This window comes from Helianthus annuus, chromosome 10 (genome assembly GCF_002127325.2).
Source record: "Helianthus annuus cultivar XRQ/B chromosome 10, HanXRQr2.0-SUNRISE, whole genome shotgun sequence".
In the NCBI taxonomy this organism is placed as follows: Eukaryota; Viridiplantae; Streptophyta; class Magnoliopsida; order Asterales; family Asteraceae; genus Helianthus; species Helianthus annuus.
In genome coordinates, this window is record NC_035442.2 from 9,875,833 (window position 1) to 9,947,921 (window position 72,089).

Sequence of the window (72,089 nt, forward strand, 5' to 3'; positions counted from 1 at the left end):
TAACTACAACTCTAAACACACATACCTTGCTCGGATCAATGCTAAGATTCGTTTAATACTTCATCCACCAAATTGTTAGATGATAACAACGAGATCCTTTCGCTATAAAATCTGGGAATTCATAATACTTGACAAAACCATTCATTAGTCGATAATGCCAAATGGTGACATCTCCACCATTTGACCCGTTAATTCCAAATGTCCATTTTATCCCTTTTTAAACATCAACTTTAATTTCTTATCATACCCACATATTCCGACCCGTATCAAATGCTTGTCGGAACGTCATACATCACATATTTACTTACCATGTTCGTAATCAATACAACGAATAGATATTCTACAAAAGGGGGTGTAAGCTTACTTACCTTACATCCGAGTACGCTTCCCGTGCACATAAGTTCCATTTAACCCGCTTTCTCTCCCAAGCTTCCACACCGCTTATCAAGCATCAAACTATCATGTATCATTCTCAAGATAGTTAGCTTATTCATTATTCATCACGACTTTTTCACCACACGGATCTTATATTAAAATTAACATCCAACCTTGTAACATGCTAACCTATCAAATCTTAGCCGATTTCCTTTAAACATATACACACGTATGTAATTTCAAACATCATTAACAATAACATATCATCATATTATACAAAATCGTATCTAAATTCACTTAGACATTTCATCAAACACATGGTGTGCATATTATCTACAAGGCATGATGTACAAGAAGTTATATCATGTCCATCCAATCTCATCAATGGTTAATCATAATCTTTCATAACAATAATCATTACCCATCCATAACTTACTATTTTGACTATGAACAAATGGTTCCAAATAAATTATTCATAACAATTTCATCAATTAACTATCAAATTAACATATAAAACTTCACAATTGCTAAACATTACTTGACATGCAAGTGGGTTTTGCCCTAATCATGCTCATATTCGAAATTTAGCATCTATTGATGTCTAGACATTCATAGCAACCATTAATCATGCTGAATTTTGTATTACATTCACGAATTACACAAAACCCACATAATCAAACATCATAAATCACGAAATTTCACTTACTTGAGATCAAGAACACTTAGATAATTAGGATTCTTAGCTCATGCATTCGATTCTCCATTAATCTGGCTTTCAATTGATGGAATTTAGTGATTTAGGGTTTTGTGAGGGAAGGAGTCCCCCTCCTGGCTTCTCACGATCACACACACACACTAGACTTGTCTGGTTTCTTTTTTTTATTATCATTTTATAACATTATTTACACATCTAGTCCCTCATCATTTAATCCCCATTCACTTTAGTACTTTACCTTCTAACTTAACCATCTTTCTTTTACTAACTTTTATTTTTTGACATAATCCTATTTTTATTTTTATTAAAACATCACTACACATTATACCTTTAGGTTCATATGAGAATTTGGGGTGTTACATGAAGTTTGTTGAGAAGCCTTTAAAAATTGAAGATGGAAAGATTAAGAATCTCAAGCACAAAAGGTTAATTCTGGTTAAAGTAAAAGGGATTCAAAAAGAGGACCAGAATACACATGGGAACTAGAGTCAGAGATGAAACGGAAGTATACTTACTTATTCTAGTAGATCTCGAGGACGAGATTTAAAACAAGATAGGGAGAATGTAACATCCCTCAAAAGAACGAGAATCCAAACACATACAACGAGAACTAGCACGTGAAACAAGAGAATCTAGATTTTTACCCCGTCGCGCTATGTGGCGATGTTAGTATATCTTGGTCGCGTGACACGACACCCTTATATTCGACAAGGACACTTGGCAGCCACGTGGCAAGTTTACAGTAGTGACTAAGGCCACCTAAGCCCTAGCTAGTACCTTCGCGTTACACGAAGGTGATAGCCCAATCTGGTCTCGCGATGCGAGGTGCTCAAATTCTGCCTATTTAAGGGACGTGAAACTGCATTCAAAAAGTGCTCACAACTTTCAATTCTCCTTTCTCTCTCGCTCGTTGCTATTCTGCTATGTTGCTTTTATACCCGATACCCTGAAACCCTAAACTCTGCTCTGTAGTAAGTGTTTTAACCCTGATCATTGGTATGATATCCTGTCTGATTGATCTGAAACCCAGCAACAGATGTTAAAGTGTAGTCTGTATAAGGCTATACTTTGTTAACTACGTTGGGGTTTTGATCTCATGATTTATCATTAAAGTTTGAATTGGGTTGATGCACTGATACATGTTGCATTGTGTTTTTATTAGGAACCCATGCTTACCACCAGGAGGCTATAGTAATAAACCCTAAATCTACAATGTGAGTCATTCTATTTTTATCAAATACTTTGCAAAACCCTAAATGTTTTTCAGTTATACTTACAGTGATTAAGTTTTTGTATTTTGAAATTAATGTCGGTATTAAGTTTTTTTTCTTGGGTTTACACTTCGAGTTTCCTGAACAAACGGTCGTTTACGGCTTGGGTTTCCTACAGTTGGTACAGATCTGTAAGTCTTGGTGGATTCACGTTTGCCGACTTCAGATTTTCTGGTTGTGTTGTCATATCTTGACAACCCTGTTGCGGTCCTTGGATTCGGGGGAAAAGAAGACTAGGAAGCTGCTGTTCGGTTAGGGTTCAACCCAAGAAGGTTGTAAAATCCTAATCTGAACTGGTGAAACCCTTGTTGGGGTTTGCTGCCTTGGTGAGATCTTTCCTTGCTATAATTCTGTTTTTCCGTTTTCTGCATTTAGGCATTCTTGTTGCTGGGGTAGTTGGACCGGTTTGATTGATTGGGACACAGGAAGGGTACATCCTGTTGCATTTAGGCATTCTTATTGTTGCTGATATATTATGTGTTTCTTATTTGCTGTTTGTTATATTCTCTTGTTGATTACCTCTTGTTTGTTGAGTTGTTATTGTCTGTGGTACTCGTGTCTGGTTTTTTGTGTTGTTATTTCTACTGTGTACCTGTTGTGTTATCTTATTGTGTGAACTTATCTTATTCTGCTGTTACCTGCTGTTTACCTGTCATGTTATCTTATTCTGCCGTTTACCTGTTGTGTTATTGTTTAGGCATTGTTCTTGATTGTATTTGGGTTTGTTTACTTATTGTGTGAACGTATTTATAACTCTCTATTTGATCAGTATTTGTTATGTGTGTGCCCTTTTTGGATTATCGGGTGAATTGTAGCAATCATAGACGGTAGATATCATGATTTTTCATTGAGATCGTGTTCGAGGACGAGGGGTGCAGGGAGGGGAAAAGAAAGGGGGTATAGTTTCCGCGTGGCTTCGTGGAATGTAGGAACCCTTAGTAGTAAGTTGTTGGAGATCATAGATACACTAAAAAGACGTAGGGTAGAGATAGCGTGCCTTCAGGAGACTAGGTGGAAGGGACATAAGGGGATGAGCGCAATGGGTACAAGTTGTTATATTCAGGGTCTGATGGGGTAAAGAATGGGGTAGGATTTCTAGTAGATATAAACTTGTATAAAAATGTGGTAGAGGTGATACGTTACAACGATAGGATCATGGTGCTGAGATTAGTACTAGGAGAGGAAGTGGTGACAGTTGTTTGCGCATATGCCTCACAAGTGGGATTAGGGGATCAAGAGAAAAGAGATTTTTGGGACTGCCTAGACGGAGTCGTGAGGGCCATACCTAGGGAGGAAAGAATTTTCATAGGAGGCAATTTTAATGGCCATATTGGTAGGCATAGTGATGGTTTTAGTGAGGTTCATGGGGGCTTTGGTTTTGGTGATAGGAACAACCCTGGTAGGGATTTGTTAGAGTTTGCGGTGGCCCACAACCTAGGTATTTTGAATTCTCTCTTTAAGAAGAAAGAATCACAGTTGATTACTTTTAGCAGTTGCGGACGTAACACTCAGATTGACTATATTTTGATGAGGATAGGAGATCGAAGGTGGTGGAGGGACTGCAAGGTTATACCAGGGGAGACAGCAGTGACTCAACACCGTTTATTGGTAGCGGATATAGTCATGAGAGGAAAGCTGACCAAGGGAGAGAAGGTAATGCGACCTAGGGTTAGATGGGGTATGCTAAAGGGCGACAAAATCGAAGTGTTTAGAGATAAGGTACTCTCAATGACATCGCCTAGAGTAGATGGGGACGCAAACCAAATGTGGGAGGACATGGCAAACACCATTACTAATGTGGCGAAGGAAACGCTGGGGGTTGTCAAAGGAAAGAGGTGTGGCCATAAGGAGTCATGGTGGTGGAATGAGGATGTGCATACTAAAATAAGGATTAAACAAGGGTGCTTTGGGGATCTTTTGAGGTGTATAGACGAGGAGGAGCAAGCGATTTTAAGGGATAGATACAAAGAGGCTAAGAGAGAGGCGAAGAACGCAGCTTACAAGCAGATGTATGATCGACTAGAAACAAAGGAGGGGGAGCATGACATGTTCAAGATTGCAAAAGCTAGAGAGCGTAGAAGGCAAGACTTAGGAGCAGTGAAGTTTTTAAAGGAGAGGACGGATGCGTTTTGGTCAAAGAACACGACATTAAGATGAGATGGCAAGTGTACTTATACAATCTTTTCAATGACAAGAGGGATTACCAATAAGAAATTGAAGAAAATGATGATTCACCTACGCAAAGGCGGCTACGGAATAACGGCTACTGTCGACGTATCACACGAGAGGAGGTGAGAACAAACCTTAGAAAGATGGGAAGGGCTAAGGCAGTTGGGCCAGATAACATACCGATTGAGGTATGGAAATGCTTGGGAGAAGAAGGAGTACATTGGCTAACTATTTTATTCAATCTTATTTTCAAATCTGGGAAAATGCCAGATCAATGGAGGAATAGTGTAGTAGTACCTGTGTATAAGAACAAAGGGGACGCCCAATGTTGTGGGAATTATAGAGGGATTAAGTTGCTAGGGCACACTATGAAATTATGGGAGAGAATAATTGAGACGAGAATCCAAAGAGAAACTCAAGTCACGGTAAACCAATTTGGTTTTATGCCAGGGCGATCGACTACAGAAGCAATACATATTCTAAGGAGACTGATGGAGAAGTATAGGGAGAAGAAACAGGACCTACACATGGTGTTCATTGATCTTGAAAAGGCCCAATGACAGTGTGCCACGTAGACTGATTTGGGATAGTTTGGAGAGTAGAGGGGTTTCTGGGAAGTATATAGACTTAATTAGGGATAAGTATGTTAGGACTGAGACTAGTGTCCGAGCGCCAGTAGGGGATACTGATTCTTTCCTGGTGGAGGTAGGACTCCACCAAGGGTTCGCTTTGAGCCCTTTTCTATTTGCAGTTATCCTAGATGAGTTGACAAAGTTAATCCAGGGGGCTCTTCCGTGGTGCCTGCTTTTTGCAGATGATATCGTGTTAGTTGCTGATAGTAAACAAAGCTTGAATGCGAGGTTAGAAGAGTGGCGAGCAGCTTTAGAGGGAAGAGGTTTAAAGATTAGTCGATCTAAGACAGAGTACTTGTATTGCGACTTTAGTGGAGTAGACAACGATGAGGACATTCAGATCACCATTGACAGTCAAGCGGTCCCGCAGGTGACTAAGTTCAAGTATCTAGGATCGTTTTTCCAGAGGGATGGGGAGATAGATAGTGATGTTGCCCACCGCATCCAGGTCGGATGGTGTAGGTGGAGAGCTGCCACTGGGGTATTGTGCGATAGGAGGTTCCCAACAAAATTGAAAGGGAAAATTTTATAGGGTTGCAATTAGGCCTGCTATGTTATATGGAACTGAATGTTGGGCCATTAAGGAAGTACAGGCACGCAAGATGGAGGTAGCAGAGATGAGAATGCTAAGATGGATGTGTGGCCACACAAGGTTAGACCGGATAAGAAATGATGTTTTTAGGGAAATGTTAGAAGTAGTTAGTATATCAGATAAGATAAAGGAGGGAAGATTGAGATGGTTTGGGCATGTGAAGAGGAGGCAGGCGATAGAACCAGTTAGAGTGGTTGAAACCCTCGAGGTGGAGGGGAGGAGGAGTAGAGGCAGACCCAAAATTACTTTGGATGAGCGGATTAGGCAGGATTTGCAAAAATTGCACCTCTCTAAGAACATGGTCCATGATAGGAGCTCGTGGAGACGTAGGATTAAGGTTAAGGATTTCTAGGAGAGGGTACAATTGTGTTTTTAGGTGTAGTGTATGGGCGTACATAAGTAACTATGTGTATAGGATGTTCTGTACAGTTGTGTTTCTAGGTGTAGTGTATGGTCGTAGATATGTAACTATGTGTATAGGCTGTTTTGTGTTGTCATATTTGTTCTGTTCTACCATGCACTATTTCGCAACTCATACTACATTGGTAGCTTCATACACACACACACACACCTCATGCTCTATTTATTTCTTTCCTGGGTGTTTTGGAGCCGAGGGTCTCTCTGGAAGCAACCTCTATATCCCTAGGGGTAGAGGTAAGGTGTGCCTACATCCCACCCTCCCCAGACCCTACAAATAGCTTTGCTATTTGTGGGATTTTACTGGGTATGATTGATTGATTGATATGTGGGGTTTTGTATACACTACTTAATAATCTTCACTATTGGACGAAAGTTAACCAATGAGTGATATGACCATCGTCACATTGGAACTACCACCGGGTGACAAATACTGATTTGAGTAATTGAAAGATATAAACAAATGTAAAAACTCTTAATGCTGTAAATTATAACAATGTGTCTTTTTATATAAATGGATGTACTCACCAGTATTTTTCGTTGATAAAATATTTTTAAACGCGTTTCAGGTAACTTACTATGAAAGTAAAAGAAGTATGTTATGAAGCACTGAAGGCTTAAATAAAGTGGCTATGTTACCTGAATAAAGAAAAGAAATTGTGTTTTATCAATTAGGGTTTATCCCTATATAAACCTTTGTTTGTAATATGAGTTTTATCCCATTTGTTTAATATTAAACTTTGGTGTTTTACAAACTCCGGAATTTTTCCTAACTATGATTCTGATAATATTTTCCGCTGTGAATCTAATAAACACCGGTACCATCTTGACTGTTCACGGCTCCCATCCAGAGTGTGGTCGGGGGTTGTGACATTGCTATGTAAATTTGTGTATACATTATTAATTTATGTAAATTCTATCCTCACACCTAGGTAATACATGGGTCTATAAACCTAGTTTAATACACACATATATATAAGACTACGTATCGTTGAGAAAAAAGTACAACCACACGATGCCACGTAAGCACACATTTTTCTCACCCCACACCACCTAAGGGGTATACTAGAGGGGCTTCATTCATTTTTTTGTTTAATGATTTTTTATTTTATGTAATTAGTATTAAATAAAAAGTAAAATAAACATTAATATTAAAATATAAAATTAAAATTCCTAAATTAAAAATAAAAATACATTCCCGGATTATAAATAAAAAAATAAAAAAAAAATCCTAAACTAAAGAAAACTACTTATTTTGGCAACTTCGATATTCAATACGGATCTCGTCCCTTATCATCTCGAACAACTCATAATCCTCTTTCCATAGATGATTATTCTCATGGTCATTAACTTCATATTGGAATTTCTTTGCCAACTTTTCTTTAAATCGATGATGTTCGTGATACTTGACGCTAATTTGTCCACACCTTCGTTGAACGTGGTCGTACTTGTAAAATTTTCCACTTTATTTACCTTTGTTGCTCCTACCGGGCGGGTGTGGTAGTTCCTCGTCATTGTCAAATTCATCTTCGGCGTTGATCAAAACTTGTACGGGCGTCAGAGCTACCTTGTGATGGGTTATTGCCATTATACAAACTTGTTTTCATCCGTTTTGATAATGGATCGGGATCGATCATCAGTATCAAGTGCCACTTGGTAGATTTTCTCAATATCTCTAAAATCAGACGTTGCAAAAATAAGACGTCCATCTCTTGTTGAAACTGTAGTTGTGAACCCAAACATGGTCACTCGCCTGGTTCCTCCAATTCTTGTTGTAGAGATTTCCAAAAAGTCTGATCTTATGAAAAATTTTAGACCAATGACCCAAAATCATGTCGGTTGTATGTTCAAGTCATAAAAGATTTTCGAATGTGTTTTCAAAATTTGGTTTGGGTTTGGTTGTTCGCTATAAAAAAAAGAAAAAATATTAGTGTAAAAAATAAAAACAAAACGTAAATATTACCGATCCTTGAATTGGTAGATCCACCTATGCTCTGGCCAACACACATTCTTCTTCAGTCGTCCAACTCTTCACTTTACATGGGGTCGCTACAGATGACTCACCGACTTGTTTATTTTCTTTCTTTTGGGATCACTTTCTTGTAGCCCATTATGTTTCTGGTTGAGATGTGAGTTGTGTGATAGGTAGGAATTGTGATTTGAGTATGTGAGTTGTGTGATGGGTAGGAATTGTGATTTGAGTACTTACTGGTGAAGCCGGAATGTCCCACCCACCGGACCCTAATTGTCCGTATCTGTTGAACTTCATAAAAGGTTGGTAGACGACTAAAATTAATAAAAATACTAGAATTCTTTGTATATTGTACAAGATATAGATAGAAGCTGGTAGGAATGTGGGGTATAATTTTTTTAAAGTGTTTGGTTTATACAATCGTTTTAGTTTTATTTTTATTTTAACGGTAAAAAACAACTACGGGGAAGGGGAGGGGGTTTCCAGTCCCCCAACATTCACGTCACCAGCCCCATGCCCGCAGTCCCCTCTACACATCCCCGCCCACACCCCCTTTCACGCCCTGTCGTGGCTATGTGCATGCCAATGATGTGGCTGACGTGGCACACCTATGCCCCCTACGGCGCCCCATAACACACACCCTAATATTTACCCTATGTTAATTAGCAAACTTAAAAACTTAAGTTTGTTTCACAAAGTTATTGTTCAATTTTTCTTTGTTTTTGATGGTTCTTACATCCATGGTCTCCAATTATCTAACACCCTAAATTTTGGTATTAATAAAAATGTTTATTTGTAACACCCCAAAATGCGTAATTGATTATTGTATTAAATTAACTAGAAACATAACCTAGTTAATTTGTATGTAAAATGCTAACTTAAGAATGACTAATACCTAAATAAAAACAAATGCATAAGTGGAGGGGCTGAATATGACAAATGGAAAGTAGGTTTATTAAAAAAAATTAACACCAAAAAACACACACTTTTGTGTGTTGGGTCGATCAAAACAGGGAGAAGAAAGGGGGAAAACCCCTTTGATCTAAATCAGAGAAATTGAAAGGATAATCAAGGCCAAGCTAATGCATGAACCCGAATTACTGATCATCTAAGTTGTTTATTAAAGTGGTAAGTCGAATTTCTTGAATTGATGATTTGTAGAAAAGTGGGTTTCGACCCACCTATGAGTTCATGTGAGAAATTATGTAGTTTTAAGTTAGAATGATGCTATAGAACAAGAATTATGCTTAATTTTGGTCATTGAATGATTTAGAGTAAAACCCCACTTGATGTAGTACTAAGATGTATAAGATGATCATGTAAATGCAAATGGGAGTAGTCTTGATATAAGATGATAGGGTTAAAACCTTGGGGAAGAAGAAAACTAAGACATAGAGAGATATTTGACTCAAATTATGCTTGATTTCCATTCCATACGTAACCCAAATAAATAAATAAGAAACTTACATAAGACACCCCCAAATTAAACCCAAATAGCATACTAATCCCTTGACTTAACAATAGTAATAATAAGATACGTAACAATACTCCCCCCTTAACCTACTTTTTGCCCTAAAAAAGTACTTCAAGAAACCTTGTCTTCATCCTCTTCCGTTGCTTGTTTTTCATCATCTACAACTTCAAGTATGTAAAGTTGTTTTTTCTTACACTTGTGCCCCGTAACGAACCTTTCAGTACACCAGAAACATTCCCCCTTTGCCCTTTTTTGCTCAAGTTCATCACTCGTCAAACGCCTCGATCTAAGGATTTCCGGTGTAGAACTTGATGGCTCGGTTGTTGGACTTGGCAGCAAGGGTAGTTTTGAACCATTAACGGGAGGTGTTATTTTGACATCTTCGGGCTGCAGCCCATCCTCCACAGCGTTGAAACGCTTCATTAAGCATGTGTTGTTAATAGTTTGAATTCTTGCTAACCCATACGCCTCACGTAGTGTTTGAGGCTTGAACATCTTTACTGGCCCTTTTATTTCTGGCTTCAAACCCTTCAAATATAGGCTAACGACATAAAGTTCGCTAACGGTAACCTTGTTAAGCAAACGATCGAAATCTGAATTATATTCTTGTAGACCCTTGGCGTCATCAGTAAGTTGAACGAGAGATGCAATCTCTTCCATAGGGTCTTCAAACATGGCATCAGAAAAACGGGCAGAGATCAAACGAACATAGTCCGCCCATGGGACCTCGGCAACCGTGGCATTACGGGTCTTCAAGTAGGCACGGTGCCATTGGAGGGCATCGCCTTCCAAGTGAACCGCAGCACAGCGTAATTTCGAGTCATCAGGGGTGTCATCCATCGAAAAAAAATGTTCGCAGCGATAGACCCACCCCTCAACATCGTCCCCCGAAAATCTAGGGAAGTCGATCTTACCGATACGGAATGGTTTGGATGTTCGTGAGTCACCATCTGGGCCGGAGAAGGACCCGAAGGAACTACCCGACGACTGCACGGCTTTATCACGCACCGCCTTCAAAATCTCTTCCTGCTGCTTCGAAGATTGTTCCTGTTGCTTCATCAGGGCCGCTAACGCAGCTTGGATGTCACTGATTGCCTTACCATGGGACTTGAGGGTGTTGTCGATTTCATTATTGCGGGTGTTAGTCATGGCAGCGGCAAGGAATTCCGATGAGGAATCGACTGGAGCTCTGATACCCTTGATAGGGTTAAAACCTTGGGGAAGAAGAAAACTAAGAGATAGAGAGATATTTGACTCAAATTATGCTTGATTTCCATTCCATACGTAACCCAAATAAATAAATAAGAAACTTACATAAGACACCCCCAAATTAAACCCAAATAGCATACTAATCCCTTGACTTAACAATAGTAATAATAAGATACGTAACATAAGATCTTGTAAGTAATAGTGAAATTCTAAATAAATTGATGTAGAATGAAAAATATATGTGAATTTTGTGACTATGATAATCCATGACATGAACTAGTAACAAGAAGTTTAGAATACTTGTACTTTATGCTTTGTTGGCGATATGCACACCAAGTGTTTGATGAAATGCCTTAGTTAACAAATTCAACAATTTTGACATCGAACCATACATAACGATCATGTTTTGAATGTGTAAATGAGATATGTGTTAAATTTTTAGGATCTCTAATCAAAGAATGTATGAAAGTAAGTATAAGATATGAAATATAAGTATAAACGGTTATGTATAGGTATAAAGGAAGAAGGTTCGAGCCACTCAAAGCAACAAGGGAATCAAGACCGAGGTACGTCACTTGTACAATTTGATTTGTAGTAAAGGTGTCCTTATGTCTTAAATTGTAGAATTGGTTGCTTATTTTTATCAAGGTGAATTTGTTATGTGTTTATGTTGTCGAATTAACCCGAACGGGTCAATTCATTAGAAGGGTATGTTAGATATAGGTTTGTGATGATGACTTGTTGTAAACTGGTCAAATAATTGATATGTGAATTTTAAGAAAGAGTTACTAGCACCCATCTCGAATAATTAGAATGAATCGTGACAAGGGTGTTATGTTGTAAATCCGTTGTAAACGGGTTAAGATAGGAAGAGCCTAATGAGGAAGAATGGATAAGTAACAGACTCATTCCGAATGAGTCATATGAGAAAGAATGGTGTAACCGATTTGGTTGCAAAATCAAGAAAGTCGGATTCAAGAAAGAGTTAGTCAAGTATTGTACAAAACTTAAGATGACAAATTATTAGTTCATCATGTTCATAGAAAATTAGTTGAATTAGGAATGATATGCTAATGTTGTTTTTGTTGTGTTGGTTTTAGGTAAAACTCAAGTTTAGGTGGTTATGCTTCGCTTGGATCGAACACACTTTGAACTCCATTCATGCACTTCCGCAAATTTTGTAAAACATGTAAATGGGTCAAAACACTTTTGTTAAATGGCTTATGTTTAGTAGTTAAATCTTAAACTTTAATGTGTTTTGTTATTTTGTAAATTCTAGAATGTAGTATAACTTTATTATAATTATGGTTATCTTATGTTTAATTGAAACGGGTCATAGTATTAGTTTGAATGTTGATTTTATAAAAACAGGGAACCGTTCATGGTACGAACGGGTCATGCCCAAATTTCATTAAAAATAGTATGTCGTCACCTTACTTTTGAAGTAGAAAAAGTGGGTGTCACATTATTTAAGGAAATAAAGCTAATTAAGTAAGTGAGTTTTGATTTAATGAGTCAAGGCTCAAGAAAGCTAAAATGGAAAGCCCATGTGTATGGAGTATAAAAGGGTTGGAAAACCCTAATCTTTCATTTTTTCCATCTTCATCTTTATCATTATCTAGGGACAAAGTGTGGTTTATAGAGAAAGAAGAATCAAGAATCAAGCCACAAGCTTGAAATCGTTTAGCAAAGGATAAAGGATCATCACAACAACGTCTTGGTTGGATTCCATGTAAGAATCAACCTCTAAGATCTTTGTTTTGATAAAAAAATGTTTTCTTTTTTTGGAAAATTAGGGCTTTCATCATCAAAGGTTGGATTTTACGTGTTAAAGAGGCTAAATGTAATACCCAAACTTTTTATGATCAAAACACATTTTACTCAGTTAAGAAAATCGGCCCCAAATTAAACTTTTTAAACAACATTTACAAGATTATCAAAATGATTCAAATCGAACATACCCAAGTTTTAAATAGTTACATACATGTTATTCATACCATACTGTACTTACAAAAGACAAGTTTAAAATGTATTTCAAACATCAACTAAAGACTATAATCATAATATTTTCATAACCAAAAGTTTTGACCCGTTTGAACATCTTAGCATCACGGAAACGCATATATGTGTGTGTTCGTACAAAACTTGTCACGACTCTAAGTCGATGGTTTACCTATAACATTTCAACAAGAGTTAGTACGAATATATATTCCCACAACAAGATTCATTTCATAATTCCATCTTTATTCTTTAGCATACTAAGTTACTTCCATAACTTAGTGTCTACTTGATCCAACTTCATTCTTTTTATTCTAAGAACCATTCTAGACATGCACGATGTTAAATTATTACACCCAACAATGTCCAAGTTCTACCCGTTTCAACTGATCAACTTTATATCACTAGTTTACTACTTAACAATCAACATTCCAAATAGAACATTGACTTAATGGACACTATTAACTACTATTAAGCCAACTTGTAAGCAAGAAGAACTAACCTTGATTTTGGGTTCCTTGTTGCTTTGTGTGGCTTGGTCATTCTTCTTTCACTCATACACGTCATTAAATTCATAGATTTTCATGAATTCATTCCAATATCATTCTTATTCAATAAGATGATATCAAACCACCACATATATGAATTCTTACATTTTAACCAGGATCGTTATGAAGTATCCAACACAAAATCACACAATTTGCATTTAAGGCATTTCATCGAACACTTGGTGGGCATCATAATAACATTCATTCAAGTTATTCAATTACAAGAAAATTACCATGTTTCCACTAGGAATCATACTTTCATAGAATACTCGGGGCATTACATTAAAAACCTTAAAGTTTGCTTCATGGAAGTTAAACAAACGTTTTTATACGTAAGAAGTTGGGATTTTGAGTTAGAAACAGGCTGAATTGGATGAATCTCCATGTTTGCGACATTGGACCTTCATCATGCGACACTCGGGGATCAGTGGGGAAGACAACATTGTTCCCAAGGTTTCCAATGATTAGTGAATCATGATAGTATGTATCTTGCACGAGATAGACGATTACCTCCGGGCCGTTGTGAGGGAAGGATACCTTCAGGATTGTTGTTAGGGACTATTACCTTTGGGGCCGTTGTTTGGGACGGTTGCCTTCGGCCATTATGATGGGCGGTTACCTTCGGGGTCGTTATTGTAGTGAGTAGTGACAATGTATTTGTTGCTTGCCAGTGGTTGATGAACTACATAGAGTATAGTGTGCGTAATATAGGTACAACACATAATTGCAAATTTGTTTATGATTATTGTATAGTGTAGAGTTGTATGTGCTTAATTGCGTAAAATGTTTAATGACTGTTAATTGTTAAAGTTTGTAGTTGCCTGATTTAAAATTGAACTCACTTAGCGTAACTGACTTTTAGTATGCGCACCCGACTACAGGATGAGAGGTTAGCGAGCGACATAGATCCCCGACGCCTGGCATCCATTTTTGTGTTTATGATAATTAAGACAATGTCTTAATTATTTGAATTGTAAATACCTTAGTATTCCGCTGCGATTTTAATAAGATGTTTTCAACCATTTGCGAAAGAGCAAATCCAACAAACAAGACTCGTGAGCAGGGGCAGACCCACCCTTTGGCCAAGGTGGGCGACCGCCCTCTTGAAAAAAATTTAGGCAAAAAACCCGACCGCACCCCTTGAAAATATGATTGAACACCTCATCTGTACCGCCGACAAATAATTCCAGGGTCTAATCGTGAGTGTCTAGCGTTTCAAATCACTCAATAACATATGCCCACCTGACACATCTCTTTTCATGAACAAGCCCTTATCTTTATAGTGATTTCCAAAAACACCCTTTTGCTATATATGAATTGAAACAGAGTCCACTATATTTTTTTAAACCAAATACTAAAAATATAATCCCGGTTATATATAAACTAACAACACCAAATGTTTATTTTGTAATTTGATAATAGTTATAAATTATAAATATGATAACTCTTATTAACTTCTACTTATAAAAGTTTTCAAATTCTTGTATCACCTTATGTCTGTTTCAATCGACCGACTTATAATCGTGTTGCTTATGGTTTTTCGATTTAGATCATTAAGTGCGCAAAACACGGTCTACACTCTACGGTTTGGTTTTGTGTATCCGACCTGACAAAAGTAAACTCGCTTTTCAAGTTAAGTGTGTTGGTGTTTGAGTTTTACGGTCCAGTCGCAACTCACGAGTCCTCGCAACTAGTTTAGATTATTTTTTTTATATATATATGATAAGATAAGATAGGATTCTAGTTAAATAATACATATAAATAAATATATTAATAATTAATATTAACAATAATATTAACAAGGAAAAAATAGAGGGGGGCTCAAGCGTGAGAGATTGTTGTTGTGTTGCACATCATTCTGACACCGTCCCGGATTTACCTCGCTAGGTTTCTCTGATCATCAAAACTCCAATTCTCAATTCCAATCCAACAGAGAAACCGAGACGGAGATGACTTAGGGTTTATGTTTCAGATTCACTCCATAATTCACTTCCATTCACATCAACAACAACAACAACAAACATGAAGACCACACCTGCATCCCTACACGATCTCTCATCTTCATCTACATCTTCACCGCCTCATCGAAAGTCAGATTCTATTCTTTAATCTACTACTTTCTTTCAATTTTTCAATTACTTCAGTTTCGTATTGTGTATTCTAGGAATCTCGATTGATTGATGTTGAATTTTGGTAGTTTAATTGGATACTTGATTGTGTGATGTGTGAATTTCATGTGTTAATACAGTTTAGTAGTCAGATTTGGTTTTGTTTCGTGAGGTTAGGGGAAGTATGTTGTTTTTCGGATTTAGTTTGTTAGAAATTGAGCTAGATCTTTCTACTTTTTAATAATTGAGTTTCTTGATCACTTGATGTAGAATTTAGGAATATCGATTAATTGATGTTGAGATTTGGTAGTTTAATCGGATACTTGATTGTGTGATGTGTAAATTTGATGTGTTGATACTATTTTGGTAGTTCGGTTAGGTTTTGGTATAAGATTGGGGGAAGTATGTTGTTTTTCGGATTTAGTTTGTTAGAAATGGTGCTAGATCTTTCAGATTTTCAATAACTTGTGTTTCTTAATGTAGAATTTGGGAATCTCGATTGATTGATGTTGAATTTTGGTAGTTTAATCGGATACTTGATTGTGTGATGTGTGAATTTGATGTGTTGATACAGTTTAGTTGTCAGATTTGGTTTTGTTTCGTGAGGTTAGGGGAATTATGTTGTTTTTTGAATTTAGTTTGTTAGAAATTGAGCTAGATCTTTCAACTTTTTAATGATTAAGTTTCTTGATCACTTGATGTAGAATTTAGGAATATCGATTAGTTGATGTTGAGTTTTGGTAGTTTAATCGGATACTTGATTGTGTGATGTGTAAATTGGATGTGTTGATACTGTTTTGGTAGTTAGATTAGGTTTTGGTATGAGATTGGGGGAAGTATGTTGTTTTTCGGATTTAGTTTGTTAGAAATGGAGCTAGATCTTTCGGATTTTCAATAACTTGTGTTTCTTAATGTAGAATTTGGGAATCTCGATTGATTGATGTTGAATTTTGGTAGTTTAATCGGATACTTGATTGTGTGATGTGTGAATTTGATGTGTAAATACAGTTTAGTTGTCAGATTCGGTTTTGTTTCGTGAGGTTAGGGGAAGTATGTTGTTTTTCGGATTTAGTTTGTTAGAAATTGAGCTAGATCTTTCAATTTTTTAATAATTGAGTTTCTTGATCACTTGATGTAGAATTTAGGAATATCGATTAATTGATGTTGAGTTTTGGTAGTTTAATCGGATACTTGATTGTGTGATGTGTAAATTGGATGTGTTGATACTGTTTTGGTAGTTTGATTAGGTTTTGGTATGAGATTGGGGAAGTATGTTGTTTTTCGGATTTAGTTTGTTAGAAATGGAGCTAGATCTTTCAGATATTCAATAACTTGTGTTTCTTAATGTAGAATTTGGGAATCTCGATTGATTGATGTTGAATTTTGGTAGTTTAATCGGATACTTGATTGTGTGATGTGTGAATTTGATGTGTTGATACAGTTTAGTTGTCAGATTCGGTTTTGTTTCGTGAGGTTAGGGGAAGTATGTTGTTTTTCGGATTTAGTTTGTTAGAAATTGAGCTAGATCTTTCAACTTTTTAATAATTGAGTTTCTTGATGTAGAATTTAGGAATATCGATTGATTGATGTTGCGTTTTGGTAGTTTGATCGGATACTTGATCGTGTGATGTGTAAATTTGATGTGTTGGTACTGTTTTGGTAGTTTGATTAGGTTTTGGTATGAGATTGGGGGAAGTATGTTGTTTTTCGGATTTAGTTTGTTAGAAATGGAGCTAGATCTTTCGGATTTTCAATAACTTGTGTTTCTTAATGTAGAATTTGGGAATCTCGATTGATTGATGTTGAATTTTGGTAGTTTAATCGGATACTTGATTGTGTGATGTGTGAATTTGATGTGTTGATACAGTTTAGTTGTCAGATTCGGTTTTGTTTCGTGAGGTTAGGGGAAGTATGTTGTTTTTCGGATTTAGTTTGTTAGAAATTGAGCTAGATCTTTCAATTTTTTAATAATTGAGTTTCTTGATCACTTGATGTAGAATTTAGGAATATCGATTAATTGATGTGGAGTTTTGGTAGTTTAATCGGATACTTGATTGTGTGATGTGTAAATTGGATGTGTTGATACTGTTTTGGTAGTTCGATTAGGTTTTTGTATGAGATTGGGGGAAGTATGTTGTTTTTCGGATTTAGTTTGTTAGAAATGGAGCTAGATCTTTCAGATTTTCAGTAACTTGTGTTTCTTAATGTAGAATTTGGGAATCTCGATTGATTGATGTTAAATTTTGGTAGTTTAATCGGATACTTGATTGTGTGATGTGTGAATTTGATGTGTTGATACAGTTTAGTTGTCAGATTCGGTTTTGTTTCGTGAGGTTAGGGAAGTATGTTGTTTTTCGGATTTAGTTTGTTAGAAATTGAGCTAGATCTCTATAATCATTGAATTCTATGTTAGATGCTTACAGATAGTTTTAGTTTTGTTTCATATTTTGGTTTACTTGCATTTTTAACCTGTTTGTTTGTTGTAATAGTGTTAAAAGTGAGATTCAATTATCTTCATGATTAATTTGCAATTTTGTTTCAGTTTTTTGATAACTTCAGTTTCTTAATGTAAAATTTAGGAATCTCAATTGATTGATGCTGAATTTTGGTATTTTAACCGGATACTTGATTGTGTGACGTGTGAATTTGATATGTTGATACAGTTTAGTAGTCCGATTCGGCTTTGTTTCATGAGGTTATGGGAAGTAAGTTGTTTTTCGGATTTTGTTTGTTAGAAATTGAGCTAGATCTTTGTAATCATTGATTCGTATGTTGGATTACTGGTGCTTTATTTGTTACTTACTGATGAATCAGATATATTAGACTGTCATTATCTGAAAAAGTGTAAGCCGACTTTCTAGCTTATTGTTCCTTGATTGATACACAAATAGTTTCGTTTCATATTTTGGTTTACTTGCACTTTTAATCTGTTTGTTTGTTTGTTGTAATAGTGTTAATTGATTTTTCACACGCCCCCTTGCGGTATGCTCATATAATGTATATATGTGTGGGCGTAGGGGGGAAAAGTGAAAGTGCACTAATTTTAACGTTATTTTACTAATTTCGTGAAAATAACGTTAAAAGAGGGAGATGGTTAATCATGCATCATGTGGTGGCGTTGATAGCCGAAAGACAAGGGAGTACATGCACTAATCGGCGTTTGTCTCAATTGCTGAGTGCTATGTGCCTTATGTCCAAGGCTTGATGCAAAACTACAATCGAGCCGGGGGTCTCATTGGAAGCAGCCTCTCTATCCCGTAGAGGTAAGGCTGTCTACATCTCACCCTCCTCAGACCCTACCTTAGCTTTGCTATTGGTGGGATATACTGAGTATGATGATGATGATGATGATGATGATTTTTTTTTTCAGTCGGATGATTATTTTGTTTCTATTGCTGTTTTGACAGGTTTACTTTTTGTATGTTATCATACTGTATGTTGTAGCTTTGAAACAAGTGAATTGTTTTCTTAATGTTGAAAGCTACTACAATTATGTTGTGATGAGGTTTGTTGTATTCTAGGCGTCTAACTGGTTAATTTTTCAGTAGTAGGAATGTGTTCCAAATGTTGACCAGGAGAGAGATAGCTCCAAGAATAAAAAAGCATGTGTCGAGAAGGCATAGAGGTAGAAATTTTGATCTCAACCATAGAAGATATGTTAAGCCCAACAGTGAAAGTGCAAGGGATTCAAGGCGCGAACTTCTTTCATGGTACTTACGTAGATCCCAAAGTTTTATTTATGTTGCTCATACTGTCATATATCTGTCTTAATTTAAAGGTGGAAAATTTGACCCGTTTGCTTATGAATGAGTCCATTCGGGTTGTATTTTTTCTTTATAGGTGAATGAGTCCCGCCATTTTTGACCCCCACAAAAAATTACATGATTTTGACCTGTTATGCAAGTCCCGACCCGCTTCTTTTGTCACCTCTAAGTTGTTTATTTGATGTAAATTAAAATATGTAAAAGTACAATTGTATAGTGTTTCAATTTTGATTGCTTGTATAGGGTGGAAACCGAGTCTTTGGGGTGGTTATCAGCCAAATATTGTTCATTAATGCCTTCACCGAGGTCGACTATTGCAGCAGCATTTAGTCCGGATGGGAAAATTCTTGCTTCTACTCAGTATGTTCTTGGTTGTCTTTGTTATCTTATTAGATGTTATCTCTATAGTTTTAAATAATTGAATTTTTTGGGATTTGACAGTGGTGATCATACTGTTAAAATAATTGACTGCCAAACTGGAAAGTGTTTAAAGGTTTTGAGTGGACATAGACGAACACCTTGGGTGGTACGTTTTGCTGCTAGCTTCTTCTTTGAACATATGCCACACTAATTTTTTTATTTTGATATTTAAACTCATACATAAAGTCTCAGATAGACATTCGCTGATTTGTTAATTTGTTAATGTGCTGATATTGATTTTACAGGTTAGATTCAACCCGTTGCATCCGGAAATACTTGCTAGTGGAAGTTTGGACCATGAAGTTCGCTTATGGAATGCAAATACATCAGAATGCATAAGATCTCGTGATTTTTGTACTTACTGAACATTCTCTTTTTCCTTAGTAAATCGATTAAACAAATGGAAACTGTTTAAGCCCTTAAGGGTTTATCATTTAGGATATATGAGCACATACTTACATGGGAATTTTAACCCATTTACCTATAGATGGGTCGAATTGGATTATGTTTGATCTCTTAACCAGTCGAATGGGTTCAAAGTCATTCGAAGTGTGTTCAAATTCATAAAAACCTTGGAGTATTATTGTAATAAACTAATAATATAGTTTTCATATTCATATTCATATTTTGCACATTAATTATTTATGTTTTTTAGAGTAAACTGCCATTTTGGTCCCTGTGGTTTGGTCACTTTTGCCACTTTAGTCCAAAACTCAAACTTTTTGCATCTGGGTCCCTGTGGTTTCAGTTTTATTGCCATTTTGGTCCAAAAATGAAATCATGTCATATTTGTCTTATAAAATCCTGCAAATTTTGTCATTTTCCGCAGGGGAAAAATGATCATTTCTTTTTATAAATAAATACCATATTTTATAAGACAAATATGACGTGATTTGCCTTTGAGGAAAATGACAAAATTGCAGGATTTTATAAGACAAATATGATCTGATTTCATTTTTGGACCAAAATGGCAATAAAACTGAAACCACAGGGACCCAGATGCAAAAAGTTTGAGTTTTGGACTAAAGTGGCAAAAGTGACCAAACCACAAGGACCAAAATGGCAGTTTACTCTGTTTTTTAAAATGGATAAAGAAAAGTGTTAAGACGTAGGTCCGCCCAATCTAACTCTTTTGATTTCCGCTAATAAGTTACCCATTTTCAGACCTTATTTTGCCACCTATATGTGCAATCAGTGCACCAAGATGAAAGCTAGCACATATGCTTACGTATACTCTTATGTGTGCATATTTTTATTGTCTTACTTTTGCATTATTTGTGTACAGATCGGCCTATTGCTTCCATTGCATTTCATTCTGAAGGTGAACTGCTTGCAGTTGCTGCAGGCCATAAGGTCTTGATACCAATTTAACTGCACTCATGTCTCTTAATGCTGTTTTGGTCTAGATATTTGGTGAAGTTAAATTCAATATGTTGACTGTAGCTTTTCTATTTCAGCTGTATTTGTGGCAGTACAACAGTAGAGGTGAGACTTCTTCACCTGCTATTATATTGAGGACTAGACGTTCTCTTCGTGCTGTGCATTTCCATCCACATGCTGCTCCACTTCTATTAACCGCCGAGGTAATCTCAAATGGGTAAAGAAGGTAGCTAAAATGGAATCTGTCAAACGAACCAATGGGTCAAATGTGCTGAAAGTCGCTCAAAGTGTATATTTAATGCACAAAACGCTGTATAATTTACAGTTTTTTACTGCAATAGTTTTCCAACCCAATGTTATTTGTACTAAAATTACCTGTTTTGACCTGAACATTTTTGACCCCGTGTAGGCCTGTAAACGAACCGAATGAACATTAATAAGGGCATGTTCGTGTTCGTTCATTCAACTTTAACAGAACATGAACATATAATTGAACACATTTTTTGGTTCATGTTCGTTTATTAATAAAATAAAATAAAATGAGCATGATCGTGTTCGTTTATGTCCGTTCGTATAAAACCTAAACGAATAGTTCACGAACGTAAACGAACATAAACAAACAAACTCATACGAACAAGATTTAATAAACATAACAAACACAATTCGACGTAATCGGCCAAACATAAATGAACATAAAGTAGTTTTGTTTATATAAGTAAGTGATTAATTACGATAAGTTTCATTCTAAAGCCCATGTTTTATCACTAGGAAGCCCAATTACTAAGGAGTTATTTTCGTATAAGTAGTTAGAAATCCCGTTTAACGTTTATGTTTATACAAATATAACTACATATATGTTTATTAAAATTTAAACGAACGTAAATAAACGAACATATATGAAAAACATAAACGGACATTCACGTACATAAATGAACAAAACGTGTGTTCATGTTAATTTGTTTAATTAATTGAACAAAAGAATTTGTTGATGTTCATTCGTTTATTTTAACAAACGAACATAAACGAATTTCCTACAACAGTTCATGAACGTTTGGTTTCTTTTACAGGCCTAACCCCGTGCCAACCTGCCTGTTTTTTCATCTTTAGTGTGAAATTATTTGAAACTTAAAATATGTTTTGAATCATTAAACTGGTGTTGCAGGTGAATGATCTTGACTCTTCAGATTCTACAATGGCACCCGCAACATCTCAGGCTTATATGCATTACCCCCCTCCTGCTGTATATATGGGCAATATGCATCGCATTGACCGTTTGAGTTTAGCAGCTGAATTACCATTAGTACCCTTACAGTTAATGCAGACTGATGGTGCTGGTGCTTCAAACATGAATATATCTGGTGTTGAAGATATGGGGTCAAGTCAGTTGGGTCGGGATTCAGGTTTGGACCCGTTAAGAGAACATGTACGTTGGGAACTACCGTTTATGCAAGGATGGTTAATGGGTCAAAGTCAAAACCAAGCAGGCCCACCACCAACTTTTCCTCTCGGTGGTAGTCCACATAGATATACGGTTGCAACCGAGCCACCGTTCAACATAAATCTCGGTCAAACCAATGAGGCAACTGATGGGGTTGACTCGATTCCTATGATGAATATAATACAATCTCAAATATCTGCGTCACTTACTGCTACTGCAGCCGCTGAGTTGCCTTGTACTGTAAAGCTAAGAATATGGTCTCATGATATAAAAAATCCATGTGCCTTGCTCAAGCCTGAAAGTTGTCGTTTAGTAATACCACATGCTGTCCTTTGCAGGTATAACGGGCTGCTTAAAATAAATTATAACAATTGAAGTCACTAATTTTGATCCGATTCGTTTATTCTGTAAAACAGACTGTTATAAGTAACAAGTTTTTTTCTTTAGTGTGGAATGGGTAAATATGGCATTTTTTGTGTTTTAAAAGGGTAAATATGAAATTATAGTTTTGCGACTTTCGTTCAAAGGTTTGTTTTTTCGCATCTGGATCCAAAAGCTTTGAAATCTTGCCATTTCATCCGGCTCGTTAACTCCATCCATTTTTCTTCGTTAAGTCAGGGGTATTTTTTTTTTGTTAACTTAAAGGGCAATTCGGTCTTTTTCACTTTATGTAAAAAGATTGAATACCCATGAAAAGGACTGAATTGCCCTTTAAGTTAACAAAAAAGACGGAAATACCCTTTTAAAACAGACTGTTATAAGTAACTAGAGTTATCTTCTTTAATTTGGAAGGGGTAAGTATGGCATTCTGTTTTACAAGGGTAAATATGATATTATGAAATTTAGACGGATATATATTAAATTAATTCTTTTTTTAATGTATAAGGTTTGATAGCTTTTTTAACAAGGTGTGTGGTGATGATGTTGTTGCAGTGAAATGGGTGCCCATTTTTCACCATGTGGGAGATATCTAGCTGCGTGTGTTGCATGTGTACTTCCTCAGTTTGAAGCTGATTCCGGGATATCAACGCAACTCCATCAAGATGTGAGCAGGGCCGGAACATCTCCTACACGCCATCCAATCTCTGCTCGCCACGTCATCTATGAACTTAGAGTATATTCACTTGAGGAGGCCACGTAAGCTCAATTATTCTCACTGAGGAGTTCAGCTTTCTTTTCGTATGCTAAATTGTATTCTGACAGTTATTATAATTATGCAGCTTTGGTTCGGTACTTATCTCGAGGCCTATTAGAGCTGCTCACTGTTTAACTTCCGTCCAGGTAAGTTTCTTTACATTCTTCATTCATTTCTTTATTTTATATATGGTAAATTACGTTAAGAGTTAATTGCCAACCATCTAACCTTGAAAAAATCCAAAAGTTTAAATTCCATGTTTTTAAATGTAATCTTCTTTTGCTTTTACATTCCAATACGCTCATTTGTAATTTTGTATATGAACTGGTTTTTTACCCGCCGTACGTGAAATGATAACGTATAGACTACAATCGACCAGACTCGTTTCCGAACTAAATTTACGTCAAAACGCATGATAACTCAAATTTATACCGTCGAATCAAAACGTATTACATTTGACCCGATTTGTTTCCAAACAAAATTTACGTCAAAACACAGTCCAACTCATAACGTACATAAAAAAACATTTTATCTTTGACCCGACTCGTTTTCAAACAAAAGTTACGTTAAAGCGTAGACGAACTCGAATTTATAGTCGTTCATAAAAATAAAAACGTAAGAAATGAATTTTGGGTAAGCTCGAAACTTTAGAAACTTGAGGGGGGCAAGGTGACATTTAAAAAGTTAGAGGGTTACCTTTGACATTATAGCAAAGTTTAGGGGTAGAATGGGTTACATGTCAAAAGTTTGAGGGTTAAAGAGAAATTAGAAAGTATGAGGGCCTTTTTTGTCAAGTTAGAAATTTGAGGGGTGAATTTATACAATTTTTCATGAGTTAAAGATGCTATAATAATCTCTTATCTTCTGTTTCCTGCAGTTTTCACCTAGTTCTGAGCACATACTGCTTGCTTATGGCCGTCGTCATAGTTCTCTTCTAAGAAGCATTGATATCAATGGTGACACCTCCTTATCAATTTACACAGTTTTGGAGGTAAATATTTCACTATTTTCACTCCGTTATCCAACTTTCAAAATTTACTCCCTCAAATATTCACTGTTACCCGACCTGCCTGTTTTGTCATGCTTAGTTTAGGTTTATAAGTTTTCAAGTTTTGTGATGTTAAAATTTCAGGTATATAGAGTTTCAGATATGGAACTCGTGAGTGTGCTTCCGAGTGCAGAAGACGAGGTGAATGTAGCTTGTTTTCACCCTTTCTCTGGTGGAGGTATCGTCTATGGGACAAAGGTTTGTATTCCTTCATATCTTTTACACGTTACGTTTATATGGAATCATATTTATTTAAGAGTAAATTGCCATTTTCGTCCCTGAGGCTTGGTCAGTTTTGCTACTTTCGTCCAAAGGTTTGTTTTTCCACATATGGATTTTGAAATCTTGCCATTTTTATCTGGCTCGTTAACTCCATCCATTTTTCTCTGTTAATTTAGGGGTATTTTGGTCTTTTTTGCTTACTTAAAGGGCAATTCGGTCTTTTTACTCTATGTAAAAAGACCGATCACCCCTGAAAAGGTCAGAATTTCCCTTTAAGTTAACAAAAAAAACGGAAATACTCTTGACTTAACGGAGAAAAATGAATGAAGTTAACAAGCCAAGTGAAAATGGCAAAATTTAAAACCTTTTGAATCCAGATGCGGAAAAACAAACCTTTGGACGAAAATCGCAAAACTGTCCAGACCTCAGGGGCGAAAAATGGCATTTTACTCTTCATTTAATTAAGAGTTAATTACTGTTTTCGTCCCTGTGGTTTGTCAAAAATCACTATTTCAGTCCACTAGTTTAAAAATTGCGATTTCAGTCCCTGTGGTTTCACTTTCGTAACCATTTCAGTCCCTGTGGTTTCACTTTTGTAACCATTTCAATCCATTTATTCTGTTAGTACAGGGACTGAAATGGTTACGAGGTCAAGGTGGACTGAAATGGTTACGAAAGTGAAACTACAGGGACTGAAATCGCAATTTTTAAACTAATGGACTGAAATAGTGATTTTTGACAAACCACAGGGACGAAAACAGTAATTAACTCTTTAATTAATTAAATACAATATGCAAAGAAGATTGACCAAAAAACCTGCAACCTTTAATATATCTGTTCAACATTTTATTTTCTTCAAAGTTTTGTTTAAACTCGATTGATTCACATTTATAATTATGTGTCTTTGCAGGAAGGTAAGCTTAGAATCCTTCAGTTTAACGGTGCTCGCGGGACAAATTTTACCAGACCTGATAACTATCTTGAAGCACAAATGGTCGATGTTGAATAATAGTACAGGTAACTAACTATATGATGTTTAAAAGTCGTATTCAAAATGTTTTCTTAAAAACTAAAGGTTTAATGTCACAATGAGACGCTTAGGGGTGCTAAATGGGTCGTGTTCGCAGGTTGGCGGGTTCAACCCGACCCGAACCCGAAAATTTACACGAACCCGAACCCAAACCCGAAAAGCGTATCATACATATGAACCCGAACATGACCCGAAATTTCGTAGGTTGACCCGAACACAACCCGTTCAACCTAAATTTTTTAAATTTTTCTAAAATTAATATACTAAAATTAAAATTTACTTAAAAAACACAAATGTATATAATGATATCATATTTAAATTACAAAATCTATCCTTGTAGGAATAAAGAGGTTGCTTCCAGTGAGACCCCCGGCTCGGTAGTAGTTTTGCATCAAGCATTGGACATTTTTTAAGTTATAATCAAGGCATAAAACACACACCCCATTTAATTTACATCATAAAATATACTGTAAAAAATTATAATATAGTATAAATGTGTTAAACGGGTCAACCCGCCAACCTGACCAGGTTAACCCAAACCTGACCCGCTAACCTAAACAGGTTCGCGGGTTCAACCTGAAATTGACCCGAACCCGTTTAGACTAAACCTAAACCCGCGAATTTCGTGTTAGGTTCGTGTCGGGTTTTCGGGTCGTGTTAAAAATTCACACCCCTAGAGACGCTGAACCTCCATTTTGCTTGCAGGAGCGTGCACCAGCTATCCTAACCGATGCTGCTAGCTGGATTTGGTTCCATGGACTACTGCTTTGGTTTTTCTTTCACTCACTTTTGACCGTTTTTTCTTTTTTTTTTTTTTTTTTGGTATGTTTGACCATGTACAATATGTTTATTAACAGGGCAGTTGGTACACCCGAAATGGCCATTTCCCGTGGCTGCTTTTCGGTTGTCTGTAGGTTTAAGTGATCCACCATGTACTGTAATTATCGATGCTTGTTTGTTTTCTTGTTGTAGTTAACTTGTAAAGATTTTCTTTCCTGATTTTTTTGGTGAATGGTGTTTTTTTCTGTTTGCTTTACCTCATAGTTCATGCTTGCATACATGATAAAAAAAAACCTTGTGTACTGTTGTTTTTTCTCCATCTGAATCCCCATCTCCAAAATATAAAGATTTTGCTATAGTGAAGCTTTATCACAATCAATATTTATGTCTTGTACCTCCAAACATTTTTTGTTTGTACCTAAAGCATTGTAGTTTGTACTAAAGAAATAATATAGAAAAGAATATATAGATAAAGTTGGAGATTATGATGCGAGAGGTTATCGCTTTTTTGAAGGGTGATGCTATATGTACACCGTAATTAATCAACTCATTTTTTATATAAAATCATTTGTAAAATCATTTCTAAGCTATATGTACAACATTTAACATTTATTTAAAGGGTGATGCTATAATATATATATATTTTTTTTATATAAAATCATATGTCATAATCATTTCTAAGCTATATGTACATCACTAATCAATTTTTTAAGGGTGATGCTATAAAACCATTTCTTTAATAAAATCATATGTACACCATAATTAATCAACTCAATATTTTTTTTGTTTATGCAAGTTTCTAAGTGTTTATACCAACCAGGGTTGGTTCCGGTACAAACCATATTTATTCTACAAACTGTAAGAACAGATCCTAACACTTAAAAAAAAGTTAAATTAGCACATAACAAAACAATACATACATAAAAGTAGCACATTTGAATTATATTAGCACATGAAAATTAATGAAGATAATTGATTTTAGCACATATTTGAATGATATCAATACTTTTCTTAATCAGCACATTGAAAACAAAAGAAAGATCCAAATTAAAAATTAATTGCTTGTTAGCATCTTTTATAGGGAATTCGATATAACTGATATTATTTAGGATATTATTTTATCATTTCTCTATAATTGGTTGGATGCAACGTGACACTTTTTAAATGATTCTTACAGTGTGTATGCGAAATATGGTTTGTATTTGATTCTACTCCTATACCAACCTTTTCCTCCCTCATAATTAATCAACTCAATTTTTTTTTTTATAAAATCATTTGTAACATATTGGTTAGAAAATGTTTCAAAAATCGTTATATTTATTTTTAATTTTTTGTTAGTAACGATTTAAGAAATAATAATAATAATAAATTTCAAAATATTTTTTTAATTGCACTTTCTAAGCTTCTTTTTTATCATGATTTTTACTTGATCAATTTCTGTTTATTTTGCAAAAGAGACTTTAATTTCTTTTAAGAAAATAAAAGCTACGATTTTTATATATAGATTCTTAGAAAAAAATTCAAACTAAAAATATTAATTTTTTAAGATTACTTTTTAACCTTTCAAATATTTTTTTGAGTAAACTTCCGTTTTGCTCCCTGTGGTTTGGTCAGTTTAACGGTTTTGCCCCAAACCTTTAAAAATAGTCATTTTACTCCCTGATGTTTTAGTTTTGTTGCCAGTTTGCTCCCTGCGGGGAGCAAAATGGAAAAACAAACAATTTGGATGGAGTTAGAGGCGGGGAGCAAACTGGCAAAAAAACCGAAACATCAGGGAGTAAAATGACTATTTTTAAAGGTTTGGAGCAAAACCGTTAAAGTGACCAAACCACAGGGAGCAAAACAGAAGTTTACTCTATTTTTTTTAAACAAATTTACACATACCTAAGAAATTTTAAAAAAAATATAAATACGTGGCTTCGCTTGTTACCATATTGAGCTACTTAAAAACACACACGTCACATCGTCTTTCTTTATTTCTTTCTTTCTGAAATTGTACAGTAACACAATACGATTCTTTTAAATAAGAATGTCTGCAATGGCGTACGTGGACCCACGAACACCTACGTGGTGGAGAGAAGGTTGAGGTAGAAAAGAGAGAGCGAAAAACGATGTTTTATGTACCAAGGTGCATGTGCAAAGACCCCTACACACATTATTATTTTAAGAGGGAGAAATGAAGGGAGGTCCATGGGAAGGAGAGAGAAAGAAAGAAGAGTTTCGACCGAAAAAAGTCCACTGTTGATGCTCTATTGACAAACCTCAGAAAATTTCTTACGATTGTGTTGAACCCTATTCAAAACTTGGCCTAAAACATCAAAATCTTGTGATTTTCATCAAAACCACAACTCTTAAATTGGGTCGGTTACAACCAATCTTGTGATAGCCGCTCAGTCCAACCACTTTAACTATAAACCACTGGTGCGGCCAGTTCTGCTACGTTCTAATAGACCGGGCAATCACAATGGTGCGGCCCCTTGAACTATAAACCACCGGGCAAACCACCAACGCTTGCCTCCTCCCTTTGCCAGTTGCCCAATTTTTATGACCGAGCAGCCGATCCGGCCACTAGTTCAAAAATTGGTTACAAGTTGGACATATGCATCTTATCATTATAACTGATCTATATACATCTCATGTTATAAATGATCAATATTTGTCATAAAGGTGGCAGAACAACGTTTAAGTGCGAGTAAAAAGCGACCATCTTTTTATCTAATGCATGGTTTGATAAACATTGTCATTGTCTCATTCAACGTCCCGCTTGCGGTATGTGCATATAATGTATATATGTGTGGGCGTTTGGGGGGGGGGGGGGGCAAAAGTCAAGTGCACTAATTTAACATTATTTTACTAATTTCGTGAAAGTAACGTTAAAAGAGAGGGATGATTATCATGTGGTGGCGCTGATAACCGAAAGACAAGGGGGTACATGCACTAATCAGCAGATGTCTCAATTGCTCAGTGTTATGTGCTTTATGTCCAAGGCTTGACGCAAAACTACTATCGAGCCGGAGGTCTCACTGGAAGCAATCTCTCTATTCCTACGGGGTAGAGGTAAGGCTGGCTACATCTTACCCTCCTGAGACCCTACCTTAATTTTGCTATTGGTGAGATTTACTTAGTATGATGATGATGTCATGTCACTGTCTCATTGATCAAAACTTCCACAAGGAAAACATTACATGAATTTGCATACTACATAAAATAAGCCCTCTATCTTTATTTGTTCATCTAATCAAAATATTAATGTTAATTAATGTACACGCATTACAATAAAAATAAGTTTACCAGATACATCAGAATAGTGTTGATCAGATGTAACTTTGTTCAGGATGGAAGGGACCAATTTCCACTTTTGAAGTCTTTATAGAAACTGGATTTCTTGGAAACAACAAAAAACACTGCACCCATAAAGAAAAATATAAAAATTAGCATAAAAATAAAAGATACGTGAGGCTTAAATACAAAAGAACACGAAAACGTTTAAGGGGGTGTTTGGTGTTGCGTTTTCAAAATAGATTATGCGTTTTCAAAATAGATTTTGCGTTTTCAAAACTGCGTTTTGGAGGCAGTTTTGAAAACGCAAAATCACTTTTTCAAATTTGCGTTTTGGAGGCAGATAATCACTTTTTCATCCAAACACTTTTTTAGATTATTTATGTTTTACAAACGCAATAATCAAATAATCACTTCAAAACGTAATCCCAAACACCCTCTAAGTTTTATGGTTACAAACCTGGGATTCCGGGGATAATGAAATTCGGTTCTTTGAGAACTGCATGAAGGGTTTTTCTTTCATTCACTTTCACCCATTTGGAACGATTGTTTCCTAAAGTGCATTAAAACAAAAGAATCAAAGATGGGTTAAAATGGGCCGGTTCATTGTGTTAAATAAGATTAAAAAACAACTATATGGGTACGTTAGATAAACTTATTTAACAGTGTTTTACAAGGTTTAAAAAATTAAAAACACTTTGAGCGACTTTCAAACCGTCAACATTTATGTTATGATAACAGAAAGAAGTAAAAGATACACACACACATACCAACTGAAGAGATTTCTTTAGGTGAAGATTTAGCTGCATCTGTATCTTCATCACCGAAAGATTCAATATGGGAAGCAGCTGTACCCTGTAATAAATTGCTAAGAATTTCTTTCTTTGACAAGCAAACCCCTGATCCAGCCTGGTAAATAAAAATCAACAAAAATATTAAAAAAAAGTTATAAGAAAAAAATATACATAAATTAAACTATATATAACATTATAACATAAACCCCAACTTCTTACCTCATAGTACAACTCAATAGCATCACGAGTATACGCATTTTCTTTATCCCATGGCAACGGTTCAGCACTATCCGAAAACATGTTTGATAACTAAGGATTGACAAGTTATTCCACAATAAAAACTAATTAAGTGTTCATTCACATCTATTTTTTTTTCCTAATTTTAGTAATTTTCTGATCATATATATGAGTGAGAAAGGATATCAAGTCAAGATGAGCTGAGAACATATCGGTCTCGCAGAAATCCTCAATGAAGTCACTCGACATAACCTCTGCATAAAGAAGAAGAACGGGCCAGTGAAGCATATGATCGTTATCTAATATCGGCTTTTTCAATCCGGTTAATTCTTGAAATGTAGCCTTTCCGATCTTTATTCCTCTGTCTTCAATTGCTGACATTATGTCCTGCATAATCAGAATAGAAAACCGTATTTTAAGAAAAAGAAAACCCAAAACCGGAGGGTTCTTATTAGGGGTGTTCAAAAAAATCCGGATCCGAAACCGAATCCGAAATATCCGAAAATCCATATCCGAAATATCCGAACACCGGATAATCCGAATTTTTGGATTCGGATTCGGATATGAATTTCAAAATTTTCGGATAATCCGATTATCCGATATCCGAAAACAAATAATTTTTTTATAAGTATATATAGTATGAACATTATATTTAGTTCGAAGTATTGTAAAAATTAGTGAAAAAGTAGTAAATAATTGTATTCGTGTGAATTTATGATTGTTTTTAGTTTTAAATGTTGGAAATTTGGAAAATCGAATATAAGTTTAGTTTTAATCTATATACGAAACAGATTTTTTTATTTTTTTTTATAAATTCGGATATCCGTTTGGATATCCGAATCCGTATCCGAAATTTCGGATATCCGGAATTTCGGATACGGATTCGGATATCAATATTCACTATCCGAAATTTTCGGATATCCGAAAACCGGATAATCCGATCTTGAACACCCCTAGTTCTTATTAGAGCTAACAATTTCAAACAATACGCTTTTTACACAGGTTGCTATGTTTAATCTCAGATAGGCCAAATGGGCTGAAGGGGTTACAACTTGAAAGTCGTCCGAATTGTATGTTTAATGCATACAAGATCCTGGAGTCATTTTATTCGAAGGTGTAACATATTGTTGTATATTTATTAACTTTTGAGTAGAATGTCATTGTTGTCCCTGAGGTTTAGCCAGTTTTGCGACTTTCGTCCAAAGGTTTGCATTCCCGCATCTGTATCCAAAAGGTTTGAAATCTTGCCATTTTCATCCAGCTCGTTAACTCCATCCATTTTATCCGTTAAGTCAGGGGTATTTTCGTCTTTTTTGTTAACTTAAAGCGCAATTCGGTCTTTTGAATACTTGTACATTATGCTAAATGCTTGTACGTAAAATGAAAAAGACCGAATTGCCCTTTGAGGTAACAAAAAAGACGGAAATACCCCTGACTTAACGTCGAAAAATGGATGGAGTTAACGAGCCGGGTGAAAATGGCAAGATTTCAAACGTTTTGGATCCAGATATGGAAAAACAAACCTTTGGACAAAAGTCGCAAAACTGACCAAACCTCTGGGACGAAAATGGCATTTTACTCTTTAACTTTTTTAATAAAATAGGACAAAAAAATTTTCATTTCGACTTTCGACCCAAACCCGTTTTCCAATCCACCCAATCCTACAAACATAAGCAAGATGCAAGACCTTAGCGGTTTTCAAAGCTTTAGAAACTTGAGCCTCGCGTTGTTGAAGTTCCGATATTTGCGAATCAATTTGTTTTTTCAGTTTCTTTAGTTCTTCATTATCCGGATCTTGATCGAGTCCTTTTTCACTAAAGGCCTTTGCTTCAACCAACTTATTAACAGATAATGATGCTTTAGCCGCTCTATAATAAGCCTACGAATTCAACAAACACACATACACATAATCACATACTAATAATAATTTGAGAAGAAATTGCAAAATATATTACAAATATCGAGTAAACAACAAAAATAAAAACCTTAATGTTTGTTGGGGACAGCTTTATGGCTTCCTCTGAATCGGAAAGAGCGCGCCCGTAATTTCCAAGTAGTAAATTAACATGTGCTCTATTAGAATGAAGTATCGAGGTCTCGGTGTCAGTTAAGGCCTTCTGATTTATGGCCCGTGTATAACAGTTGATAGCTTGTTGATAATGTTTCTTTCCCATCTTGACATACTTGTTACCTTCTTCCTATATTACCAAACAACCCAATGAAATCCACCAACGATAGAAATATATAAATATGAAACATAATTTGATTATGCTATTCTGCTTAGTGTAAAATCGTTACTACTTTTTACCTCAAAACTGATCAGAATTATCGTTTGGTTAAGCGTAAAACATTAATAACTATACTGAACTGAATATATAAAATTACACATGAATCATGATAATAGAGTATTCCAAGGAATGAAAAATCGAAAACCTAAACCATAGTTGTTAAAAGCCATTGCCTCTTGCGCCTAGGCCCATTTTTCAGGCGAGGCGAGGCAGTTGCGCTTTAAGGAGAAAAAAATGCGCTTTAATTCTCCAGGTGAAGGTTCAGGCGCACATTCCGGCGCGATTTCTAGATTACGGAGAGTTTCCAGCCAAATTCTCTAAATTCCGACAAGATTTTAGCCAGATTTCTACTTTCATCCAAGGAAAACTACTTTTCTACACTAATATTTTAGAACTTTTTGGTATTAAATAGATGATATAAGGTGCTATATAAAAGATTTTGTTTATTTTGTTTGAAAAATAGTTTTACTTTTTCTAATACATAATATATTTTAATTTTATTTCATTATGCGCTTTATTTTTCCCAGGCGCTCGCTTTTTTTGCGCTTTGCGCCTAGGCCCCAGGCGAGGCCTATGCGCCTTGAGTGCGCCTAGCGCCTTTAATAACTATGACCTAAACGACAACTTTGAACCGTAATCCATTTGAATTTCTAGGGTTCACAGAGATGTCTTCTAATACAACTTTAAGAACAATGAAAACAGCAAATTATTCAACAATCAACTAGTTTAACCATCTCAACAATGAACCGAATAGTGAATTAGAGCTAAATCGACGTATTCATCCACCGCACCCGGTTATAAACACTAATTTTTTTTTATCACTTTACAGTTCATTTGAATTTCTACGGATCACAAATTCTTCATTACAGCTTCGGTATCAAAAAAAAAAAAAAAAACAGACAATAACTCATTAACTTACTAGTCTAAATGTTTAACCATCATCATAATAAACTAAACAGAGAATTAGAGCTAAATTTGCTGTATTTATCATTACACCGGGTCATAGTTGTTAATGGCGAATAGCAACAGATAGCGATAAGGTACCTATATGCTACATAGCGAATATCGATAAATAGCGGGCGCTATTTTATAAACAGCGATACACTAGGAAAAAAAATTAAAAATTTTATATGTATATTATATCAAAATACCTTGGTATATACGCTATTTTACATGTATATTCTATGCAGTTAATATCGGTGATATATCGGTTATATCGGTCATATCGGTCGCTTAGTAAAATATCTGTGTCAAATATCGGTCAAAAAATCGGTACCGATATTATCGGCGATATTGACCGATATAACCGATATATCACTGAATTATTGGTGTTAAATTGCTATATATATAAACTCTGCATTATATTAAAATTACTGATATCCCACCGATATCTCACCGAGATAACCTATATTTCAAATATCGGTCCTTGACTGATATCCGATATTTTACCGCATTAACTGCATAGTGTATATTTAACAAAAACCTAAAATCCAACTATTTTATAGCTATATTTAATCGCTATTTATACTAAAAAAATATTGAAATCCCGCTATTTATGACTACATACCCTGTAACTCGACCTATACGCTACACTATTCGCTATATTGACGGCTATTGACAACTATGCACCAGGTTATTATAATCACTACTTTTTTCACTTCAAAACTTAATTAGAAGCCTTTTGTTTAAGCATTTATGTCAACAACAATATCAAAATATACATACACATCACACCAGCACTAGATTTAGGTTAAAATAAATATGAAAACCTAAACAACAACTTTGATATATATAATATAGTCAATTACTTAATTAATCCGAATTACTACTATCATAATCTCTATCACGAGTTTAAAATCAACAAAAGCATACAATAATTTGGATAATTAAGTTCGTAAACTATGATAATAAGAAATTAAATGGTGAAATTGAAGTTAATTTGTGGTGTTTTTGTGAGTAAAAAGAGAGAGATTACTTTGAGTTCAATAGCAGCTGATTCCTTAAGAGCAGATATAGCATCAAGGTCTGCTAATTCACGCTCCGTTTGAGGTTCTGCGCCTTTTTCCATTAGCAACGCCATTCTTTTCTTCTCAGAAACTTCTCGAAGGTGTGAAGCGATTCAAGGGGAGAAGAAATGGTGATCGTTAATGGGCTAGATGGGCTGTTTGGAATTAATTTCTGGGCTCCATCACATTCGTTGTTCTAGAAGTTTTTAGAATTCGAATTTGTAAAATTTTCCGTGCGTTGCAGCGGTGTTGAAATATAAGGTAACTTGAATATGTATCGTCTAATGTATTATATCTGATGGCAAAAGATCAAATACAAATAATCTTAACATACTAAACATACAAATTGAAGGAAAACCCAAAAAGACAAGGTGACATTTTTGTAATTACCACCAACTATCAAAGTTACAACCAAAAATACCTAAAAAAACACAAATTTTTTTTTAACATTTTTTATTAAAAAATCGCTACATTTCGTTAGCAAAAAAAAAAAAAAAAAATTTTTTTTTGCTGCTACTAAAAGTAGCGATTTTTTAATAAAAAATGTTAAAAAATAAAATAAAATAATTTGTGTGTTTTATTTTTATTTTTTTTAGATTTTTTTAGGTTTTTTGAGGGGTTTAGTTTTTAGCATTTTAGCTTGGGGGAGGGGGGGTTAGGTTTTTTTTAGGTTTTTGGGGGTGGGGGGGGGTTAGGTTTTTTTTTAGGTTTTGGGGGGGGGGGGGGTTAGGTTTTTTTAGGTTTTTGGGGGGTAGGTTTTTTTTAGGTTTTTGGGGGGTGGGGGGGTGGGGTGTTTAGGTTTTTTTTGGGGGTGGGGGGAGTGGTTAGGTTTTTTTAGGTATATTTGTAGAGTAACTTTGATAGTTATTGATAATTACAAAAATGTCACCTTGTCATTTTGAGTTTTCCTTCAATTTGTATGTTTAGTATGTTAAGATTATTTGTACAAGAACTTTACCCTATATCTGATAAGACTTGTTTTTGAAGAAAATTTACGTTAAAATGTAAACCAACTGAAAATGTACATAAAAAACACAAAAACGTATTATATTTGACTCGACTTATTTGCGAAAGAAAATTATGTCTAGATATTAACCAACGTGAATTTTTATCAACACGTACATAAAAATAAACACATAAAAAATTAAGTTTTTTTTTTAAGTTAAAGAATGGTGCGACACGTTGTGACGACGTCAAAACGTAAAGTAACTTGAATTTATACAGTCTAATGAAAACGTATATTTGACCCGACTCGTTTTGAAACAAACTTATGTCAAAACGTCGACCAACTAAAAAAGTACATAAAAATATGTTAAAACGTAGACCAACTAAAACGTACATAAAAATAAGCAAAAAAAAAACGTATTATATACGAGCCTACTCATTTCCAAAAAAAAAAAAAAATCGAATTGATTACAAAGTTTTTAGAAAGTGAAGGGGTTGTAAGTGACAATACTAAAAGTTAAAGAGTAAATGTAAAAGAGTCGGTCAATCAATGAAAGCTCGAGTATACACCACTTCTCATTGTAGGTATATACAATTCTAGTATTCTCCAAGGGCTATTTGATAGCTCTGAGTCAACGCATTAAGTGTGTTTGGTTCACTGACAGAATATCTTTAAACCAGTATGTAAACCTCTTAACCATTAAGTTTCAAAATAACGTTGAATGGAAATTTTACTTATTTATCCAGTCACATGTGTTCATAACTCTCAATCGGCCACTTACGCACCACCTCATTGACCCACCACCACCAAACAATCAGGTCAAGCCAAATCAGTCGTCTTACTAGTTCAAAGTCTCCTTCCTAATCAAACCTCTTAAAGACGCAGAGGTTGTCAAACAATTCCTAAGAGTGTTACAGGTGTTATGTTTTTCCAAAAATAACATAAAGCACCCAAATATAGTTGGTCTTAAAAATATGCTTACTTACCATTCATAGACTGTGTGTTATGAAATGACTGAATCATTTTGAGCAATAACTAAAATAAAATTTCTTTTCATAAAAATAAAACCATGTAATTGGTTAAAGAAGTAGTGGCCCCACATGCATGAGTCCCCTTCCCCATTATTGTGCTAGCGCCAAAGGGGCATATTGTCATTCGTGATTCGAATCCCATTAACACCCGTAGGGTCAAGTTGTATCTGTTTCGTTTGCTTTTTTGGAGGGTTGGGGAGCGGTTCGATTAGAAGTCTGTTCGTCACTTTGGTTTTTGTTATGGAGGAAGACGGCCCTTGGTTGGAACCCCGTTCCAAACGCAAATCCATGAACAAAGGGCCTGAAAGAAAGATGGATAGAGGTAGCATCACCAAATTCTTTGTCACAAACCTTCCACAGGGCTGTACACCTTGGGAACTCTCGGAATTCGTTAAGGTATTTGGAGAGGTGGCTGGGGTATATATTGCTAGGAAAAAGGACAAGGTCGGAAACAAGTTTGGTTTTATCAGCTTTAGAGATGTAAGGGACGTGAAGGATATGGAACGAGCGTTGAACGGAACCAAAATGGGGAAGTCGAAACTCAAAGTGAATCTTGCTCGATTTGCTGCTGAAAACGCGACTCTTTTTAACGGGCCGGTTGACAAGAAGAGTTTTAACCCGGAGGAAACAAGTGGGGGGATTCAGGGCAATCAAATTCCTAAGTCCCAAGCCTTCAAGATCAATGGAGGAGGTAAGTCGTTCAGAGATCTCTTCGTCAAGGATAGTGGAGCTAAGGCAGCGGGTTCTTCGAATCATGCGAGGGACGGAGGTGTGGAGGTCGAAGTTTATGAAAATATTTTCGCTTTTAAAGATTTGGTGAATGTGGCAGCGGTTGGTTACTGTAAGAATGTGTCTATTCTCAATAATCTATTCTCGTTAATGTCTAAAGCAGGGGAAAAGGATGTCACGTTCAGTTATCTGGGAGGTTTGTTTGTGCTGATTAAATTTCTTTCGGTAGATCACTGTAATAGTTTTGTCTGTAACAATGGAATATGGAAGGATTGGTTTTCATCCCTGGATCATTGGAATGGACAATCCCTTCCGTTCGAAAGGATCGCTTGGCTGAGAATAGTTGGGGTTCCCATTCATTTAGCGGAAGACGAAGTCTATGATTCGATAGCCCGTCGCTTCGGGAAAATTGTTCATGCTTCTCAAAGATCTGTGGAAGATGTGGATCTCTCGGTTAATTGTATCGGGGTTTTAAGAGGGGATGGGGAAAGGATCGAGGAGGTGGTTTCTCTGGTCTGGAAGGACAAAAGGTATAAAGTCTGGGTAGAAGAGGTAGCAGAGGAATGGATGCCGGAAGGTATGGAAGGGGACGGGTCGGAGGTCGATTGCCCATCAGAAAAGTGGTCACAGGAGATACGCATCGACGACGAGGAAGATGAAAGGGCGGTAGAAGAAGCTCAGAGGTCAGGTAAAACAGTGAAGGTAGTTTTGGGAAATGAAAATGATGTGCATGAGTTGCATGGGGAAGTTGGAGGTCGGTCTGTGAACATTGAAAGTCTCGAGGAACAAACGAAAGAGGGAGGAAATCCCGAGGTTCTGGCGGCTGGCATTGATGACGAGTTTAATTTTGGTGGGGCCCAAGCGGTTAATAATAAAAGGAATGAGGTAAAAACCAAAAATAAAAAACCTTTTAACCTTTTCAAAGATACCCATGTAAGGAAGCCCAATGCTTCTTACTCTGCAGTCGAGCCCAGGCCCAAAAAAAGGTCAAGGGTAGAGTCAGAAGAGCCCACTGTTTTTTCTTGGCCAGTTGGGTTACAGAATTTCGCTAATCAGGGAGTTCAGTCAAGGAGTAACAGGTACGCTTCACCGGAGGTGTCTAATGAAGGCGTGGAAAAGGAATTTGTTGATCCGATTAGTCAAGGGGCTTGTGAAGATGAGCTGTCGAAAAAGGTGAAGGGAGAGCCGGAGGTGCTGATAGTTCCAGAAACTCAGGACTCGGGTCTAGAGAGAATGGTAGTGGGAGAGGGACTCCAAAAGGAGATTGACGCTACAATTGAATTGGGGATCAAGTTGGGTGCTGAGCTGGGTGGTCAATCCAACAGAATAAGAGAGGTTGTGCTTAATGAAGGTAAGAATGTTGTTTACTCATGAATATTTTAAGCTTAAATGTTAGAGGTATTGGGGGCCCGGTTAAGGAAAATTGGATTAAAGGATTGAAGATCAGACACAAAATTGACTTTATGGCTTTGCAAGAATCTCAAAAGGAGGATGTCAGTAGTATTAGATTCGAGAATATTTGGGGAAATAAGAATTACGGGATGGAATTCGTGGGTTCGGTAGGAAGATCGGGGGGATTAATTTGTCTTTGGGATTCTGGGGTCTTCGATCTGGAGCTGTCAATCAAGAGAAGATGTCTGTTGGCTGTTAGGGGTAAGCTTAGAGGTAGTGGTGAGCGGATAAACTTTTTAAACGTGTATGCTCCGCAAAGCACTTCGGCTAAGTTAGCTTTATGGAACGAAATATTGGTTATAATGGGAGGGTGGAATGGTTTTTGGGTCGTGGCAGGAGATTTCAATGCTGTCAGGGATGAGTCGGAAAGAAAGAACTCCGGGTTCAGAGTGGCTTGTGCAAATAATTTTAATGATTTTATTGCTCAAGCTAGCCTGTTGGAATATGATATGAAAGGCTTCAGGTTCACATGCTCTAGAGAGAACGGAAAAAAATTAAGTAAACTGGATAGAATTCTGGTGAACCCAGAGTTCTTTAATAAGTGGCCTTCTGCTTCTCTCAGGGCGTTACCATTCCTTTACTCGGACCATTGCCCTATTGTTCTGGAGGTGGGGGACAAAAACTTTGGGCCAAAACCTTTCAGGGTTTTCGATTTTTGGTTTGACAAAGAGGGTTTCAAGGAGGCTGTCGAACAAGCGGTGAGCTCTTTTTGCCCAATCGGGGTCCCCGATCTCAGCCTTACGGCTAAGTTTTCTCATTTGAGAAAGGCGTTAAAAGTGTGGAGAGATGATTATCTTAAAAAAGAAGGAGAAGAGTTCGATAGTGCTTTAGAGGAGCTTGAAACTTTGGAAAGTATTATGGAGATAAGGGAGCTTAACGAAGAAGAACAATGGGTTTTCGCGGAAAATAAGAAAGTTATTCTGGAACGGGATATCAAGAAGTGTTCGGAGGCGAAACAAAGGGCTAGAGTCAAATGGGCTGTTGACGGTGATGCAAATTCTAAATATTTTCATTCTCTAGTAAATCTCAGGAAAGCATCTAATAGCATTCCGGGGCTGGTCATAAACGGGAGATGGGAATCGGATCCGGCTAGAGTCAAAAAGGAGATCATGTTTTACTTTAGATCCCGGTTTAAAGAAGAATGGGAGGTTAGGCCTTTGATTTCGTATGAGGGAAATAAGACTTTGGGGGAGGAAGAAAAGAATTTTTTGATTCAAACCTTCTCTTTAGAAGAGATCAAAGTGGCGGTTTCGGAATGTGGTAGCGACAAAGCCCCTGGTCCGGATGGGCTTAACATGAGGTTCATTAAAAAATTCTGGCATCTTTTTGAAGAAGACTTCTTGGAGGTGTTGAACGCCTTTCACGCCAATGGTGAGTTCAGTGTGGGGAGCGGATCGTCTTTCATCACCTTAATTCCTAAGCTTAAAGACCCTGTGGAGCTTAAGAATTATAGGCCGATAAATCTTATTGGTATCATTAGTAAGGTGGTTTCCAAGGTGCTTGCCAATAGGTTAAAGAAGGTGATTGGGTCGGTGGTCTCTGAATCTCAGTCCGCGTTTTTAGAAGGGAATTTTATTTTGGATGGTCCCCTCATGGTCAATGAAATCCATCGTTGGGGAGAGAAGTGCAAGAAAAAAGGTTTTTTCTTTAAAATTGACTTCGAGAAAGCGTATGACAACGTGAACTGGAATTTCCTCATCGACTCTATGTCCAAAAGGGGATTCCCCGACCGTTGGTGTCATTGGATCAAAGGTATTCTCAAGTCGGCGCGATCTTCGGTGCTAGTAAACGGCTCTCCGACGTTCGAATTTCAATGTTTCAAAGGTTTAAGACAAGGCGATCCCATTTCCCCGTTTCTTTTCATTTTGGTGATGGATGTCCTTTCGTCGTTGATCGATAAAGCTAAAGAGGAAGGCATTGTTAAAGGATTAAAATTACCGAACGAAGGGCCATCCATTTCTCACTTATTCTATGCGGACGATGCCATCATTTTGGGGGAGTGGTCGTCAGAGAATATCTCAAATATGGTGCGAATTTTACGGATTTTTCATGTATGTTCTGGCCTTAAAATTAACCTTGATAAGTCGAGTTTATTTGGGATGGGGGTGAATGCAGAAGAAATTGGGGGTTTGGCTTCGTCTATTGGTTGCAATGCGGGTTCATTCCCGTTCAGTTACCTCGGAATCAAAGTCGGTGCCAATATGAACCGGGTGGAAAATTGGAGGGAAGTGTATAACATTTTTGATGCCCGGTTATCTAGGTGGAAGGCCTCGCTTCTTTCAATTGGGGGGAGAGTGGTTCTCATTAAATCCGTTCTCGAAAGCCTCCCTAATTACTACTTTTCGTTGTATAAAGCCCCGTGCAAGGTCATCTCGGATTTGGAGGCCAAAGTTAGAAGGTTTTTATGGGGAGGGAATGAGAGTAATAAGAAGATGCATTGGGTGGCATGGAAGACAGTGACGTGTCCGAAGAATAAAGGCGGCTTGGGTTTATATAATCTTAGAAACATAAACGTGTCGCTTCTGTCTAAATGGGGGTGGAGACTCAAAGTGGAAAGAAAAAAACTGTGGGTGAAAGTTGTGGAAGCCATTCACAAGACCAAGTTTAACTGGAACTTCATCCCGTTTAGATCTTCAATGGGAGGAGTGTGGTGTAACATAGCAAAGACTATTGCCAAAACCTCGATTGAAGGGATCCCGTTAAGAGCTTTTTTCAGAAGCAAGATAGGAAATGGAGAAAATACGGCTTTTTGGTTGGACCCGTGGCTATGTGACGAACCGCTCAAATTAAAATATCCAGAATTATTCAAGCTGGAAAAGGAGAAAGGATGTAAGGTGGTTGATAGATTAAAGACGAGGGAGATGGCTGGCGGTTCGGGATCGAGTTATGGTTGGGATTGGAGAAAAAACATTTCGGATCAGGTTGAAGTGAACGAATTGGTTGATCTTTGTGGTAGACTGCTCCATGTCCAGCTGATCGATAGTCCCGACAGTTGGGAGTGGATTGGGGCTGCGGATAAAGCCTTCAGTGTTCGGGCTGTAAAAAATTTACTTTCCTGCAGTGGCCAGCAAAGCAACAGTTCTCAGGTTCAGATCGAGGAGTGTAAGTGGGTTCCGGGTAAAGTAAATATTCTTATGTGGAGAGCCGGTCTTAACTCGATTGCTACGGCCGAAGCTTTGAGATCCAGACACATTGATGTTCAGGAAGATGAATGCGTTCTGTGCAAAGATGGGGTGGACTCGGTTTCTCACATTTTTTCGTCTTGCCTGATTGCGACGGTGGTTTGGCAACATATTAGCAGGTGGTGCAAAGTGAAACAATTATTCTTCTTCGATTTCAAGGACGTTGCTAAAATTCACGATTTTGTGGGATTAAGCGGAAATAAAAAGGAGGCTTTTAAAGGTATCGTCAGGATCGCTGTGTGGTGTTTATGGAAAGCAAGGAATAAAGCTAGGTTCGAAAACAAGGAAGCTAGAATTGAGGATATAGTCAATGAGGTGAAAGCCTTAGGTTTTTTATGGTTTAGTAATAGAAGTAAATGTAAAAAGATAGAGTGGGATCATTGGTGTAAATTTGTTTTCATGTAGTTTTGGTTTGTTGGCGGTTGTGCCCCTCGATTTGTAGGTGTGCCGTTTGTTTAATGAAGTTTACCTTTCAAAAAAAAACAACAAGAAGAGGTGGTGTTTGACGCCCCCATACTGATTTGAGACATGAAGGTATTAACCTATCACGAAGAGTCTTACAAGTGTAGCTAGTTTCAGAAACGCCTAAAAAACATGTTGTCTCTCCTTTTTCTCACAATGCTTCTTTTAAACATTCCTTTTTTCTCAGAAACGCCTAAAAAAACATTTCGTCTCTCCTTTTTCTCACAATGCTTCTTTTGAACATTCCTTTTTTTCATCTATCCTTCACATCATCCTCTACCTTCTTAAAAAAACGCCCAAAACAAGCCTATTTTAAAAGTTATTATTTCCTCGGTAAATAAATACTTGTTGACTTTATATTTTTTTAATAAATTTAGTTATTTATCGATAGTATGTTTAGTTTGTTTGTCCGAATTGAACCCAAAGAAAATTTTTCGTTTGTCAAGTTTGTATTTTATAATCAAAATATGATTTAAATAACTATGACGTACTATTTTGAAAATACGAGTATTGTATTATTATTTTGATGAATTTGAAGGGAAAGGGATATAAATTGTCCATGATGATTGTGGATATTAGGCTGTGTGTTATATGTCGTATCCATTATGCTTCTATCTTTTACTATTGTCTTAGTACTATCACTTGTGTCATGAATATAACACATAGCCTTATAAAAACACATAATCGAGCCGATGCCCGTTGATGATGAAACCAAACCCTAAGCGAAATCACAAATCAAATATAAAATACATGTCATTATTATGTTTTATTTTAGACCTTTAACCTGGAGTGTAAACCAAATACAATTCGTTTATTACATAATATGTATAATTTTGTTTTTCTTCGTAATCATATAGAGTTATATTATACTCAGTAGCGGATCTAAAAGAAAATTTCAGGGGTAGTAGGGAGAATAACCTTTTTTGTTCAAGAATATCTGATACATAAAACTAAGAAGAAGAAAAATTGCACTAATTTTCTACTTCGCCGATAAAGTTAAGGGGTAACGGTGCTACCCCTAACTTCTAAATAGATTTGCCCCTAATTATACTTATCTATGTAATACACTTATTTAATCTCTCAAGCTTAATCAAACTCAACGTATGAAGTCTGTGCTCAAACTTGTTTGTTAAATAAATTACTTAGACTTAAGTTGACTTAATTCGAGATTTTAGCGAGTTAGCATCGAATAACTTGTATAAGCGGCTCAAGAAATTAATGCTAGTCACTCTGATCGAAAGGACTTTGCTACACGCACGAATTGTATAACGAGAAAACATGACATATTTAATATGAAGTTTAAAAATGATATATTTAATTGGAAAAAAAAAAACAAATTTATGAAAATGTTCTTTTCCGTCTGTTCTTTTCTTTTTTATCATACAAAAAAAAAAAAAAAACAAAAACTATACATATTTAACATCTAAGATATAAACCAACAACGTCAAGATGGCCGAGTTGGTCTAAGGCGCCAGTTTCAGGTACTGGTCCGAAAGGGCATGGGTTCGAATCCCATTCTTGACATATGTTATTTTATTTTACTAAAATGTAGTTGTAAAATAGTCCCTTGATTATACAACTAAAAAGTGTTCCTGTACTTGAAAATCAAACTTCTTTAATACCACCATATTTGCTCCTTAATATAATATGCTACTGATGACATGTTTTGTTTGTAAAATACCACCATATTTATAAGAGTTAATTCACTCATTGAAGTCAAATATTTGTCTACAAATATAACACAATTTTGTCACATGCTTATATTATCTTGCACTTTGTCACATGCTTATATTATCTTGCACCCTTGTTGCATAATTGAATGCTTAGCCTGATTGCTTTTGGGTGACTTAGTTTAGTCAAAGGTCGTTTGCTTGTGGATGTCTTCCTCATTTGGAAAAGTTTTAATGTATGTTGTTAACTCAAGTGTTGCGAAATAATCTCTTCAAGCTTATGGACACACGCTCTTTAGAGGCAGGACAATCATGGTATAACTAATGATAACTTTAACAGATACGTGATAACTTAACGATAACTCCATCAGATGCATAACATGCTTTTTGTTGCTTCCAACTTCAGTTTTACAATATTAGTTACATATCCTTTAAGTTGACAAATCTTGTATCCACCCTTTTCAAATGATCAATGTAGTTGGGGACTTCAAACTTAAGTTTGTTTATATCAACACAATCTAAACTATGTGATACATCTCGACCAACCTTAGATCTTTAGTATATCAATTTTTTAAAACATATCAGACAAACTTTAAGCACCCATACACGTAAGTAATTCAGAGGTTTACCTCGTTAAAGCTCATAATATTGGTGACTGGTGGTTTAAGTCATTTGTCTTCAACTCTTCGAGTTAATGTAAGCCCCAATCATGTGGACCATCCATTGTCATATTTTCACAACAAGATGTAGACTTCTTTCAAAAGTCATTTAAACCTTTCAACTAAACTTTCATAAGTATAACTTAGTTGAATTTACCATCACAATTACATTTAAGATATCTTAATATTTTCTTTGTAGGGCTCAACACAATCTATTTGTGATCTAAAATTAAACGGTGCTTCATCAAGTGTCATAGTACACAAAATGAAATGTTCCCTAATACAAGTGAAGTCCAAGTGTTCTTGGCTAGCCTTAATCACACTCCTTTTTAATGTATTCAAATACTTCAAACGACAGCTGCAAACTACGGTGACATACATATGACCATAGTGAATGATGACAACAAGAAGCACAACGATAGAGTTGTGGTGACGAGAGGTAATGAGCTATGATTGACGAATTAGTTATAAGAATACAATAAGAATAATTATAGAAAAACGTAACCAAATCATGTCTTATAATTATGATAGAGAGTATTACAATATACCCTAATTCTTATCTTTTATCTTGTAGTAAAAAAATAGAATACCTTTTTGTAACCTTTGTCAAATATATATCTTTTTTATTCATTCATAAAGCATATCATTTTTTAGCCCTTGTTATACTTTACATTTTAAATAAAAAGAATCTCAAAATATATCTTTGATAATTATTGAGACGAAGATAATAGAATCCCCAATGCTAAATGGCTAAACGCATGCCACATCCCCATCCATTCATTCTCTCTTTTCATTTTCCTTCACATTCATTCTCACAACCTTCCAAAATGCATACATTTAGCTAAGAATTCTTCTAACCCCTCTCTCTCCTTCAATTCATCATCCATGTCTTCTTCAACTCATCATCCATGTCACAAATACACGTAATACATTGAAGTCTCTGGATGATATTAAATTAAAACGAGTTTTGTTTAATTTGCACATGTTTAATCGTTAAATTAATAGGTTGATTTAGAGTCTGCGAAACATGTTTGACTCGTTTAGATAAATGAATTAATTGATTCGTGTTCATTACACGATTTTAAATGTATCAAGTTTATAAAAGATGCATTTGATACTAATATATATTTGTTTTCTATTTTACATATTTAACTAGGGGTGCTAAACGGGTCGTGTTCGCGGGTTGGTGGGTTTAACCCGACCCGAACCCGAAAATTTTACACAAACCCGAACCCGAAAATCGTATCATACATAAGAACCCGAACACGACCCGAAGTTTCGTGGGTTGACCCGAACATGACCCGTTCAACCCGAATTTTTTTATTTTTTTTCATAAATTAATATATTAAAATAAAAAATTACTTAAAAACACAAATCTTTCTATACTAATAAATAAAAATCTTTTTGGGACACATGTCACTTTCTCATGCCCCTCTAATTATTGTCTATTTTTTTCTCTCTTATTAAATACTAGGTGTAGTACCCGTGTAACCACACGGGTAGGTTTAGTAATGATCGAAATCAAATACTAAAAAACAGATTATAATATATCATTTAAATTTTGGTCTTTAGTTATATATCTTTATAAAGTAATGTTAAAAACAGTATGTGTGACCACACGGGTAGCTTTAATAACCATCGAAATAGATTATAATACATCATTTATATTGTTTGTATTTAATACAACTAATCAAATGTTATTGATCGTCAAAAACTAACATTAAAAGAATATGTTTTATGTTATAGTAAATCAACTAGTTTTATGGTGAAGGCTCCGATGAAGGTAAAGGAAAAAAGAGACTCGCCGGAAACCTATTCCGGCGAGTATTCAGGCAAGGCTCACTAAGTTCTTCATATCTAATCTTCCAGATCGTTGTAGTGGTGCGGATGTGGCGGCAGAAATTAGAGGGATGGGGGATATCTTCGATATCTATATTGCGCGTAAAAGAAATAAAGAAGGTAAGAGATTCGGCTTTGTGACCATGTTGGATGTCAAAGATCCTTCGGAGTTGGTCAGGAATGTGTCCAAGATTCGTCTGGGAGATTATAGATTGAAGTGCAACATTGCAAGGTTTGTCCTAGAAGAAGGGGAGATAAGGCAGCCGGCTCCTTCGGTAGATAAGCAGATTCCGAAGAGCCAAGGTGGGGCAGGGGATGGACCATTTGTAAGAAAGGAAAACGGGTATAATTTTATGTCTTATAAAGAAGCGTTTGCTGGGGTCTCGAAGGGCAAAGTGGTGGAGGTTGATAGTAATACAAACGCCTTTGAGGGTTTGCATGGGAAGACGATAGTTGTGCGGGTAACCTCTCTGTATGTTTTACAACGTATTAAGGGAGTCCTTAAGGAGATGAAGTTGCATGAAGGAGTAGTGAGGGTCTTGGGTGGTCTCCAGGTCTTGATCGAGTTTAATTCTAAGTCGCATGCGGAAATGGCTTTAAATGAATTCATCGGTAGACCTGATCTTTTCTCCAAACCGGAGATTTTGGAAGGTCAACCAACACATTTTGAAAGAATTGCATGGTTGAAAGTTTTTGGAATACCGTTGTGTATTTTGGAAAACAAGGTGGTGAACGAAGTGGGGAGCTTGTTCGGGGAAGTCGTTAAATCGCTAGGGTAGAACGGGTAGGTCTGGATGCGTCTTTTCAGTTTATCGGAGTTTTGATCAATCATGGCAACCGGATACAGGATGAGGTATTTTTAAGGTGGAAAGGAAGAACATTTAAGATTTGGGTTATGGAAGATTATAATGAATGGTTGGAAGATTTTGTATTGGATCCAAGGGAGGAGGAGAACGGTTGTTCGGGGCAAAAGAACGAAGAAGGTGGGATGGACGCTAAGTCACCGGAAAGACAGCCGGAATGCGCACCGGCGCCGGAGGCGAGTGTTAAGGAGGTATTTTTGGAAAAGATTAATGGTAATAATTTTGAGGAGGAAGTTTCCGAAGATAGGGAGGGTTTTTCGAATGCTGAATTGGAAAATTCAAAATCTGTTTTAATTGGGGAGTATTTCCAGGAGCCAGTTACGGTGGACCATGTGAAAAAATTAAAAAGAAAAAAGATTAACAGTTTTAAGGAGGTGGGCCAGAAAAGTGGTGGTCAGTACAGTAGTAGCAATGAAAGGCCCGTTAAGGAGCCCAAAATTGGTATCAATGAGTCTGATCCATTTGGGCTTGATCCTTTAATCTTGGGAAAGGATGAACATGTAGTTAAAACAAGGGGCAATGGGCCGATTCAAATAGATAACTCCTTTCAAGTCCTGATGAACGATGTTAATGAAGACAATCAGTTAGTGGAAGGGATGTTAATGAAGACAATCAGTTAGTGGAACGGATAAGTTCTCCACTCTCGCAGACATCTACCTCAAGGAAGTTGTTTCGAGGCACGGAGTGCCCACTTCCATCATTTCGGATCGGGATGCACGATTCACGTCAGAGCTATGGCAAGCAATGCACAAATCTTTCGGCTCACGATTAGACATGAGCACAGCATATCATCCTCAGACGGATGGGCAGTCTGAGCGAACGATTCAAACACTTGAAGACATGCTTAGGGCATGCGTTATCGATTTCGGCAACGGCTGGGAAAAGCATCTCCCTTTGGTGGAGTTCTCATATAATAACAGTTATCACACCAGCATACAAGCCGCTCCATTCGAGGCATTGTACGGACGTAAATGCCGGTCACCTCTCTGTTGGGCAGAGGTGGGGGATAGTCAGATTACGGGTCCAGAGATTGTAGTGGACGCCACAGAAAAGATTGCACAAATACGACAACGCATGGCGGCAACACGCGACCGTCAGAAAGCCTACGCGGACAAGCGTAGAAAGCCATTGGAATTTCAGGTCGGGGACCGGGTTTTACTTAAAGTCTCACCCTGGAAGGGTGTGGTTCGTTTTGGCAAACGGGGCAAACTCAATCCGCGGTATGTCGGACCATTCGAGATCATAGAAAGAATAGGCAAAGTAGCCTATCGACTGAACCTACCAGCTGAACTCGGTGCAGTTCACAACGTCTTTCATGTGTCGAATCTGAAGAAGTGCCTGTCAGATGAGACCCTCATAGTTCCTTTGAAGGAGCTCACCATCGACGAGCGGTTGCAGTTCGTCGAGGAACCTGTAGAAATCACGGACCGGGATGTTAAGGTCCTCAAAGACAAGAGAATCCCTCTTGTTCGAGTTCGTTGGAACTCCAAACGTGGCCCAGAGTACACCTGGGAACGCGAAGACAGGATGACAGAAAAGTACCCCCAGTTATTCGGAACCAATGCAACCACTACTGAGGCTGAAGCTACTACTGCGGAATTTCGGGACGAAATTCCAGATCAACGGGGGGAGGATGTGACACCCCAGGAAAACCAGTGAACGATTGAACTTACCTAGCTTCCTCAGTGAGTGCGTACCAAATTTCAGGACGAAATTTCTTTTTAGTTGGGGATAATGTGACAACTCGTGTTTCCGAACCTATTTTTGTGCTTTGATGTAACGTATGTGAACGATATGAATGTTATGTGATATGTGCTCTTATTGAATGAATGTATGACATGTTATATGAATGTATATGGGTTACATGATCCGATCGCACAACAACCCACACACCCACTCGATCGCACAAGGCCATTGGGCCATATTGCTTGTAATTGAACTATAGGGCGGCCCAAGTGGTGGGTTCGGCCCATCCTTCCTTAACCGATTAACACATGGGAGAGTTGTAACCATTCTCCACTTTTTATCAAAATCACAACACACACTAGAAACCCTAGCTCTCTCTTCTCTCTTCTCAAACCGACGGCCACCGAAGACTATTGTACTCGGATCATCCTTCCTACTCGTAATCCGGTTAGTGTGATTGTTGTTTGCATTGATAGATGATATTTTGTTTATACGTGATTGCATGATTATATGTTTGATCGGATTGTTTTGATGTGTGAAACCGAATGATGTTGCTAACCGGTTATAGGTTCACATGAATTGGATGGTATGTTAACACGAAACCGATTAAATGTTAACCCGGATATTAGGTCCGGATTAGTTGGATGATAATTGTTCATGTCGTTGATTGATGATGTTCATGATAATCGGATCCTAGGTATACTTGATTTACATGTTTGATAATGTTCATACGGTTCGGAATGCACAATCTAGTATTAGAACCGGACACTTAGAAATTGGCTGTGATGTGTATAAATCGGACGATTATTGTTCATATGAATGTTGTTAGGGTTCATACGAAATTTGGAATAAAAAGTGTGTTTTGATCGATGTAAGGGTTGGTTAGAAATTGTTGCATGTTGATTGATTGTGGTATGTTAGGAAACTGGTAATTGATTGCATGAATTATGGAAGTTAGTTAAACTAATCGCACAACACAAGCCAGTCGCACAACATGGTTGAACCACACAAGCTTTCTAATCGCACAAGACTAGCCACTCGCACAAGAGTCCTTGGTCGCACAAGCACCCAAAACACACAAGTTGTCGATCGCACAAGCTCCCTGGTCGTACAAGTATTTATGAATCGCACAAGCTATCGGGTTTGTTTAGCTGTTGGGCCGGACAGCCCAAATCACGTCGCACAAACCGTCCAAATCGCACAAGACTTGTATGTTATTTGTTGGGCCGCTTTCTGTTAAGATATTGGGCCGTAGATGTTTGGACTTCTTAACGCTGGGCTGGTCATATGATTGGGCCGGACACAAGGCTGATCGCACAACCCATTGTGGATCGTACAAGTTGTGCTGATCGCACAATCGGTTGGTGTAACATCCGTCAAAAGCGGTTTCCAAAATCCGACCCGTAATGAAATTCGAATCCTACCATTTTTGGAATCGCGGAAATATTTCGTGAATTAATGAACAATCGTTCGCTAAAATTAATTCAATTATGGATTTAGTTATTTTTTTATATTGAGATTTAAAATTAATCATTTTCTTAACTTAATAGTTAAATTAGATTGATACAAATATAAATAAGTTGTAACTAATATAATAAAACTGTAATCTCATAACATAATATATTTTAATCTAGTTGTATAAGTTACAATATATTTTATGTTCATATTTCGTTTGATAAACGATGACCATGTATTAAAGAATTAGTCAAGTAACATTCCATAGAAATTAATAAACATGGAAGGCCACTTTAACAATATAATAGTACTATAATTTCTAAATGTATATTAATTTACAAAGTCACCAATCTTACAAAAGTCATCGTTGACTAATGGCCATTTTTTTTAGTATAAACCTTCATGCAATTTTAAAAGAATTGCCGCCCAAACCGAAAACGTATACAGCTTCACATTCCCTTTTTCTACTTCATTTCCTTTTTCTTTCCTTCGCTGATTTCGGGAATTTAATCCTGTTTCCGCGTTTCCTTCTTGGTCGATCAATCAAATCACTATCTTTCCAAACTTGCATACGGTTCTCGAACACTATAAAAGCCGAGACCACACCTCTCGACCGTCACACACACTCTCACCTTCTCGGTAGATACCACAATACGCCGGAGTTTCGCCGGAGAATCAGAGAAGACGACCGGTTGCCGCGACCAAGTTACACTACCATCACAACGCCTTTCACACATCCCGCACTCCCCTTCGTCGACACTAGCCATTGGTGGAGCATTTGGAACTCGCCGGAGTTCCTCGAGTTACATCAGATCTCGGCGCAAACCGTTTCGACAAAGAAGAGTCACCGGAGAAATCTGAAGCCGAACGGAGGTCACAAAGGGGACACGGCTCGTCTTGTTCGGTATACATGAACCCTTTTATTCTCTTTTTCGGTTATTACTTACAACAGTGAAACACATAAATAAACTTGGAACTCATGATACTGTTCGTTCCCATTTAATGAAGATGATGAACTGATCATCATTCAAGCAAAACTAAAGAATTAGTTTCATAACACAATGTTGTTTGAAAATGAACTTCACATATGTATAATTCGTTACTGTTAAGAGTTCGATTCAAGTAATCTTTGTAGTATTCAATTTTATTGAAATCATATTATTTAATAATGACCATTAAGATTAATATTGTTTAAAAGAAAAAAAAAAGTATACATATACCTGTAAGTATTTTCAAAAGATTTAGAAGTAACACAATTTCAATATTTTGATTATTATTCTATAATAAAAACCTTAAAGTATTTCCAAGTTCCTTTATATTAGTGAAATCCTTTTTAGTGGATTTCCTTTCTTTTATAAATTAAAGGTCAAATTAACCAAGTTATAATAAAAATTTCTTTATAACCTATAAATATTAAAGATGTTAGTTTATAAATCTAATTAATTAGATCGTTATTGTGTTATTCCATATCTAGGATAAACACTCTCGTTTCTTTTGTTCTCTTGGAATCCTCCATCTTTACTCGTACATTCATACAAGAAAGCGCAACGCAACCAATGTGAGTATACATGACCCATTTTCGTTTTACACTTTTGGGTGCAATATGTATTACATATCAAACATCACAACACATTAAACATTTTATGCACACTCATTCCATATTCTATGTGACACACTCTATTCATGTTAGACATGTTATGCTACTGTAAACACCTAATGACTATGTGTTCATTAACTTCGTACAAGCCTCCCCTAACAATGGTAGCGCTATAGGTTGAGAAACGCCCCTCCTGTTCTACGAGCAGGTATTGTTAGGTTAAACTATGTCAACCTACTCAAACTCGTTTGGGTACACTTTAATTGCGTTAAACTTTGGTTTGGGCACATAGAGTAACATCGTTTCGAGTATATACTGTCAATATGGTATGGTATTTCACATTTGGAATTGAGTAAACATTTTAAACATGTATATGCTATGTATGAAAACTTGTATACTCGCCAACATGTTTTTGTTGACATTATTTTAATACATATTGCAGGTTGAAAGTACAAGATTCAAGAATCAAGCTAGGATGAACTCTAGAAACCCACATAACATTTGAATTATTGTTGAACAATATGTTGTATTGTTTGGAACTATGTATTTCACTTTAGAGTTTTTGAAATGAATTAAATAAATTATTGTCACATTTAGTGTTATGTTGTTTTGAGCAATTTGTTCGTCTCATCCCGATGTTTCCGCCATCGGTTGGGGTGTGACAGTTGGGCCGCTTGTTACTGGGCTTTATCTTTGGGTTTGAATACGTGTTAGTATGATATGAACTTGACTGTCAATATGTGATACGTGTTTGTCATGGTTTATACGTGCATTACTAGAACCAAACCTGACTTGTGTGGTAACCCTGTTAGGACGTGGTTGACCACCCTTAGTTCAAGAACTCTTTTCTTTGTGTATCTGCCGAGCAACCCAAGGTGAGTTCACACAGCCAAGGCATAGGGTTCCCAAGGTGGGAATGGGATTGGATGATTATTTCGTGCGTACATAGTTAATGGAACCTAATGATATGGTCCTCAGGGTGAGGATGGTAAATGATAAGATACGGCTAGACTAGTATACCTACTTGAACTGATCTTCGCACACACGCCAAGGGTTGGCTGCGATATTATGACTGATCTTCGCACACATGCCTTAGGGAGGCTGCGAACTATACATACTAAACTTCGCACACATGCCAGGGTGGCATGCGATACAAATATACATAGTCTAGAATACTTGAGAACTTTCCCTAACCTTCGCATACATGCCTAGAGGGCTGCGATACGAACTAATACGATACATGATTACATGAACAAACGCAATGCTTACCATACCATTACTATTACTGAACTTACTTTCTGTGAACTCGCTTAACTAGTTGTTGACTCTCTGCTGCATGCCTTGCAGGACCTTAGGTACTAATTGGAGCTTGCACAAGGAGGAGCAGGTCGTTGTGGGCAACGGAATGATAAACACTTATTACGTTTCAAACTGTTAATTATGTTGGGTTTATTTACATACTTCCGCTATTTAAACAAAGTTTGGTTTTGAACATCAATCATGTCGTGATGAAATACTTTATCTACTTTTGTTATTAAATGCTATGTTCGATATGATTGGTGGCTTGATCCTGGTCAGTCACGCTCCCAAGCGGTGATACTCCGCAGGTGGATTTTTGGGGGTGTGACAAGGTTGACCCGAACCCAACCCGTTAACCTAAACGGGTTCACGGGTTCAACCTAAAACTGACCCGAACCCGTTTAGACTAAACCTAAACCCACGAATTTTGTGTTAGGTTTGTGTCGGGTTTTCGAGTCGTGTCAGAAATTCACGTCCCTATATTTAACCCCTTAATCTACAAACTCAAAGTCACCCTTAAAAGTATAATCTAAAAATATCACTTTTATTACAGTATTATACAATATTAAAACAACTTCATACATTTCGAAAAAGATTCTAATAAGTTTTTTTTTTTCTTGCAAGTTAATAAATGTTATTTAAAGTATAATAAACTTATCCTACACGTTTATTTTTCTGTTTATTAAACGTTTAATTGATACACCAATTTTTTTTAGTATGTACCTAACTACCAACTCTACTATTTTATATGAAATTAAATTGACCACAAGACAACTTGGAACAATTTATTGCGCAATATCAGGGAGCTAGTATTCAGTTGATCACAACAGAACCGGAAATCATTAATAGTGTTAATGTTAATTAACCAAAAATTTGTAAAAATAAACATGACAATTTAGCCTTCATCAAAATAGTGAGTTCTCGTTTTTGTTAATTAGACTAACCGGTATGGTGAGCCTCATCCTCAAGGGGATGGGCCGCCACGTCACCGACACGTAAGCGGAGGCCTAAAGGGGATGGACCTAGGGGGTGAGGGATGAACCCCTTTATATATATATATATATATGTATAGGTGTGTGTGTGTGGGAGTGAGGAGCGTCGAACCCAGCTTGTGGAGGATGGAGATGACGGGCCTGGCCCGGCGCCGGAGCAAGGGGGTAGGGAAGACGGGGCGGCGAGATGGGGACGGGCATGGGGACGGCCCCCATACCGTTTAGTCTTAGAAATCGCCACTTAAACTCTATTAGTTCAAACCGCTATAATTTATTTACATTTTTATTTGTTGAATAAAGCTTAACCCGTGGTTTTGTACACTTAGACTACTTGTTGTGGCTCACTTGACAACCCAGATTCATCCTCTAATGTTGCGACACATGGCACTGACTTGGCGCCTTCTCATCACTTTCCCCGTTCACTTGAGCCTGTTGTGGTTAACCTCGCTCGCCCAAGCTACCAGACCCCCAAAACACTAACTCGCCCAAGTGACCATGCTCACCTGAGCCACCGCTCGCGGCACCCCGTTGCGGTGCTCGCGAGCCATCTGGATCCGACGTGGCTCACGCCACTCTCTCACGACAACCACAAACGCACAACCTTAGCTTGCATTTTTGTAGGCTTATCCTTACGCTGTGTTCCAGAGATCTACTTAACAGGGGGAGGGGAGGGGAAGGGAGGGAAAATAGTGTTCCAGAGATCCACTTAACAGGGGGAGGGGAGGGAAAATGGGGTTTTTTTGCCTGAAAATAGTCTTTCCAATTTGGAAAGACATGGAGGGGAGGGGAGGGGAGGGGAGGGAAGGGGAGGGATTTTTAACTCGGGAACACACCGTTAGAGTATTCGCATCCAATTCACCATCTTTATTTCTATAATTACATTAAAAATCACTATCTTGTCATTCCTTTTTAATTAAATTTATCTTTTTATACCTTTATCATTATCTTTTATCTTTTCTATACTCGTAATCATTTTCTAAAAATATTAAATAATTTATAAGGGTGAATAATGTTTTTTCAAAATTCCCTCTCCTTCACTTAAAACCACTATGCATAGTATAGTGGGCCTTTCACAAAATTTGATAGACGGGATGGGATGTGATTAGTCTTTTAATGTGATTTATTAGTCTTTTAATAAATATTGGATATAACTTAGGGGGGTCGGGGTGCACACCGAAAACCCCATCGGGGAGGTGTTTCGCCGAGCGGGTATACACCGCCAACCATGCGGTGACCAAGAGAGAGGTGAGAGAAACGGTGGCGGCTCACCGAGGAGAGAGGGAGGAGAGAGAGAGGCCTTGTCCAATCAATGCTTTTTTTTTTTTTTTTAAAAAAATACCAATTCACTTAAGAGGGGAGTGCCGCCATCAATTTAGGGTGTTAGGGGAGTTTAAGAGGGGAGTTGACGTGGCACACGAGGATTGGTTTGGCGTAAGAGAGGGGACTCACCTATTAGGTGAGCACCCCCTTCACCCTTAGCCTACGTTTTGAGGAATAAAATTTAATTTGTATTTTTGAATATTTAATTTGTATAGTTGAATATCAGACTATTTTGGTAATTTTCAAAAAAAATAAAAATTCCGGAGAGATACTGTCACAAGACTGAGAAAAAGTATTTAAAAAAGTTAAAATGCGCCAATCACGCTAGCTTACACTTCATCTTCTTCCTTGACTATCTACAGAAAAATCACATTTCCTCAAAATAACCTTCACTCCATCTATTCACTCCAATCAAATTCAAACCACATCACTCGATTTTGCAGCATTAATCCATTCATTTTCAAACTAATGGATAAGAAAAGTTATGTGTTCCAGCAATCTCATATTTCTGTTATAGGTTTATTCTGTGCATTCTTATCATTATGCTTATTATACTTCAACAACAATGAAGTATTCCTTGACAAAGTTATCTGGATCAACAGTCCGCACATTAACAAGACCGACCCATGTGGCGGAAGATACATATACGTTTACGATCTCCCGCCACGGTTCAATGTAGACATGGTGACCGAGTGCAAAAGGAATCAAAAGACATCTGCTATGTGTACATTCACCATGAACGGTGGGTTCGGACCGCCACTTAATAACACTGAAGGAGTGCTTTCAGATCATGGATGGTATGCTACAGATCACTTCAATGTAGAAATTATATTCTACAATCGAATGAAGCGGTACGAATGCTTGACTAATGATTCATCCATAGCTGCAGCCTTTTTTGTCCCATTTTTTGTTGGGTTTGATTTGGCTAGATATATTGGGGACTTTAATGTTTCTGTTAGAGATGCTGGTTCTGTTGAGGTTGTTAATTGGTTGATTACAAGGACGGAGTGGAAGAATATGAATGGGAAAGATCATTTTCTTGTTGGAGGAAGGCCTACTTGGGATTTAAGAAGAAAAACTGATGAAAATATTGATTGGGGAAATAAGTTTTTGTTGTTACCGGCTGCGAAAAACATGTCGTTTCTTCTTGTCGAATCGAGCCCGTATGGTTTGAACGATTTCGCGATTCCTTATCCGACTTACTTTCATCCGTCTAAAGATTCGGAGGTTTTCGAGTGGCAGGAGAGGATGAGGAAGACGGAGCGGAAATGGTTGTTTAGTTTCGCGGGTGCTCCACGCCCGGGTGACCCGAACTCGATTAGGAGTCTTTTGATCAGTCAGTGTAATAATTCGAGGGTCGGGAAGCTTTTGGAATGCGCGGTGGCTGATGAGAGGAAGTGTCGTTCGCCTAGTAATGTTATGAAAATGTTTCAAAGCTCGGTTTTTTGCTTACAACCCGAAGGGGATTCGGCTACGCGAAGATCATCTTTTGATTCGATCTTGGCGGGTTGTATACCGGTGTTTTTTCATCCGGGGTCTTTTTACACACAATACACTTGGCATTTACCGAAAAACTATACTACATATTCGGTTTTCATTTCTAATGATGACATTCGAAAGAATGTGAGCATAGAGGAGCGACTTAGTCGAATTGATCCTAAAACGATCGAGATGATGAGGGAGGAGGTCATAAGTTTGATTCCTAGAATGATTTATGCTGATCCTGATTCTAAATTAGAGACTTTAGAAGATGCATTTGATGTGTCTTTGAAGGCGATTATCCGCCGGGTGGCTAAATTGAGACAAGATATGATCGATGGGCGAACGAATGATGATTTAATTGAAATATATGGTTGGAAATATGCGTTGATGGAACAAGGTGACTATGCGGCTGTTCGCGAATGGGAACCGTACTTCCCTAAACTGGAACCGGTTAATAGTAGTGCAGAATCTGTAATCAACAAGCAAGAAGACCAAACTTGATCAACTTCAATGGAGGTATGATTGGTCATTGTTTTCTTGAAGTTGGAAGCATATTTTGTTGTAGTTTTGGGTCAAAATATGTGTCCATTGTTAGTTTTTCACTTTTTTGTATGTTAGTTGTTGATGCTTTGCAATGGAAAAGAGTGTTGGAAAATAAGTGAAAATAGCATTTTTCACAAATATAGGAAAATGATTTTTTCCTATTTTGGACTAGAAATAAATATAATAAAATGAGCGGGTTTTATGTATTTATTTGTGGGTTTGTGTTCTATGTTGGAAGAGCTTCGCAACGAACTAAACCACGTCCAAAACCGAGCTAAGATGAATGAGATATCGATGCTCAAAGTTGGTTGTTTGGAACATTCAATGTTGAAACTAAAGGGAAAGTAGCACCTTGTCCCACATAGGAGGAGGGATGGAACTTAAATGGGTATTTAAGGTGGAACTCTCCATCCTTATTGTTTCATGGAAGCACTCACTAGTGTCCTCGCGAAGGGTGCGGAGCACCCTAACTCGCACTCGCACTCGCACACGCACACGCTCGCGCGCGCGCGTGGCGTGGGCGATGAGGCGCAATGTGGCGCTTTGATGGCGCACTTTGCAAGGACCAAGTGGTAGGTGATGCGGCGCATGACGTGGCAGTCATGCGCATGCGCACGCGGGTACACGAGGCGCGCGGTTGGGCGCGTGGTGCATGGGTCCTACTGTGCCGTGCGCGGCGCACCAGAGTGAGCCAATACGGCGCGACTGTGTGGCGCGCATGTATAGACTCACAAGGTGACGTGGCGCACGCCGCACCGCCGCATGGACGGACTTGAGCTGCACCGCCGCACGCCGCATGGACGGACTTGAGCCGCACCGCCGCACCGCGCACGGCAGTGAGCCAAGAGGCCGCACCGCCGCATGGCAGTGAGCCAAGAGGCCGCACGCCGCACGGCAGTGAGCCAAGAGGCCGCACGCCGCACGACAGTGAGCCAAGAGGCCGCACGCCGCATGGCGCACCGCGCATGGGCGCGCGCGCGCGCAGAAGCTTCCAGCATTGAATGACAGGGCAGTTTCAGTCCAGCTTCGTAACTGACGAGTTAATAGGCTTTGACTGAGAATTAAATGACGTATTAAATTGCATTGAAGACGTTTAATGCAATTTAAACCTCTCATTTAATTCATTTTGACTGTTTCAACCTAGGAGCTGTATAAATACAGCTCCATACCCACTTCAGAAGGATACCAGCAACAACAACAGCAATCAACTTTCTCTCTACAAAAATTAAGATCTTCTCCAGCATTCTTCAAGGTAGCCTTCGGGTTGTAGGCTTTCTCCGGCAGTACGCTGCTCCGGCTGTTGTACCCTGGGAAACAAAACGAGTACTCTTGGGAGACTCGGAATTTGTTTTAAGGGAAGCGTGTTGAACACGTGCCTCAGTCAAATTCTGCTTCTACTCCTTTCTTGTATATTTGGTTTATTTCAGTTGTATTGTTCTAGTATTTTATTTTTAGCTTTCCTTGTATTGTAATCTTATTAATAAAATTTGTTTTATTTTATTTAATTACTCGAACGGTTCCTACAATCTTAAAACAAATTTTTAAAACCGTTCGTGTAATCAAAACCTTTCTGTTTGTGATTCAAACCAGTTTTGATTTCACTCAGTTTGTGTTTTAAAAACAGATTTTTTTTAGTTTTCATCTTCAAAGGAGCGACTTTGGTTGAAAACTATTTTTGGTTACATTTAAATTTGTCCTAAAAATTTGCTAAACTTTCTGATTTGGTCTTCAAAGTTGGACTTAGAAGCCGATTAGTAAGTTTTAAATATTATAAATTTTCTGTCTCTGGTCTTCAAAGTTGGACTTAGAAGCCAAAACAGTAAATTGTGGTAAAATTAAAATTTAGTACTTTCCTTCTGGTTTGTGCGTAAATCAGAATTGATTGACTAAAAATTTTAATTTTTATTTTTTTTTTTCAGAATGTCGACCTCAAACAACAACAATACGAATGTTGTAGTTGGAACCCCTGCCAACACTGTGGGAGCGTCCACAGTGGCAAATCATGCTGAAAGACCTGAAAAGTTCTCGGGTCTACACTTCAAGCGGTGGCAACAGAAGATGTTCTTCTACTTGACCACCATGAACCTTGCGAGGTTCTTGACGGAAACCGCTCCCCAACCTGCGGAAGGGGAGACCGACGCTCAGGCTCTGAGCGCGGTAGATGCGTGGAAGCATTCGGATTTCATATGTCGAGGCTATGTACTCAACGGTCTCTCGGATGCACTGTATAATGTGTACTACAATATCAAGACTTCCAAAGAGTTGTGGGAGTCTTTGGAGAAAAAGTACAAAACGGAGGATGCGGGAACAAAGAAATTTGTTGTCGCCCGTTTCTTGGACTTCAAAATGGTTGATAACAAGCCGGTTATGAACCAAGTCCAAGAGTTGCAAATTATACTAAATGACATCCATGCCGAGGGAATGGTACTTAGCGAGACATTTCAAGTGGCAGCCATGATTGAGAAATTACCTCCTGCTTGGTTGGATTTTAAGAATTATCTTAAACACAAGCGGAAGGAAATGTCGGTGGAGGACCTTGTTCTTCGTCTTCGTATAGAAGAGGAGAATAGGATTGCCCTAAAAAACAGCCTTGTGCAGCCTAGTGCTAGTGCAAACGTGGTTGAGCATGGGCAATCCTCTAAAGGCACAAAGGGCAAGGGGAAAAAGGACAAAGGGAAAGGGAAAGCAAAGGCTAGCAACCTTGGACCGAAGAAAGGGGTTGTGAAAAAGAAACCTCAAACGTTCCAAGGGACTTGTTACAACTGTGACGAGCCGGGGCATCGGGCTAACCAATGCAAGAAACCAAAGCGTGAGCGTGCGCACATGGTGGATGAAGACGGAATGCCTTTGGTGGCAATGATTTCCGACAAAAGCGCAATGATGGATGAGGTCAATACTGTGACCAACACTCCAAAAGGTTGGTGGGTTGATACGGGCGCGACCCGTCACGTTTGTGCAGACAAAAGTCTCTTTACCACCTTCAAGGCGCTTTCGGGAGAAGAGAAGCTGTATATGGGAAATGCAGCCACCGCTGACATCATGGGTGAAGGAACGGTGATCTTGAAGTGGACTTCGGGGAAGGAGCTCACTCTAAGCAACGTGTTGTATGTCCCAGACTTGCGAAAGAATCTAGTCTCGGGATGGTTGCTTAACAAGTTTGGATTTCGTTTAGTTTTTGAGAGCGATCAATTTGTACTAACTAAACGAGGAACGTATGTAGGCAAGGGTTATGCCCAAAATGGAATGTTCAAATTGAATGTAATGGCTGTCAAGAACATGAATAAAATTGCTACTACTTCTACTTATATGCTTGAGTTTTCTGAATCGAATAAATGGCATGGTAGATTAGGTCACGTAAATTTTAATTCAATACGCCGTTTAATCAATTTAAATTGTATACCAACATTCCATATTGATTCACACTATAAATGTGAAACATGCGTTGAATCCAAACTTACAAGAACATCATCGAAATCGGTTGAACGAATAACCGAACCCCTTGATTTAATTCACACTGATATTTGTGATTTAAAAGTGGTACCCACAAGAGGTGGAAATAAGTACTTCATCACGTTTATTGACGATAGTACTAAATATTGCTATGTATATTTACTAAAAAGTAAAGATGAAGCAATAACTAAATTTATCTTGTATAAAAATGAAGTTGAGAATCAACTTCAAAAGAAGATAAAAGCTTTGCGAAGCGATCGAGGAGGCGAATATGTTGCACCTTTTGCCGAGTTATGCGCAAAAAGTGGCATTGTACATGAGTGTACACCTCCTTACTCTCCACAATCAAATGGCGTGGCGGAACGAAAGAACCGCACATTGAAAGAAATGATGAACGCCATGTTGATAAGTTCTGGGGTGAGCCACGAACTGTGGGGGGAAGCCATTCTCTCGGCTAATTATCTTTTGAACAGGATACCACTCAAAAAGAGAGACGAAACTCCATATGAGTTATGGAAAAGGAAGAAACCTTCATACAAATACTTGAAAGTGTGGGGGTGCCTAGCAAAGGTGACTGTACCACCTCCTAAGGCTCTTAGGATAGGACCCAAAACTGTTGATTGCATATTTATTGGGTATGCACATCAAAGTAGTGCACATCGCTTTCTTGTACATGAGTCCAAGAATCCTGATGTACACGTAAACACTATTATGGAGGTGAATTCTAACGTTGTGTCTTACTTTGAAAATGTGTTTCCTTTGAGAAGACAAACACATGCAACGTCATCAACACCCAATTTTGAAGTAGGTGAAAGTTCATCTACACCAGTTGATGAGGTGGTTCATGATAAGACACATGAACAACCTGAGGTTGAAGAAACCGATCGTAGGCGAAGTAAAAGGCCAAGGGTTGAAAAATCCTTCGGTCCAGACTTCGTTAGCTATATGGTTGAGGGCGAGCCCAATACATATCGCGAAGCGGTCTCCTCTTCAGAAGGACCTCAATGGAAAGAAGCAATAAGAAATGAAATAGATTCTATATTGCAAAATCATACTTGGGAGTTAGTAGATCTTCCACCTGGTTGCAAACCACTTGGATATCGTTGGATATTCAAAAGGAAGATGAAAACTGATGGAAGTATTGATAAGTACAAGGCTAGGTTGGTGATTAAAGGATTTAGACAAAAGGAAGGTCTAGATTACTTTGATACCTACTCGCCTGTGACGCGCATAACCTCGATTAGATTGGTTCTTGCTATAGCGGCTTTAAGAAATTTGGAAGTTCACCAAATGGACGTTAAAACCGCATTTCTAAATGGCGATTTAGAAGAAGAAATTTACATGGAGCAACCTGAAGGTTTCTCCGCCCCAGGTCAAGAGGGTAAAGTATGTAAACTCGTCAAGTCTTTGTATGGCTTGAAGCAAGCACCAAAACAATGGCACCAAAAGTTTGATCATGTCATGATTGACAATGGTTTCAAAATAAATGAGTGCGACAAATGTGTTTACTTCAAAGACACAAATGAAGGTTATGTCATCTTATGCCTTTATGTAGACGATATGCTTATCATTGGGAGTAATGATAAAATTATCAAAGCTACTAAAAGCATGTTGAAAGCGAGATTTGACATGAAAGACATGGGTTTAGCGGATGTGATTCTTGGAGTAAAGATCATAAGAACCCAAGAAGGTCTTGTCTTAAGTCAATCTCACTATGTGGATAAAATTCTTGAAAAATTCAACTCGGGAGATACGAGTGTCGCTCGAACTCCAGTTGATACCTCCCAACATCTCAAGAAGAATAAAGGAGATGGAGTTGCTCAGTTAGAGTATTCAAGAATTATAGGTAGTCTAATGTATCTAATGACATGTACTAGACCCGACTTGGCTTACGCGGTGAGTAGGCTAAGTAGATACACCAGCAATCCGTGCGCGGATCATTGGAAGGCTATCACGAGGGTGCTTAGATACATACGATACACAAGAGACTATGGACTGCATTATACCCGACAACCAGCAGTGATCGAAGGATACACTGATGCAAACTGGATATCGGATAATAAAGATTCCAAATCAACAAGTGGTTACGTGTTTACACTTGGAGGAGCTGCTATTGCTTGGAAGTCTTCTAAGCAAACGGTCATAGCGAGATCCACAATGGAATCTGAATTTATCGCCTTGGATAAGTCAGGCGAGGAGGCGGAATGGCTACGTCAATTCGTGGAAGATATTCCAAGATGGCCAAAGCCTTTGCCAGCCATATGTGTACATTGTGATAGCCAATCAGCGATTGGTAGAGCTCAAAGCTTGATGTACAATGGCAGATCAAGGCATATGCGACGTAGACATAACACGATACGACAACTACTCTCAACGGGTGTTATCACAATTGATTATGTGAGATCAGCGGATAACATTGCGGACCCGTTTACAAAAGGCTTAAGCAGAGAGTTAGTAGAAACGTCGTCAAGAGGAATGGGACTAAAGCCCGTGGTTAATGGGAATATGAGGGAAACCTAACTTAGTTGACTGGAGATCCCAAGATCTAAGTTCAATAGGACAACTTAATCATATTACCAAAACGGAGTCACTGTGGGGGAGTACCCCAAACTAAATAAAAGGGAGTTACATATACTTCCTAGTCCATTCCAATCAGTGACATGAAGTGAGGTTAAGCATATTAAGGTTAATGATTTCGGGAAATCAAATAACCATGATGCTTTTAATGATTCATGGGAATCACCTATGTTAGAGAGAAGTGGGGTCGCTTCAAATGGATTTGTGGGGTGCGCAAATCCTAGAGCTCTCGCAGAACCAGGCCAGTGTTCCAGGACCATAATAGGACACGACAATGAGGAGTTGGCCAAACCAGGGAGAGTATTGTGTGAAGTGTATTGTCGTTTACACAAAGGGGGGTATGTTCAAGGACATCGCGTCTACACACCGCTAGTAAGCTAAGTGCGCTTCACAAAAGAAGGTTCAAAGGCTTCAACCTACCTATCTTGCAATACTCAACTGTCGAAGTTTATCGTTGAAAAGTGTAAGGAAAAGATCCATTTCCATACATGTGGGGGATTGTTGGAAATTTGATGAAAATAGCATTTTTCATGTGGGGGATTGTTGGAAAATAAGTGAAAATAGCATTTTTCACAAATATAGGAAAATGATTTTTTCCTATTTTGGACTAGAAATAAATATAATAAAATGAGCGGGTTTTATGTATTTATTTGTGGGTTTGTGTTCTATGTTGGAAGAGCTTCGCAACGAACTAAACCACGTCCAAAACCGAGCTAAGATGAATGAGATATCGATGCTCAAAGTTGGTTGTTTGGAACATTCAATGTTGAAACTAAAGGGAAAGTAGCACCTTGTCCCACATAGGAGGAGGGATGGAACTTAAATGGGTATTTAAGGTGGAACTCTCCATCCTTATTGTTTCATGGAAGCACTCACTAGTGTCCTCGCGAAGGGTGCGGAGCACCCTAACTCGCACTCGCACTCGCACACGCACACGCTCGCGCGCGCGCGTGGCGTGGGCGATGAGGCGCAATGTGGCGCTTTGATGGCGCACTTTGCACTTCGCACGCTCGCATCGCCGCGAGCCGCTTGAGAGCCGCCTTTGTATTTTTGACCGCGCGCGCGTGGTGAAGCACAAGGGTTGCAAGGACCAAGTGGTAGGTGATGCGGCGCATGACGTGGCAGTCATGCGCATGCGCACGCGGGTACACGAGGCGCGCGGTTGGGCGCGTGGTGCATGGGTCCTACTGTGCCGTGCGCGGCGCACCAGAGTGAGCCAATACGGCGCGACTGTGTGGCGCGCATGTATAGACTCACAAGGTGACGTGGCGCACGCCGCACCGCCGCATGGACGGACTTGAGCTGCACCGCCGCACGCCGCATGGACGGACTTGAGCTGCACCGCCGCACGCCGCATGGACGGACTTGAGCCGCACCGCCGCACCGCGCACGGCAGTGAGCCAAGAGGCCGCACCGCCGCATGGCAGTGAGCCAAGAGGCCGCACGCCGCACGGCAGTGAGCCAAGAGGCCGCACGCCGCACGACAGTGAGCCAAGAGGCCGCACGCCGCATGGCGCACCGCGCATGGGCGCGCGCGCGCGCAGAAGCTTCCAGCATTGAATGACAGGGCAGTTTCAGTCCAGCTTCGTAACTGACGAGTTAATAGGCTTTGACTGAGAATTAAATGACGTATTAAATTGCATTGAAGACGTTTAATGCAATTTAAACCTCTCATTTAATTCATTTTGACTGTTTCAACCTAGGAGCTGTATAAATACAGCTCCATACCCACTTCAGAAGGATACCAGCAACAACAACAGCAATCAACTTTCTCTCTACAAAAATTAAGATCTTCTCCAGCATTCTTCAAGGTAGCCTTCGGGTTGTAGGCTTTCTCCGGCAGTACGCTGCTCCGGCTGTTGTACCCTGGGAAACAAAACGAGTACTCTTGGGAGACTCGGAATTTGTTTTAAGGGAAGCGTGTTGAACACGTGCCTCAGTCAAATTCTGCTTCTACTCCTTTCTTGTATATTTGGTTTATTTCAGTTGTATTGTTCTAGTATTTTATTTTTAGCTTTCCTTGTATTGTAATCTTATTAATAAAATTTGTTTTATTTTATTTAATTACTCGAACGGTTCCTACAAAGAGATTTTGAAACAAAAGGTTGTAGGACATGTCGTAAATGGTGTTAAGGTTGTCTTCAAGTTGTAGGATACCATTGATCTTTTTGATACAAATTACAAAAAAAAAAAAAAAAAAAAAAAAACACGGAATCTTTTTCTAATTTGTTCACACTTATAAATGTGTACAAGATGGTTACATAACAAGTGGGCAAAGGTCTAAAAAAAATCTTAAAATATTTTGCCTTAAAAATTGTTTAAGATTTGTTACTTACAATTTACAAACACAGTTTTTCATCGGCTAATCGAGAAAACTCTCTCTCTTTAACTCTACTCTTGTCCCCCATAGAAGTTGAACCAGAGGCGTTTCTGAGAATTCATGAACCCTATTCGAGCTTGAAAAAACGTGGCCTTCCGTAATGTTTTATTATTATTAAAAAAAATCAAATTAGTATAGAGCTCAATAAACCTAATGCCAAGTGAGCTAAATTCTAAACCATAAAAAATTATTTGTAAATATGCCTATATTGGAATTGATATGTGTTCACTATCTAAAAAGATAACATATATATATGTATCAGATTTTTGTTTTAAATCGCGTGCCCCTCGAAATCACGAGCCTTGTACAGAGGTCCTCCCTGCACACCATCAAAGCCGCCACTGAGTTGAACCCTTAACATAGCGAGGAGGAACAACTTTTCATAATCTTTCATACCGGTAGGCGAAAAAACGCTATACAAACGCCTCTAAAATAAATATGGGCCCTTTAAAAGTGGAGAAACCATCTTTCACATCGAGTTATTTGAACTTAAAACGTACACAACGTGGATCAGAGTTGTTAAGCTCAAGATTTGCGTTGTTTCATGTATAAATTCATAATTTGGTTTCCACCCCCAAGAAGCAACCGCACGTGTAAGAAACGATGGTCGGTGTGGGAGTTCTGGACTCGAATCTCAATGGGTACCCGATGTATGTGAATCCCATTTTTGGTTTCTTCAAAATCGTCAAATAAACCGAAATATTTTTTGGATTATCTGGTGCAAATCATTGAGCCTAGGTAAAATTTTGATTTGAACACTAGACATACTTTACTTTTTTTGGTGAATTGATCATGCTCGTTTTTTAAAATTGGAAAAAATATTTACATATATACATTATCATCTTAGATTAAAGTATTTAAAATTGGAAAAATTATGTACATATACACATTACGAATGAGACGTCAGACGAGGACTCCAAATCTAATCACAACTCGTTTAAATAAATCTAGGATTCGTGTTTAGTCAAGACGGGAAGTCTGCACCTCGGTAGGGGTGCAAACGAGCCGAGCTCGGCTTGAAAAAAAAAACTCGAACGAGCCGAGCTTAAACGAGCCCGAGCCTAAAAAAAAGTTCGTTTAGTAAACGAGTCCGAGCCCGAGTGAAGGGGTATGGTCCCAAAACGACCATTACCCGCATCAAACAAACCCCTACCAGTAAGCAAACCGCACCCATGCGGTCACATCCTTCGAACCCATTCGGTCCGAAGATGAATAGCTTGACCTAAGTACGAAAGAAGATGAACATATCGATGCGGCTGGCACCGCATCATATGGCCATTTTCGTCACGACAAGGGAAGCGAGCAAATAGTCTCCACATACGATGATGCGGCCAACACCGCATCTCGCGTATTTCTTGATCACAAGTAGGAGACGCGGTAACTTCAGACGTTACCGCATGCAGCGATACGGCTCGCACCGCATCCTGCATATCCAACAAGTGGACTGACACGCCATGCAAGTGGCTGACACCACGAGGCAAGTGGCGCCGGCGACAGTCCCCTGTCAGAGCTATTAAAGCAATGGGTTGACGTGGCGTAACCCCCACGGCCGGCGAGACTGACACACCTGCAACGGTGCAGCTCGTCGTCAGCCCATCCATCAATCTCCTCCTTCACTCCTCGGCTATAAATACCGACCCCAAACCAGGTTTGAGGTAGATCTCTTCACAACTCTCTCACTACTACTATCTTACTTTGCTTCCCAAGCAAACTACTGATTCTCACGCCGGAGAGTGGTAACAAGGAGCACCCCCCACCCCATCCTCCTTGTTACGAGTCACGGCTTGTTCCCTTGTGCAGGAGATCATCCACCGGTGACCCAGTCAGCGATCTCCGAGAGGAAGGGATTAACCCTTCATGACGAGACCAGTGTGTTAACCCTGCCCGGTTAACCATTGTTTCATCATTGGCGCCCACCGCTACTCTTAGCACTTTTTAATCCATCCCTCTCCCTCTCAAGATCATGACTGATAACCAAAACACCAATGCGGATAATCCAAATCCCCCGGTCCCACCAGGGGTCCACCCTTCGACCCCCCAACCCGGACACATTGGCACGTCCACCCAAAGGATCCCATCCTTTGCGTTCGGACACGATTTATCACAGGCCCCAACTGTGCTCCCACCAGGCGTGGACTTACACTCCTGGTACCAACAGCAGACTGACCTGCTGATAGCGGCTTACAACCGCGCTTGTACGGAAGCAAACGTACAAGCTGGGCCTACTCCAATACAACACACACCTGCCAACCGAATACTCCAATACGATGGCAGGTTACACTCACGTCCGGCTTCCAGAAGCCAACATGACGACCGTGGATCATCTTACTGTTCGGTCAATACACTCAACGAGGATACTTCCTCATATGAGTCCCGCTCCAGAGGGCCAGTGCATACCCGCCTGAGCCCCTATGGCGAAGATAGGAGGCGGTCAGCCTCCAGGCGCGGCCCAGGCATCCAGAGCCGACTGGGCCCGCAACCTTACACGGAAGGGTACGGTCATACCGACCCTGACGATCAAACCTACCGCGGGGAGTCTCACGACACCAGCAGCAGACCGGGGGGACGCAACTATGTTCCTCCCAGTCACCCCCGCACTACATACCTCAGGGCGGCAAAGCGCCCTGTGCACGAACCATACAGGCCAAGGGCCGCGGCCGAAAATTCAAAATTCGTCCCGCACATCGCCAACGCCGATATCACCACGACAAAATTCCCAGTCAACATTGGGAAATACAGTGGCTCGACCGACCCGGACGACCACATGAACATCTTCACAGGCGCAGGCGTCAATGGCAGGTGGGACGAACCCACCTGGTGCAATTTTTTCCCCCAGACCCTTATCGGCCTGGCGAGGGCATGGTTCGATTCTTTGCCAGTGGGATCACTGGATTCTTTCGAGGACTTGCGCGCCAAGTTCCTCGCCCATTTTAGCCAGCAGCGACGCCACGAACGCGATTCGTTGAACGTCATGAACATCTGGCGACGGGATGACGAATCGCTCGAGGCATTCGTCATCCGTTACAATAAAGAATGCCTAGAGATAGGCGACGTGGCGGACCAAATGGCGCGAAACCATTTTATTCGGGCCGTCAAAGACAGAGAGATGATCATGACCATCTCTGGCAAGGAGGGTTTGCCTAAAAAATGGGAGGATGTCATGACCGCAGTCAAGACATATGCCCAGACACAGCGGTCGCTCGAACCGCACGTCAAAAAGGCAAAGCCCCAAGCCGAAACATCCCACCAAGGGTCCAAACGTAACAACAAACGAAACCGGGATGCAGGAAATCGGGATATTACTAAACCGTATTTCCCGCAACCCAACACGTTTGACCCGCAATGCTACAACCCTTCCCGAGACAATCGGGCACCAAGAAAAGAATCTCGGGACCGCAAATGGACCGAGATCAACCAGTCGCCAAGAGAGGTCCTCCTCGCAGACCCACAATTCTTGCGACCGGCCCAACCAATGAAGTCCAAGAAAAGTCAGGACCTCACACTATACTGTGAGTACCACAAGGACTCGGGCCACACCACCAACAACTGCATCAGTCTCCGGCTGGAGATTGAGCGGGCGTTGAAAGAGGGGAAACTGCAACACCTTTTGCCAGGTGGACAAAAGCCCACCAAGCATATCACCCCTCACAACGAAGGTACCTCCTCCGGGAAGAAAGCCATGTACGTGGCTTCCACCCACATGATCTACGGAGGCAAGGGTAGGCCGCGCAAAGCGGCACGAAGACCGGACAATGATTGGAAAGACGAGCAAGTCGTCTTCCCAAAAGTCCGAGGCGGACCGCGTGATAGACGCGCCGTCGTCATTTCAGGCCAGCTGGCCCATTACTGCACCGAGCGTCTGTTCATCGACCCGGGCAGTACATCCGATATAATCTACGAGCAATGCTTCAATCAATTTGACCAAGAGGACAAAGATCGGTTGCAAGCCGTAGATTACCCGCTGGCCGGATTCGCAGGGGAAACAGTCTTTCCCCTAGGTCAAATTACATTTCCCGTGCGTCTTACCAATGGTAAACACACGCGGACGGAGGAGGTAAACTTCATGGTTTTACCTCACACCTCCAATTATGACGTCCTCCTTGGGAGAGAATCTCAAGGAGATTTCAATATGATCACATCCGTCCCCCACTCCGCGGTTGGTTTCCCAACCGAATCGGGGGTTGCAATCATCTACGCCCGCAAGGACGTCATGATGACGGACGAAGCACGTCCGACAAAGATCGCAAGGCCCACCCCCGTCGGCCAACCGGAAAAATGGGTTCTCAACCCAAAGCATCCGGAACAAAAGGTCACATTGTGTCACGCCTTATCCTCGGCCACCAGAGCGCACCTGAAGCAGCTCCTCTTCAGGAACCAAGACATCTTCGCGTGGACTCCCGCAGACATGACAGGGGTCCCACGCGAAATAGCGCAGCACTATTTGAATACCAAACCAGGTATCAAGCCAGTGATCCAAGGCCAACGCCACCTTGGGTCAGCCAAAAATCAGGCGATGCAAGAGCAGATCGAAGAACTGCTCTCCGCAGGTATACTGCGGGAAGTCAAGTACCAGACTTGGTTATCCAACCCTGTCATGGTAGAAAAACCATCCGAAGGCTGGCGCATGTGCGTCGATTACAAGGACCTTAACAAGGCCTGCCCCAAGGATTGTTACGCGCTTCCAGAAATCGACGAAAAGGTCGATAACCTCGCGCCATTTAGGTGGAAGTGTTTCCTCGATTGCTACAAAGGGTACCACCAGGTACAAATGGCACTTGAGGATGAAGACAAAACGGCATTCCGGACCCCAACCGGAAATTACTGCTATACAAAAATGCCGTTTGGGTTGCGCAACGCGGGCTCAACCTACCAAAAACTGATGAACGACACTTTCCGTGGTCAAATAAGCAAAAGTGTCGAAATCTATATGGACGACCTGGTCGTCATGAGCATGGAGGAAGATACCATGCTCACCGATATAGAAAGAACATTCCAAACTCTGCGAAGCGTCAACATGAAGCTCAATCCAGGGAAATGCTCGTTTGGAATGGAAGAAGGCAAATTCCTTGGGTTCATCGTCACCAAAGATGGATTCAAGGTAAACCCGGAAAAAGTGCAGGCGATCGAGCGCATGCCATCGCCTGCATCGATGAAAGATATGCAACGCCTGGCCG

At 38.6% G+C, this 72,089-nt stretch overlaps 4 protein-coding genes, 1 long non-coding RNA gene and 1 other non-coding gene across 8 annotated transcripts; 5 read left to right on the forward strand and 1 right to left on the reverse strand.

Moving 5' to 3' along the window:
- Window positions 1-4,673: 4,673 nt before the first annotated feature.
- On the forward strand, window positions 4,674-6,106 carry LOC110880519. The gene is made up of 3 exons (XM_022129032.1): window positions 4,674-4,955; window positions 5,314-5,643; window positions 5,747-6,106. The coding sequence occupies exons 1-3, from the start codon at window positions 4,674-4,676 to the stop codon at window positions 6,104-6,106; spliced, it is 972 nt and encodes a 323-aa protein (XP_021984724.1).
- A 3,038-nt stretch (window positions 6,107-9,144) lies between these two features.
- On the forward strand, window positions 9,145-12,097 carry LOC118483363. Its single transcript, XR_004870530.1, has 3 exons — window positions 9,145-9,271; window positions 11,339-11,392; window positions 11,927-12,097. It is a non-coding gene; the product is annotated as an uncharacterized LOC118483363 (long non-coding RNA).
- Window positions 12,098-15,147: 3,050 nt separating this feature from the next.
- Window positions 15,148-26,953, forward strand: LOC110883951. Of its 3 annotated transcripts, XM_022131616.2 has the most exons (15): window positions 15,148-15,462; window positions 19,026-19,190; window positions 19,488-19,604; window positions 19,686-19,770; window positions 19,910-20,018; window positions 20,950-21,017; window positions 21,122-21,247; window positions 22,207-22,820; window positions 23,416-23,619; window positions 23,703-23,763; window positions 24,495-24,608; window positions 24,750-24,863; window positions 25,798-25,904; window positions 26,258-26,294; window positions 26,623-26,942. In XM_022131616.2, the coding sequence occupies exons 1-13, from the start codon at window positions 15,395-15,397 to the stop codon at window positions 25,894-25,896; spliced, it is 1,944 nt and encodes a 647-aa protein (XP_021987308.1). In that variant the 5' UTR covers window positions 15,148-15,394; the 3' UTR covers window positions 25,897-25,904; window positions 26,258-26,294; window positions 26,623-26,942. The 3 variants fall into 3 exon arrangements, with proteins under 3 accessions (XP_021987308.1, XP_021987307.1, XP_021987309.1); XM_022131615.2 differs by lacking the exon at window positions 26,258-26,294 and having other exon boundaries at window positions 26,623-26,953; XM_022131617.2 differs by lacking the exon at window positions 26,258-26,294 and having other exon boundaries at window positions 15,164-15,462; window positions 19,029-19,190; window positions 26,623-26,953.
- A 2,898-nt stretch (window positions 26,954-29,851) lies between these two features.
- Window positions 29,852-35,453, reverse strand: LOC110883950 (tetratricopeptide repeat protein 4 homolog). Its single transcript, XM_022131614.2, has 8 exons — window positions 35,271-35,453; window positions 32,993-33,205; window positions 32,695-32,886; window positions 31,194-31,394; window positions 30,990-31,070; window positions 30,747-30,885; window positions 30,437-30,529; window positions 29,852-30,101 (listed from the first exon to the last, which is right to left on the reverse strand). The coding sequence occupies exons 1-8, from the start codon at window positions 35,373-35,375 to the stop codon at window positions 30,028-30,030; spliced, it is 1,098 nt and encodes a 365-aa protein (XP_021987306.1). The 5' UTR covers window positions 35,376-35,453; the 3' UTR covers window positions 29,852-30,027.
- Window positions 35,454-44,546: 9,093 nt separating this feature from the next.
- Window positions 44,547-44,627, forward strand: TRNAL-CAG. The gene has a single exon. It is a non-coding gene; the product is annotated as a tRNA-Leu (tRNA).
- A 12,249-nt stretch (window positions 44,628-56,876) lies between these two features.
- Window positions 56,877-58,623, forward strand: LOC110883949 (xyloglucan galactosyltransferase MUR3). The gene has a single exon (XM_022131613.2). It carries the CDS (start codon window positions 56,952-56,954, stop codon window positions 58,464-58,466), a length of 1,515 nt encoding a protein of 504 aa, XP_021987305.1. The 5' UTR covers window positions 56,877-56,951; the 3' UTR covers window positions 58,467-58,623.
- Window positions 58,624-72,089: the final 13,466 nt, after the last annotated feature.

Bases quoted from the DNA above. Each gene is read 5' to 3' on its own strand.
- LOC110880519 (XM_022129032.1), top strand. From the start codon at position 4,674: ATGGGAAGGGCTAAGGCAGTTGGGCCAGATAACATACCGATTGAGGTA. The intron at 4,956-5,313 runs GTAAACCAATTT...AAGTTAATCCAG, and splicing joins AAAGAGAAACTCAAGTCACG to GGGGCTCTTCCGTGGTGCCT. The intron at 5,644-5,746 runs GTATTGTGCGAT...TGGGCCATTAAG, and splicing joins GGTGGAGAGCTGCCACTGGG to GAAGTACAGGCACGCAAGAT.
- LOC110883951 (XM_022131615.2), top strand. From the start codon at position 15,395: ATGAAGACCACACCTGCATCCCTACACGATCTCTCATCTTCATCTACA. The intron at 23,764-24,494 runs GTAAGTTTCTTT...TGTTTCCTGCAG, and splicing joins ACTGTTTAACTTCCGTCCAG to TTTTCACCTAGTTCTGAGCA. The intron at 24,609-24,749 runs GTAAATATTTCA...TTAAAATTTCAG, and splicing joins CAATTTACACAGTTTTGGAG to GTATATAGAGTTTCAGATAT.
- LOC110883950 (XM_022131614.2), bottom strand. From the start codon at position 35,375: ATGGCGTTGCTAATGGAAAAAGGCGCAGAACCTCAAACGGAGCGTGAA. The intron at 32,887-32,992 runs GTTTTTATTTTT...TTGAATTCGTAG, and splicing joins TGTCCCCAACAAACATTAAG to GCTTATTATAGAGCGGCTAA. The intron at 31,071-31,193 runs ATATCCTTTCTC...TAGTTATCAAAC, and splicing joins TCTCAGCTCATCTTGACTTG to ATGTTTTCGGATAGTGCTGA.
- LOC110883949 (XM_022131613.2), top strand. From the start codon at position 56,952: ATGGATAAGAAAAGTTATGTGTTCCAGCAATCTCATATTTCTGTTATA.